A 69,842-nucleotide genomic window follows, 5' to 3' on the forward strand; every position below is an offset into this window, starting at 1 on the left:
GCCATGCCAGCCTTGGAGAAGATCTCTCAGGGGGAGAAAGGCAAGGGTGCCTGTCTGACACGTACCCTTCCCACCTCGGCAGGTCCCTGTGCTCTCTGATGCTCACTGGAAAGCCCTGACTCCTGAAGACCTGCTCCAAAGCAGTCAGGGGAAAGGCAGTCTCTGTCCCTGGTAGGTGGATGAGTTACTTCATTGCCTGGAATGATTCATTCAGTGCTGGTCTGGTCTGTTTGGTCAGGGCCGTTCTACAGGCTGGGCTCTTGGTCCCTGGAGCAGCAGCATTTCGGGGCCCCACACACAGCAGCTCTGGGTGCCTTCCAACATGGGGTGAGTGGTGGGTGCTGGAAGGACTGTATGTGACCTGTCCCAGAGACCCTCGAGCATCTCTGCATCCCTGGGCAAGTGAGCCAGCCAAGCCAGCCAAGGAAGAGGGAATGATCCCGATGGATGTTTGACCTTCCCCATCCGAAGGCTGTGTCAGCACAGAGAACCTGCCCAGAATAGATGTTGCAGAATAAGCTGTTCTGTGAGCTCGTGGAGGCAGAGAGACCTTGCGCAGCCCAGGGAGCCTCCAAACCCCAAAGCTGTGGCTGCGGATCAGAGCCACCGTCCCTGGCTGGGGACCCCACCTGAGCTCAGGGCTGGGGAGACACAGGCTTTGCCCCACAGCACCCTGGACCTGGCTGAGCTGCCTCAGTGGGGTTAGGGAAGGGGGGAAACAGCTGTCGCCCTCTCAATTCACGCACCGAGGCCGAGGTATTTTTGGGGCGCAGGTGCAGGCTGGTGCAGGGCTGCGCCCCAGCAGTGATGTCCATGGCTTTTCCCCTGGGGAACTGAGAAGTCCCCACAGGGGCACCCCCTCTGCATGGGGTGAGCGGGACAGGGCTGTGCCCCATGCAGAGGGTTGGAGCTGGCAAACCACATCCCATAGGTCTGGCAGCAGCAGGCAGGGATGCAGGCAGGGTTGCAGGCAGGGATGCAGGCAGGGCAGCACACAGGTAGCACACAGCAGGCAGGTTCCAGCAGCAAAGCCCCATCCCCAGAGAAAGGCCACTGGCCCCCACTGCTTCTCTCAGGCAGGCAGCTCTCCTGTAACTTGCTGCTGCTGCCCAAGTGCTGTGCCAGGGGCTCCTGGCGATGCCACCAAAATGCCTCTGTTATTCACAAGCCCCACGCCGCTGTGTTCTTGCCCCGGCTCCGGGCAGGGGCCTGGCTGTCTCTAAACAGCATGAAGCCCTTCTGAAACTTTCCAGCTAGCTGACAAAGTCCTCAGCGATGCAGCAGGCCCTGGTATTTGCTTGGATCTTCTGTTGCCACACATTCTTCCGAGAACAAACCCGCACGGCAACGCGCACACGTCATTCCCCTCCGGAGAGCTGGCTGCTTTGCTCTGGTTATAAACCAAGGCTGACAAGTGTCAGCCCTCCTGCCAAGCTGGCGCTGACTGGCATCCTCATGAGTGCTGGTCAAACAGTAAAACCCATTCATTTGTCTGAAAGCGAACCCACAGCGTCCTCCTTGTCTCGGGCTGGGACAAAGGCTGTGCCTGTCTGCTCCCAACGCCCTTCCCATGGTGACAGCGGGCATCGCCCCCTCCTAACCCTGCAGCAGGCATGAGGACATGGGCTCTGCGGCCCCCCTGGCTGGTGCTCAGTGGGGGGCAGTTAGGGAAAGCCCATAGCAAAGCAGCCCAACGCTGGGGAGGTATTTGTGGGTGGGAGGCGGTGAGGCTCGGTGCCCATCCTGCATCGGTGTGGCTCCGGCGGGATGTCCCATCTCCAGCCCTCCTCCATCCCCACGGACCCCAGGAAGCTTCGTCCACCCCGTCCACAGCACGTGGCAGCGAGTCAGCCCCGCTGTGCTCCTGGCTGACGGCAGCACCAGGGCTCAGCGCTCACAGTGACGCGCGTGTGTGCGCTCTTCGCGTTTGGTTAAACGCTTCCGAGGAGGGAGATGCTTCATTTCCAGACCAGCAACCAGATTGAGCGACAGAAGCATCTCTCTCTGTTGTGGAGCCGTCAGGAAGCTGTGGGGTGGTTGTTGGGTTGGTGTTGTGTTGGTTTTTTTTCCTCATAAAAGCCGTTGGAGATGTGCTGGGAGGAAAGCAGAGAACACAGCATGAGCGTGCTGCAAACCTGGCAGCTCCAGAGCTGCTTGGAGCTGGGTGCCCTGGGCCCCTGGGTCAGAGCTGCCACCCTGCTGTGGCCAGCCTGTTCTCTGCCCCATCACCCAAGGCAGCTTCTGAATAAAGCCCAACCCTGCAAGAGGAAAACTGCCGGTGCTCCTGGGGCTGGGAGCACCCCTCAGCCCAGGCAGCTCTTGGGACAGGCCCTGTGCAGATAAACACCGTGTCTGCTTGGGGGTGCTGGGGGGGGGGGGGGGGTGGGGTGGGTAGGTCCCTCTTCCACCTCGCCCATTGTCTCTTTGCTTTGATGAAACGTCTTGCAGGCAGCACGGAACCACCGTCCCCTTTGCTGGGAGCCCCACGCTGCGCTCGTCCAGGGCAGAAGGAGCCCTCTGCTCCCAGACGGCTCCTTCCCGGGGCTGCAGAGCACAAGGCAGCACAATGCTGGAGCCACGCCAGCCTGCTGGGGCATCCCGAACCCCGCTGAGCCTTTCATCACACCTGGGTGGTCCGGCGAGACGGGATACCCCGCTGAGCAGGGATGTGCTGGGGATGGGGGAGGACACCCTGCCGACAGCCCCTTTCCCCCCAGGGCCAGGGGCTCTGACCCTCTCCCCTAAGCAAGGGATGCTCCAGGGAGGGAGATGTGGCACACAGGCTGCGCAGGGCTTGTCGGGGAGCCTCACGCTTGGTGCTGCAGGTACCAGCAAAAGGGTGGGTTTGGTTTCTGAGCTGCAGGAGACCCACCAAGCAGCTCCGAAACCAAACTGGTCCCTTACACAGGGTCCTGCTTCCTGCAGCCCGGCCTGCTGTGGGTTGGGGGGACTCTGTGGATGAGGATGCCAAACCTTGCTGCGTGGGAGCTGAGAGGTTTGGGACGCCTTTCCTGGGGAGCCCTGGGCTTCTGGGCAGCACAGACGTTATCTGAGAGCTCACTGCTTTAGTCCTGAAGCACATGACCAAGAGCTGGGCTATAACCCTTGGTTTAATTAACCGAGGAGCAGGATGCACTGGGATGCAGGGATGCTGCTGCCCGCGCTGGCAGCTGCCTCCTGAGGTAAGAAGAGCCCCATTCCCACGCGACACAGCGGTGCTGGCTTCGGGCGAGCGGTGGGACCGCTGCCACGGGCTCGTACAGTCATCGTTCCCCCAGAGAGAGACCACCGGACCACCGAACAGCTCCGGGGCAGCGGAGCCTGGCTGGGACTGGGCTGGGCTGGGCCCCGGCGGATGCGCCCGGCTCCCGGGTATCAGCCCCGCGCCGTGTAAAGGCTCCCGGGACCGGGGGCAGCTTGTTCCGACGTTTGATTAGGCGCAGAGACCAATTCGAGAGTGCTCGGGGGAGGCTGTGAGGGAGCTGAGAGGCAGCGCGGGTGCTGAGCGCTCCGGCCTGTTCGCGATAGGCGCGTATCGAGGGGGTGGGCACGGCTCCAGCGGAGATAAGCGGGCTGCGGGGTGGGGAAGCGGCGAGAGGAAGCGGCGAGAGGAGGCAGCTGAGAACGGCGGCTCCTGTTCGCTCAGGCTCACACGCTGCACTCATGCTGGGTTCGCTCTGTGTCTCAGTCCAGCGCTCTGCCGGGGACACACACACACACACACACACCGAGATGCTGAGTCCCCGGGATGCCGAGCCCCGGCCCCGTTCCGAAGCCCCAGAGCTCTGCCGGGGGAAGCGGGGGGGACGCACACAGACCCCGGGATGCCGAGCCCCCGGGATACCGAGCCCTGGTCCCCTGCCGGAGCCCCAGCGCTCCGCCGGAGGGGGACCCCGGGATGCCGAGCCCCCGGGATGCCGAGCCCCCGGGATGCCGAGCCCCGGCGCCGGGCCGCAGGCAACCCCCACCCTCCGTGCCTCGGCGGCCCATCAGGTCCCTGGCGAGGCGGAGGTGCCCGGGATGGGGACTGCGATGCCGGGGGACGCAGGAAGAGGCAGGCAGCACCCCCCTGCCTTTCCTCCCCGGGCAGTCACGAACTGGGGGGGGGTTGATGGGTTATTGTGGTTTGGGTTTGGCTTTTTTTCTGTTCCCCAGACCTAAAACGTGTCGTGTCAGGTTGGTCACGACACCGCGGGGCTGTTTTCCTTTCCCTGCTATCGCCGCTATCAAGTAGGAGTTAACAGCCCTTGTTTATACAATGACTATCTGGCCAGAGGCTGATTTAATACCTCCCACTTCTTTTAAGTGCAAATAGACTCTAATGTGTGTATTAGGCTACTTGAGCGGCTGTTCTGGTGAAACGCTGCTTTCCAAATAACTTCTCCGCGGCTGATGCTGGGAAGAGGAGAGTGAATTTCTCTGGGAGAGGAGAAGAGCAAAGTTCTTTAGAATTTAGCAATAATAAAAAGAAAACAACCCGTGGAATATTCCCCCCGCCCCCTCCCCCCCCCCTTTTCCTTTAGTCACACCGAGCCTGGCTGGGTTTCCACCTCCAGAACCCGGCGATGGGTTGTGGGCTGCAGCCCAGGTCCACCAAGTTGGTTGTGAGCATTCCCAAGGCCTTGGCTGGTGATGCCACATCTGGGCACATCTGCCGCATCTTGCCTGGCAGCAAGGCTGACATCACCCCGCTCCCAACCCCGCACCACCACGTCCTGCATCTCCCCTTAGACCTCAAGCTGCCACCATCCCACATTCCCTCCCAGACCTGGAGCCACCACCACCCCATATACCCCCTGGACCCCGAGCCGCCACCATCCCACATTCCCTCCCAGAACTTGAACCACCACCATCCCGCATCTCCTCACGGACCCCGAGCTGCCACCGTCTCGCATCCCCTCAAGGACCCCGAGCCGCCACCATCCCACATTCCCTCCCAGACCTTGAACCACCACTATCCTGCATCCCCTCACGGACCCCGAGCTGCCACCATCCTACAGCCCTTCCCTGGACCCCAAGCCACCTGCTCCTGTCCGGAGCATGGTCAGAGGCTCGGTGGGAGCGGTAGCCAGGGTGGGAGCGGTAGACCCGGTGGGAGCAGAAGCCAGGGTGGGAGCAGTAGCCCCGGTGGGAGCGGTAGCCAGGGTGGGAGCAGTAGCCAGGGTGGGAGCAGTAGCCAGGGTGGGAGCGGTAGCCAGGGTGGGAGCGGTAGACCCGGTGGGAGCAGTAGCCAGGGTGGGAGCAGTAGCCAGGGTGGGAGCAGTAGCCCCGGTGGGAGCGGTAGCCCCGGTGGGAGTGGTAGCCCCGGTGGGAGCGGTAGCCAGGGTGGGAGCGGTAGCCAGGGTGGGAGCAGTAGCCCCGGTGGGAGCGGTAGCCAGGGTGGGAGCAGTAGCCACGGTGGGAGCGGTAGCCAGGGTGGGAGCGGTAGCCGCGCTGCACACGCAGCCATCAGCATCCACGCTTGGCAGGAGAGAAAAAGAGTAATATCATCCCTGAGCGAAACTGCCGAGTTTCTGCTGAGTCACAGTCATCGGGGAACGGGGAGAGCAATTACAGCCGAAAACTGGGAAGGCATCCCAAACAAATTGGTTATAATTAACAAGTAGAAGAATAACACCAGTAATACCATTAGCAGGCCCAAAAGCCATTTGCAATATAATATCTATAATTAGACAGCACACAGCAAAAGCCTGGGCTGAGCTGCTCGCCCCAGGAGGGGAGGGCAGGTGGGGAGCACGGCACCCACAGGCACCCACGGGCACCCAGGGGCACCCAGCAGAGACCTTGTTCTGGCCACAGGGACTGGTGAGGGGCTACGGGCACGGCCCAGCCACTCTCCCTGCTGCCAGTGGCTGGGCTCTCACTTCCCTCCTTCGTCTGGGGTGCAGATAAATCAGAGCACAGTGTCGCCGTCTCGGGGACCGGGGACCGGTGCTGTGCCGGAGCCCCAGTGAACCCGGCTCTGGTTGGGTGTTCAAGGCCAATGTTGCTCCAGGCTCTGCACCCATCTGAAGCTGGGATGTGGCTGCACTCATCCCAAGGGTCCCTGGGGCAGTGCTGGGGCTGGATGCAGAGAGGCAGGGGCAGGAACACCACCCTCCTGCCTGCAAAGGGCTCCCCAACACCCCCTTTTCCTGAGCTGGACTTGGGCACCAGAGGGTTCTTTGATGGAGCCAGCACAGAGCTGCTGGGTTTGGCATGAGCCGACCCCTCCATCAGCTCCTCATGCTGCTCCCAGTCTCTTGGCCCAAATTTGCAATGGAGCAGACAGACAGAAGCTCTCCTGGCTGGTAGGATGCCAGCTCCCAGCCTGGATCAGGCTCTTCCAAGCTGCCGGGAGGGTCCCAGGGGCTCTCCCTGCCATCGGGACCTGGACATGGGGGCACTGGCTGCGGGTGCACAGAGCATCTCTGGTGGGGACACCCAGAATTAGAGGCTTTCATTGTCCCCAGCCCTGCAGGGAATCTGGGTGCAGGATGGAACCCTCTCGGGACAGGGTGCAGTGGGACAGGGGCAGCGTGACCTGTCCCTGGTGTTTTGAGCCCATTTCCTTGTGGAGAGCTGGGGAGTATCTTATCCTGTGGATTCCTTGCCCCCCTGTCCATGCATGCACCCACCGAGGGGCTGGGGGTTGGGACTGGGGGCACTGGGGCCACTGGGACCAGCTGAGTTGGGGCCTGATGTGGGACCATCGACAGTGGGAGGATGAGGTGCAGTGGCTCTTTTCATATGGGAAGCATAAGGGCTGCTTGGATGGGTTCTCCCAAAGGGTGACATCGCAGTGGGGACAGGACAGTGTCACAACACCCCACAGCAGAGCCTGAGGTTTCTCCCCAGAGAGGGAGGATGAGGACATCTCCTGTTTCTTCCTCCCCTCCCATCCCAGCTCTGAATCTGTATGGGGTGCCACAGCTGCTCCTGGGACCAGTGATCTCCAAGAGATGGAACCCCTCATCCTCATCCTCACAGGGAGCTGCCCTTGGCAGGTGCCCAGGGGATGTGCACAGGCCACCAGCCTTCACTGAGCATCCCCAGAGCCCTCATCTCCCTCCTTATCCTCAGGAAAAGAAAAATACCATAGAGGAAAAGAGCACCCCAATCATAATCAGGATGCACACATGGCGATGGAAGCCAATCTGAAACCGGTGTCAACCCAAATGCTTCCTTTCACCCCGATAGTGCTTTTATTTCGGGGGTGTGTGTGTTGTTTTGGGTTATTTCTTCTTTTCCCCCAGCCAGGGGAGTTTTAATGAGCTGAAATAACCCATGTGCTGCTGGGGTGCAGCCCTAATGTGAGGAATATTAGTTAACAAGAGGAGTCCTTGGTCGTTGGAGCTCACTGGAGCTGTGGCTGGATGGGGACGTGAAGGGAATTCCCACCTTTTCGGGGAAACCATGGAATAAAAGTCAGAATTTGGCTGTAAGTAGCACCAAGGGAGGGAAGTAGCTCATCTAATGCCTTCTACTTGGAGTGGGGAAATTAATTTTCAGCACGTACATGCTGCCTTGAGGACCTGTCCCCTCGTCCCCACAGAATCAGAGCCTGGAGAGCCCCTCTCCACCCCTGCGCAGAGGCTCTGGTCCAGCCTTCATCACCCCTGTTTTGGGCATATCCCTTTCTTGGTTCGGTGTAGGCTTGATGGGGAGGGGGCTATGGGAGGGCTCTCAGGGGCTCAGCACCCAAACCCACACCACTGCACCACGGGGTCAGCACAAACCTCACAGGAGGGGGAAGAGCTCGGGGGTGTGGGTGAACCCCAGAGCCTGGGATGGGGCGATGTGGGGGGTTATCACAGATCAGCCCATGGTAAGCAAGCTGTGGTGCTGGCTGTGGAGGCAGCACTGTCTGTCCCACCACCCAGCGCCAGGAGGATTTCCAGGTGCTGCTGCCTTTGCTTTGCCATCATCCATGTGACGCCAGGGCCACGGGGCACATACCCCCAGGATGTAGATGCCACCTTGGATGTATTTGAACTGTTGGGGAGAGCTTCCCAGGTGGAACAAGTCCTGGTTTCACCAGTAATATTTCCAGGGTTACTAATTGCTGTTAATTTTTGTTGCTTCTCTGGACACTGGGGGTCCCAGGCCCCTCTCCCTGCTATGGCCAGAAGCACCATGTTTGTGGGTGCTCTCCTGCCTGGGTGCAGTCCCAGGGAGGCTTCGCACCCCAAGGAGCACCCAGCACTGCAGGGGCCTGGCGGGGGGGAAGGGGGGGAAGGGAGAGGTTGGGGGTGGTTTGCAGGGGAACAGCAAAGGAGGAGGGAGGCAGCTGAGAACATGAGCGGGAGAAGGGGGCTGGAGAAGGCCAAAGGGCTGAGGAGGGGGTGGGCAGCTGAAGTGGTTGAAGGGGGAGAAGAGAGGGGAAAGGGCGAGAGGAGAGAGAAGGAAAGGGAAGGGGAAAAGGAAGAGGGAAAGGGGAGGGGGAAATGGGAAGGGGAATGGGAAGGGGGGAATAGGAAGGGGGAAGGGGAGGAAGGGGAAGGGAGTAGAGAAGGGAAAGGAAAGGGGAATGGGAAGGGAGAAGGGAAGGAGGAATGGGAAAGGGGAACGGAAAGGAACAGCCCCGCAGCGACTCCGTCTCCATCCCTACCGGATTCCACCCCGCGTTTCGCTTCTCTCCCGCCTCCCTCCGCCGGTCCCCACGTGGGACCAAGGGCGGGGCCGAGCCCGGCGCCCAATGGGCAAGCGCCGAGCCCTGACACTTCTTGTCACGTCAACAGCCGGAACGCGCCCAATTAGCGGAGAGAAGAGGGGAGGGGGGGGATCGGGGTCTACGAGGGGGGGGTCTATGGGGGGGGGAGCGGGGTCTGGGTCTGGGGGGGGGGGGGTCTGAGGGGAGGGATGGGGTCTGGGAGGGAGGATGTCGGGTTGAGGCCCCTCTACCCTTCGGTGTGGGGGGGGGGAACCCCCAACCCGCCACCCACACCCCCCCCCCCAATTAAACAAAGGAGAACCCCTCAACCCCCCTTTGATACCCCAAATCTAATTGCTATTTAGCCTCCCCCCCACCACTTCTCTCCGTGCTTCTCCCCCCCTACCCCCCACCCCCCCCCCCCGCGCCGCTCGGCAGTGACAGATTGTTTGAGCTGGAGGAAAAGCCATCCCGAGCTAATTAAGCCGCCATAGCGGGCGGGCTGGGGCTGCGGCGGGGGCCGGCGGAACGGCAGCGGCGTTTGTCAGCGCTCCGGCCCCCGCGTGGTTTTGATTGACGGCGGCCTCACCCCCCCCTCCCTCCCTTACCCCCCCCCCCTGAGCATAGGGGGAGATGAAAGAGAAAGAGGGAGCCGGCGAGGCTGGGTTTAGCCAATGGCGTGATGCGGGGAAGGGGAAGGAGGAGGCTGATTGGTTGATAGGGATGCAGGGATGGGAGGGGAGGATGGAGGGGACCCACGTGGGGTGGGGAGGCTCCGTGTGACGTGCGGGTGAGGAGACATTTTGTGCCGCGGAGCCGCGCGCACCCAACACCCCCCCCCCCCAGCACCCCCATCCTCCCCACACCCCCCCCCCCAACCCAGTGATGTGGGGGTATCCGCTCCCAGGGGGTCCCGTCTCATCGTGACACAGCTCGGACGGACCCCCCTAAAGGGGGAGGATGGGGGCAGTGGGGATGGGGAGTTGGGGGGGGGCACCACCACCCCGGTATATCAAAGGGGCTGCGGGGAACGGGAGGGATGCGGGTGTGGGGGGTGGCAAAGGGGTTCTGCCCTTTGGCGGGGGGTCTCGGCGGGGGGAACCCGCGGCCGGTCCCGCCGCCGGTGCGGGGCCGAGACCTCCCGCCCTTGGTGTCGGGCCCGACCGGGGAGGGAGGGAGGGTGGGTATGGGCGGAGCCTAACCGAGGATTGGGCGTGTCTTCCCCTACAAACCCCGCCCCCCTTTTCTCTCCCCGCCGCGCCGTTTGGGACCACAAGCTGCCATTGTGACGTCTCCCCTCGACGGCACCCACTCAGCATCTCGCTTCTCTCCACCCCACGTGGGTTTCCCGCATCGCTATTGGGTGGCTCTGAAGAGGCCGCCCAGGTTTTGGTCCATCCCCTCTCTCTCCCACCACCCCCCCCCCTCCCCATCCCATCCCCATCCATCCATCCTCTCTCTCTCTCCATCCTCCCACCCCCCCCCTCCCCACCTCCGCCTCCCGGTGCCCGGGAGCTCTGGCGGCGGCGGCGCGGACCGCGTGCTCCGGGGCCGCCGAGCTCCGTCGCGGAGCCGGGCTTAACGCACCGGGGCTCGGCCCCGCACTGAGGCTCCGCACCCTCCTATCACCGCATCTTCCAGCAGCAGCAGCAGCAGCATGGCCCTCGGACTTACGCCGATGCCGGACGGACGGAGCTGAACAGACGACCCCCCCCCCCTCCCCAACCTCATCACCACCACCCCATCATCCTCTCCCCAACCCCCTCGGACCTGGGGGGAAGCTGCTACGGGGGAGGCACCGCTCGCACCTCGCATGCCCGCGGCGCCCGGGAAGTCGGATGTGTACGGCCTCCTTCCCCCCCCCTCCTCCATGGCCGCCGTGCTCCGGCGTTAGTTCCTGGCTTTGCTTCCCCTTCTCTCGCAGCAGGAATACCGCGGGATCCTCCTTCCGCCGCGACGGCTCGGTCGGGCTCTTGCCGCTGCTTTTCGCTGATTATTTTTTTCTTTTAATCGATTAATTTTTTTTTCTTCCTTTATTTTTTTTATTTTGGGGGGGGAAATGTGTATTTATTATTTATTTTTCTGCTTTTCCGAAAGCGGGTGCCGGAAGGGGGCGAGGAAGCGGAGAGCCGCGGGGCGAGGCGAGGCGGGGGGGGGCGGAGAGGAGAGGGGAGGGGGGGGGGGCTCAGTACCCAACCCCGGCGGAGCGGCGGTTGCGGGCGGCTCGGCCGGGCTCGGTTCAGCTCAGCTCAGCTCCGCGGGCGCGCAGCGCCTCCCCGGCAGCGCGGTGCGGTGCGGGGAGGCGGCGGGGGGGGGGGGGGGGGTAAGAGAGGAAAAACAACGCAGCGAGCCGGACCGGCCGGGCCCGCTCCCCCCTTCCAACCCACACCCCACACCCCCCCCTCTCCGCCCTCCCTCCTCCGCCCCCCGCACGGACTTTCCTCTCGTCTCTTTGTTCCAGTTCTCGGCCTCTCCGGGAGCGCTCCGTGGCCGGCGGGCAGCAGCAGCAGCAGCGCACGTCGCGATCGCCGTAGCGAGGCACGGCGCGGCTGGCTCCAGTGACCGCGCCCCAGCCCTGCCATGTACCCCCAGGGCCGGCACCCGGTGAGTCCCGGTGGCCCCTGATCCCCCTCGCCCCTCCCCGCGCTTCCCCCCCCATCTCGCCCGCTGAGCCCCTCTCCCCTCAGGCTCCGCACCAGCCGGGCCAGCCGGGCTTCAAATTCACCGTAGCCGAGTCCTGCGACCGGATCAAGGACGAGTTCCAGTTCCTGCAAGCCCAGTACCACAGGTGAGCCCGGGGGGGGGGACCGGGGCGCGGCTGCGGGCAGCGCCGCTCCCCTCCCCTGCCTTCCCCTGCCCTCCCTGCCCGCGGGGTCTCACCCCTGTGCTCTGCCCCCCCTCCCTTCCCCTTCTCTCCTTCCCCTCCGTTTCCCCCCCCCCCCCCCCAGCCTGAAAGTGGAGTATGATAAGCTGGCGAACGAGAAGACAGAAATGCAGCGCCATTACGTTATGGTAAGAGACTTTAATCAGATTTCGGATCAGGCTGTAAATGTCATTAGCTGGTAGCCCAGCCGTGCGCTGGGAAAAGGGGAGGGGAGGGAGGAGTGGGGGGGGGGGAAACCCCCTACGGAACGGGCAGCTGCCTGCCCGGGGACCCTGACACGGGCTGCGGTGGCCCCGGCGTGGTTAGGGAGGGGGGGGTGCCTGCCCTGCTCTGCTCTGGGTGCTCTGCCCTGCCGCCTCTGCCTCCTGCCTGTGCCGTGCCCTGCCTGCCTTTCCTCCTGCCTGCTCCCTGCCTGCCCTGCCTGCCTGCCCTGCCTGTTCGCTGCCTGCCCTGCCCTCGCCCGCCGCTCTCTGCTGGTGCCAGGACGCGGCACAGACCGAGGCGGCTGGAAGCGCAATAACAAGTTTCCTGTTAACCCCTTTCTGCCGGCGCCGGCGGCCCCGGGGAGGGGGGGGGGGGGGGGGCAGGACCAAGCGGCACCGGGGCGGGGGGGGTTATCCCGGGGGGCATCCCTAAGCTGGGTCCCCTCTCCGCCCCCTCAGAGCGGGGTGAGGCCGCCGCGGTGCCGTCCCGGGGCATCCCCCCCCCCCACACCCCCCTCCCCTCTTTCCGCCCCCCCCTCCCCGGCTGCCGCAGAAGCGGAATTCGTGTCGCAGGGCCCCGGGGCGGGACCTTGGGGGTGTCGATGGGCTCGGTGGTACCCCAGCACCCCCTTTCCCGGCAGGTTGGAGGGGGGGAAGCGGGGGCCGGGGCGCTCCCACAAGCGGTACGGGGAATAAATCCACCCCCCCCAGTGAGAAACTGGGTTTTGGGCCAGCGGACGGGCTGTACCTGTTCTGCCAGGGCCGTGCAGGCGCCTGTCGCGCAGCTCTGCCCCTCTTTGTTTCCCTAAGTAGCTTAGGAGGAGAAAACAGGAGTAAAAAAGGAGTGTCCCCATGTTAAACACACGCCAATTCACCCGTGGGCGCATCTCTGTGTTGCCAGGGGAAATTTCCTGGGCTGCTTCAGACCGGGATGCTTTTTGGTAACGACCTTATGCAAATACCTTCTGTGAAATTAATTCCAATTCTTCTGGGCTTTTTTCTTCCCTCCCCTCCTCCCCCCCCCCCCCCCCCCCCCTTTTATTAATTCCCCAGTACTATGAGATGTCGTATGGTTTGAACATTGAGATGCACAAGCAGGTGAGTACCCATGTGCGTGTTGGGCCGGCGGAGGGGGGTGGTGTGGTGTGATTGATTAATTGATTGATTGCTCAATCGATGGATCTCCCATCACCCTTTAGGAATACAGCAGGGAATAACTCAGGGCTGCAGCTCTGGGAGTGGCAGAGGGGTGACAGCAGGTTTGGGGGGCTTTGGGGGTGGGTTTTTTTTTGCCCATCTCCGGGAAAAACTTGGTGTTTTGAAAAGAGCTCATGGGAAGAGGTGAAAACAGCCTTGCCTTCCACGTTGGGAGGTCGGTACCTGGAATAGCACGTTCCCAGCGCTCAGAAAATAGTGTTATCTCCTGCGTTTCCCTCTGGTTTTGTTGTTGGTACAGCACTGCCGTTCCTAAGGTCATACCCCTGATACTCACCCTGCTGCGGTGTGAGACTTAGGAGGGAATTATCTTCAGGGATACCGATAGCTCCAGGGGCCTTGCTCAATGTCACAGATTTGCCTTTGCATCTGGAAAATGAAGCAATGTTTGGTACCTATGCTCCCACCCCCAGCTCGTGTCCTCCCCCCCCTTCCCTGAGTCTCCTCTAATACGTAACTTGCCTGAAGGGGAAAAAAAATAGAGGAGGCCGTGGCAGAGTGCGGTGTGCTACCTTGATAAGATTAGAGGTAAAGAGCCTAAAGGCTGGGCACATGATGGTAAAACTTAAAGGAATAAAGTTATTATTGAGATTAGACCTGATTATTTGTGCTGCTGCTGCTGCTTACTGGTTTTAGAAGTAGTTCTAATTAAGAACTTAAAGCAGATAGAAGTTGACATCAACTCTGTGGTCAGCAAACGGGCCCAGGTTGGGAATCCGGAGTGGTGGGGCTCGGAGTGGTGGGGCAGCATCACCCTCCGGAGCCAGGGAAGCGCTGCGGTGAGCCGACCCTGCGGGCTGTGGGTCTGCCTCTCCCCTTCCTGGAGCACGCTTCCCCTTAGCTCTCCAGGCTGTAGTCGCAGGGTAACGAAAATAATTACTGCTTAGTCTGGAGATTTTTAAAAATATCTCCCTGTGTGCGGATAATCCCCACTTCTTCCTCGGCGTCGCTGCTGCCTGGGTACAAGCATCCTTGCAAGAGGATGTGGGGAGCCCTGGAGGTGCTGTGCAGGAGCTGGGGCACGAGGGGAGTGTGTGGGGGTGTCATAAACGCCCCCCAAATGCTGCATTCCTGCTTAGACCTGGGATGGGCTCCTGTGAGGGCCCCATCCCTGCTTGCAAACCCTTCAGCCTCTCCAGAAAGACCAGGAGGGTTGGAGGAGCAAGCCAGGATGCTTTTGGGAGGGGGGATGCAGCGCCTTTTGCCACCTGGCTGCTTGGTGCCCTGTGGCTTTGCCCCATGGCGTTTCGCTGGGAGATGCTGAAATAACATCATATAATGCTAAGTTTTGAGCTTTCTCTTGTGCTCTGGAAGCAGTTGGTGTTTCCCGGAGATGTGCGGCGTGTTTCCCACTGGTGCATGGTTGCAGCCGTGCCGTGGGATGAGCGTTGGGGGCTGGGGGGTGAGGCTCTGTGATGGGGTCTGGCTTTGGCTCTGCGTGGATGGAGCTGCTCCATCATCCGCTTCGTCCTGTAGCGCGTCCTCACCGTGGTGTTGGGCTCAGCGAAGTGTCCGGGATGGGTTTTGGAGGGTGATGGGAGTCACCTCAAATTGCCCCTAGGGTGGTTTTCCATAGGGCTGGGAATGCTGCTGCCCTTCTGGACCCGGGATTTTGCTGGATGGTGGTTCCCACGCCGTGGTGTTGGCAGCCCAGGGAGTGCCCCGTGTGGTCCCTGCGCCTTGCCGGGAGCTTCGCTTGCCTGGCGGCTCGGCACAGGCTAAATCTTCACCGGATGATTCCAGCCTGTGCCGAGCATCCTCCGCCTGCGTTAGTTGTTCCTGGTGACATATGCTGCGTGCCTAGTGCGGGGCTGACGGGGGAAGTTTGGGGAGGTGAAGCTGTCTTGTTCTTTAATTGACAGCAACGTGCGTGGCGCTGGAGGAAAACAAAGCAGCCGGAGCCGCTCCCAGCGTGCTTCCAGGCGAAAATGGGGCGAGACAGAGCGGAGGGATGGGAGAGCTTGGCCTGGAGCTGGTACCCAGCGAGGGTTCACCCCTCTTTCGGGCTGCAGCATCCCCCCGAAAGGCATCCGGCCGCTAATTGCAGCGTGGTCCTGCCTGCATCTGGTTGAGGGTGGCTGGTCCTGAACAAACAAGTCCATCAGCTGACCTGTTTAGCGGTTGACTTGTGTTTATCTGCACACAATCAAGTAGACTGAAGTGCTTGAATTATTCATGCAGTGTCCTGCCCTCCAGACTTGACTGCTTGTGATTACATCTGCTTGAGACAAACATTGATGGATACTTCATCTTTAAGCAAAAGGGGATTGTCTGTCTGCGGGCTTATATAACAGATTATCTCCTCTACGCTGAATATTAAGTGTGCGCATATGTGGCTGCGGGTGGGTTCTGTGGGGTTTGGTTTGGGTTGTTTTTCCGCCCCCCCCTCCCCCCTTTCTTCTCATTTTGTTTCTTGTTAAGGAAAAAAAAAAATGCAGTTTCATAAACAACTCCATATGCAAGGAAATATTTAGGAAGTGACTACCCACTTGGTTGCATATAATGCAGTGAATGGCTCCTCGCAGCAGTCCTGCTGCTGAATGGAGCTCCAGGCTTGGCTTTCTTTGGCCTGGAGTTTGAATTTTCTATTCAAGCTTGAGCAAAACCCTTTATTTTTTTTAATATATATATTTAGATATATATGTGTATTTTTAAGGGCAATCAGTGTTTAGTAGAGAAACTTTGGTTGCCCTGTTGTTGCAGCGTTGGTTCCATTCGGGTCTCCATCAGAGGGAACAATGATTCCAAAAGCAAAACTAATTTTGGGTGGGGAGAGAGGGGTACCTGGGGGGCAGAACCCCTGAGCTGATTTGCTGCTTGGTGGTTTGGGGGGGGTGTTTTTTTTTTTAATGCCTGAGGACTCTCCACAGAAGCACTTCTTGTTTTCCTGCTTAAACACTTCCCGCTCGGAACAAGCCCAAGCTCCCCCTCACCCCTGACACTTCCATGGGAGGAGAAGGCAGGCTTTTATTTGGTGTTTTTTTTTTCTAGCATATTCCAGGAGCACAATATACTTTGTGCTGTGCTCGTTAGCAGAGAGTGCCAGGTAATAATTTGCTAAATACTTCAGAAGCCATCTCGTTTGTTAGCGTGATGCTCCAGGGTCTCGGGAGGTAGAAGGGAATAGCTGTTAGTCCCTCTCTCCTCTCCCTCCCCTGTCTTTACTAGGCAGGGGGGGTGGGGGTGGGGGGGAGGGGTGTTGGGGGGACCTCCAGGTGGGTTTTGAGGGGTCCCAGTTGGATTTTGGGGGGTCCTGGGTGGTCTCTGCATCCCCCGCCTTCCGCAGCCTGGGTGGTGGCAGTGATAATTCTGTAATGAAGGGTTGTGTCCTGCCCCTCCACACCCCCCCTCCCTGAATTTAATTCTCATCAGCGAAGCTCTCCACTTTGCTAATAACGATAGCAGCCACAAATAGCTTTCAACATGCCATTGACAGCCCGGTTGGAGAGAGCACTTGAAATAGTGGTAGACAGCTGAAAGTACCCGTAATTGTGCGCCGGAGTGAGAACCACACTGCTCAAGGGCCTGATTTTCATGTGCTTACAGAGACAATATCCCAGCTCCAACAAACGCTCCGGGTGCTTCACTGCTGGTGTGATTTACTCTTCGCCTTTCTCTGACCGCCCTACCCTGCCACCCTCCCGGTGATGGGGAGAGGTGGGGTGGCGGTGGGAGGGATGTGGTGGTGCAAGCCTTGTTTTGGGGTGCTTGATGTGTGGGTTTGGAGCCCCGGAGAGAGATGGGGGGTCCAGGAAGGTGCTTCTCTCTGGGAGCCTTGTCTGAGCTGTGGAGTGATGCTGGTGCATGTCCCTGTATCCTGTGGACCATTGCCTTCAGCTGCACTGGGGTTAGGCTTGCTGTGGAAAGTCTTTGTAGCGTTCTGGCTTGGTTTTAGGGAGGAGGAAGGGTCAGCGGAGCCACTCCTCATCTCCAGTCTGCATCCCACATGTAGATCCATAACCAGTGGCAGCTCAGAGTTTGGTCTGGTGTGGCCCGAGATCTGTTTGGAGACTGGTTGGGCTGGTGTGGGGCACTGGTGTGACCCCCTCTGACGCCATGTCCGCAGAGGATCTGTCTGGTGTGGGACACTTGAGCCTTGTGCAGGGCCTTGGGGGGGGGGGGGGTGCAGGTGCATCCCCTCCCATGGCTGAGTGCCAGTCCCAAGGGCTCCCAGACCCTGCAACCCCCCTGGAGGATTTGGGGCTGGTCCTGTGCTTCAGGGTCCTGCCCAAGGGATCAGCCCAGGGTGCAGCCCCTGGGCAATGGTGGGGCCAGGGTGGCCCTGCAGCCTCCCTTTGCCTGCAGAGCTGGGACTGGGGACGAGATATTTTGATGCCACGAGCATCTCCGTAGTTGGGAGCGGCGGCTGTGGGGTGTCATGTGGAGTCCCAATGAGGTGCAGGCTGTTCCCCCTCACCCCGGGCAGGGGCTCTGCTCGCACCCCTGCACTTTGGGCAGTTATCAGGTCGCTCCATCCAGTCCTGCTCTGTGCAGAGCTATTTTTGACCTTCCCCCTGCCACGTCCAGGTGTAAAGGCGGGGGGCTGGGGGGGGGGCCACTGCCAGGACAGCGGCCTCACAGCTATTTAACACCATGCCGCCGCGCTGCTGCAGCCCGAGCCCCTGCCCGGCTCTTGACTCTGCTCCAGCTCCCGGTGCCCTTCGGAGCTGTGGGTGCCGCTCTGGCCATTTTAAGAGCGGGTGGCGGGGCCAAGCGCTCGCTCTTGATTTATAACCAGTGCAAATGTTTCCTCTGATCCCCCTCTCTACCCCCCCTGCTTGCAAAACGCCACCCCAGAAGTGTTTCTTGTCTAGCAGTGGGTCGGATTCCTGGCAAGGCAGGGGGGGGTGGTGGGTGGTGGAGAGGGATTAGTTGGGATTTCAGGTTCTCCTGACTCCTTGCCCTTTCTAACGAGCGGCACAGAGCGTCCGTCGGCATCCTGCTGCCCGGCTGTGCGGCTCCTGTGGGTGCTGGGCTGTTGAGGGGGGGTGCCTCTCCCAGGCTGCCCTGTGCGGCCCGTGGTCTTTCATCCATCCCTCATTTGCAGCCTCCCCCCCCATCTTAGTGATGTCCAACGTGGTCCAGCAAAGATGCAGGGCATTGGGAGGGGATACGGAGGCTGGGATTGCCATTGCCATGGCAACCTGTGGTGGGGGAGCAGAGGTTTTTCTTGGCAGGAGTGGCTCGAGGAGAGGGGCTTGGGGGGGCTCTGCCACTGTGAAACGAGGTGATGAGTGAGCCCTGTTAGGGGAAGGGGTCAGGCGTTAAACCCTCCTGTATTCCTGGTGTGCCAGGGATCCCCCTTTGCTCCCGATGGAACCTTGAATGGGGCACGACTGGAGTTCCATAGGGAAGGGAAGGGGTGAAGTTTATGTCCGCAGGAGCCCTCCTGGTTGGAATGTGGTATTTTGGGCATCTAATCCCTCGCTGCTCAGAGAGTCCCGCGTGGGAAGTCTCTCTCTTTGCAGGGCATCAGGTTGTTCTTCGAACCCTGGGCAGGATCGGATATAAGCATGGAGGTGATGGGTCTTCTTTGTTCATCTCACTTTGTCTGGACCATGTTAGAGCTGGATGGTGCCCAGGGAGAAGCCAGCCTCTACCCTCCCTCCCTCCCTTTTCCGTGGAGGTGGCCAGTTGAGACGCTGCAGCTTTTCCTTCACGCTGACACGGAGCAGGAGGGACTCCTCGTGCTGGCACTGCCATTTCCACCTCGAATATGGATGGAATTTGTTCTAGAACTTGTTGGGAGCAGGAGAAGCAACCATGCCGAGCAGCGATAGATGCACCGAGCTCTTGTTGTGCCCAGGATCCAATAGGCTTCATCTGAAGGGATAAATAATTAATGGAGCTGCAAGTTTATATAGAACCTAATCGATGCCCCGGTGCTGAAACAGCCTTTAAGGAGGTTTGCCTGTCGCTGAGCTGAGTGTGTTGTGAGCACCGGTGTGGGTATTGGTGGGACTGCTGCTGCTTGGAAGTGGTGCTGCTCTGCTGAGGTGGCATCCTCCAGATGTGGCTCCTCCGGACGTGGCACCGCGACGGGTCTCGGTGTTTGCAGCGTCACCAGTGTCACGGGCGCGGAGCTGTCAGCGGGTGATGTGGGTGCTGGGTGTTGGAAGCTCATGCTGGCTGGAGCCTTTCTGGGGAGCACCATGCCTTTGGCACCTGTGGTAGCTGCTGCTCTCCTGTTGCTGGGGCTGAGGTACCTGGGTCTGAAGCGTTGTCGCTTCCTGACGCCTCTGCTGTGACCCAGCGTGTTCCCGGCCCTTGGGCGGGCTAATAAAAGCATCGGGGGTAACGCGATCACCGGGGAGCTTTGGGAAAAGATGAGCTCCAGAAATATCCCTGGGGCTTCGGAGCCGAAAGTGGGGAAGGTGCTGAGTTCACAGGGACCCATTGCAGTGGGTGTCCCAGCTGTGGGGGTTTCCCTCCATGGGGGTGCCATCAGGGTTCTCGTGGCACCTCCTTGCTTGGGGTCACCTGGGGGCAGGTTGGCTAGTGGTGGGCTGACCTTGTAGGACCACCCACATGCTCTGGCTGCTCTAGCTTCTCAGAGCAAGGGATGAGGGGTCTGCTGGGATGTTTTATCCCCCTGAACTAGGATATTTGGGAGTAATCTATTTTTTCTTGCAGCATTTGGGGGCTAAGAGCCCCTCTCCAGGTTGGAGATCAGAGCTGCTATGGGCGCACCCTGGGATGGGGGTGGGCAAAGCTCCAGGGGGCTGGGGGCAGTGATTTGGGGAGCTCCCAGGGACTCTCTGAGCAGGGGCTGGCTTCTGGCTGTCTTGAGGAGGAGACACCTTGCTGACTGGGGAGGCTGGAGCGAGACCTGGTTTAATCACTTGGTTATTGATAACGAGCGGCTCAGGGCTGTCGGAAGGAATTTCTGGGTGTTTGATTCTGTGCCAGCGCCCGGCTCTGGCCATTGTTGCGGTGCTGGATCCTTGCGGCTGCTCTGGCCATGTTTGAGTTGGACCAGAAGCTGTTTTAACAGCTGCCTCGGCCGCGGAGCAGCCGGCGTTAACTCTTGGGAGCCGGGCAGCAGTGAGCCGGCTGCTCCGAGCGGGAGCATCCCTGGGGTGGGTGGCACAGGGCAGGATGGCACCTCCTGGCCCCTGCTCCAGGAAAGTGTCCCCGACCTGCAGGGAACCTCAACCTGACCCCGTGGGGGTGGTGTCGGGCTCCTTGATAACATGGCCAGGCTGATGAGTGTCAGCGATTGTGGGTTGGGTTTCTCAACGATGGGGATGGTGGCAGGAGCCTGAGCGGCATCAGCTTTGCGGTGTGTGTCGGGGGGAAGAACTGGGAGCAGCCCCTGGCTGTGATGCTCAGTTCTGTGACGGGAAGGGGACCGACTTGTCCCGAGGGTGTGGGGACCGTGGCCACAGCCCTGGAGATTTTGTCACCTCAGTTGGGAGTCAACCACTTCCTCTTGCGTGGCTGGGGGTGGGGGGGGGGCAGGGAGGGGATGCATGGGGAGGGGATGCACGGTGCCACTGCTGGGAAGCCTTGTGCAGCCTGCTGGAGGCTGCTTGGTGCTGACGGTTGGTTTTTCTTCTTCCCCTTTTCCAGACAGAAATTGCTAAAAGACTGAACACGATTTTAGCCCAGATCATGCCTTTTCTGTCACAAGAGGTAAGGGTGCTTTCACACCCCACGGGGTATATGCTTCTCCTGGGAGTTCCCCAGGAAGGCGTCAGTGTGTTCCTTGGGGGAGGCTGGGGTGGGGCTTCTGAGGATTCTTGGACCCACTCCTACTGAATTTGGTGTTTGGGGGTGAGGGGCTGATCTGGGGTGCCAGCGAGAAACAGGGCATGTATCCCACATTGCAAAGCCCTTGGAGTGAGGGGGGGAAGCCAAACCCCATAGTGGGAGGAAGCCAGACTCCACAGGGGGCTTCACTTGGCCGTGGCAGGGTCTGCCTGTGGCCCTTGCCTCAGGGCTGTGCCCAGGCTACTGCGCTCAGGAGCAAAGCACAGCCAAGCGAAGGGCTGCTGAGGGGCTATGGGGGGGCCGTGGGGGGGGTGATGTTGCATCTTGGAGCCCCTGTGCCCAGCTCTGACCTGGCCCCATGCCCCTCTCTGTCTCCACAGCACCAACAGCAAGTCGCACAGGCTGTTGAGCGTGCCAAGCAAGTGACAATGACGGAGTTGAATGCTATCATCGGGGTACGTGGACTTCCCAATCTGCCTCTCACCGTGTGTATACCCCTTTTATTCCTATCATTTACCATGACCAGAGGCACTCCTGCGCTCAGGCTGGGTTAAAGAAGGGCGGCTTGCAGCACTCCAGCCATCCCACAGCCCCCCAAAACCACCCAAACTCCCCCAATCCGGCAGCAAGTGATGGGGCGGGGGGGGATGGCAGCACCTACCTTTGGGGCAGCCCAATAACCCCCCCTCTCCCTGGGTGCTGATTCAGCACCGGCAGCCAAATTGGATGTTCCCTGAGAGCCTGGGGAGTGGGGCTGGGTGCCCCCTGCAGCCCTCCCGGAGCCCCCTGAGCCCAGGCGTGTCTCTGCGTGTGCTGTTGATGTGCGATGTGCTGCGTGTTCCGTGGCGTCGGTGTTCCACCCACGGCCCGACCTGCTCCCGCCCGCCCGGGCCCTTTGCTCTCTCGTGCATCTTGGATGGGGGTTTGGGGGGGTTGTTTTTGCAGTTGGGTTTTGGGGAGGTTTGTTCTTTTTTTAAGACTTAACCATTTCAATTGTCTCTTTCCTGATGTAATGTCTCAGTCCCACAGCGAATCTCCTGCTCCTGGGAGCTTCCTTAACCTTGGGACACCAGTGTCCCCAGCCGGTGTCCAGGGGAGGTGGCTCCAGAGCTCCTTTGGGGTTTTGGGGTTTCGTTTTCCACAAAACACTGATTTTTAATATTTTTTTGAGTTAACTATTTGCGCTTGTTCTTAATCTACAAGGAGCTTTGTGATTCTCTGTGTAACTTGCTCTTACATCAATGTTTTGGGGTACCACCATGTGTAGGGTCGTGCTCCGGAGATGAGGGAAAACCTCAGCCACAGCCAGGTCCCCTCGTGATGGTGGCACTTAGGGAGCGATCTGGGCACGGGACCATGTCCTGTTGGGTCTGTGTGGGGTCATGGGCAGCACGGTGCAGCTGCCTGGCCTCTTGCCTGTGCTGGGCTGGGGTATCCGTGGCAGAGGCAGCGAGCGAGGGAGGGTCTCGGCTTCGAGCTGCTGCCAGTCTCAGCCTGGAGCCCAGGCAGATATTGGAATTCAATTAAGGCAAACGAGCGGGGCCGGTGACCCCCATTTTCGAGGTAATTGCTTCCTCACGTCTGAGCGCCAGTCATCCTGTCGTTAGGCAGCCGGCCGTTTAATCGCTTCGCCTGACGGACTTACAGGAGTTGGGGGCAGCTGGGGGTGGCGGGGGCGGAGTGGGGAACTGGTCCGGGCAGGATGGGCAATGGGAGCATCTCCCCCAACACAACCCCGCTGCGCCTTGTTGGGAGGTGGGGGGTGATGCCCTGCGCTGAGGGGCTCAGCTCCGATGTGCTGTGCGCTCTGGAGCTGGGTTTGGGTTGCAGGTCTGTGCTGCTTGATGGCTTCTGTGTCTGTCCTGGTGTCACCCCCGGGCCCCCCGGGACACAAAACCGGGGGGGGTTTGGGTTTTCCCATCAGAGTTTGTCCCCGCTGTGCGTGTGGCTGTGGTAGGGTCACTTGTGTGTGTTTGCTCTGGCGTGGAAGAGGGCAGTGACCTGCACCCCCCACATCCCATGGGAGCTGGCCACCAGCATGGAGGGCACAGGGATGCTCTGCTGTCTCCCACCAGGCCTGGCAGCGAGGGAAGGTGACAGTTTATCCGCTGCGCCAGCATCTCAGTGCAGGTGCTGTGAACCAAACAGGCACAAAACCCCCACCAAATCCCTAAAACCTCCCTTTTCTTGCCCCTTTTGAGGTCAAGAACTGTTAATTTTATGCATCTAGGCCATTGTCTCACAGTTCCTCCGCTTCAGGCTTCTGTGAAATCGAGCCCTTGATTTGGTTATAGCTCTGGAAATGATTAGACTACTTTACTAAATTTAACGCAAGTGGTGAACTGAAGTGGTGAACCATTAAATTGGTTAACAAAGGCATGAAGCATGATGTACATAATCCAATTAAAACCACTCTACGTACGAGATATTCTTTGCCAGCCCTTCTCGTAAATCGTAACCTCTTCATATCTTACCCATATTTGTCTGGCACGTTCCAGGGATCCCAGAAGGAAAACATCTCTGTGCCCGAGCATCTCCCAGCTGGGTGGGCTGGGGGATGCTGATGTCCCTGCTGTCACCGGGGATGGGTTTGCAGTGCCTTGGCCAGCACCCTCCTGCAGCTGGGATGATGTCCTGGAGTCTGCGAGGGGTGGGGGTCAGTCTGGTTTGGAGTCCTGCCAGCAGATGAGAAACCCCTGAGCATCCTGAGTGGGTGTGAGGCCACCCTTTGGTTTGGGGATGCTGAAGGGGGGTGCGGGAAGGTCCCTGCTCCGAAGGCAGCCCTCAGCCCACACTGGATTTTTGTTGGGCAGGACCCTGCTCCTGCTTGGGGTGGTTGAGGGGAGCACCCATCTTGTCCCAGGGAGGGTGCCTCCCTGTATGGGGCTGCGTTTGGGTGGTGAGGGCAGCTGAAGAGCCCCTGCTGCCTGCCCTCCCCAGGCCGCTTGCCACAAGCCTCCACAGGACCTGGATTTTAAAAACAGCCTTTTCTGGGGAAGAGGAGAGCACACTGGGGGGAAGGGGAGGCTTCCAGTGCAGAAGACACCGAGTGAGCAGCGTTGCCGAGCCCTGGTGTGCCAGGGGGTCCCAGGAGGGTTTTGTCCCCCTTTATGGAGTCTCCAGGAAGCGATTCCTGAGCAGGAGGAACACGTGTCGCCAGGATAACGTGTGTGGATGGCAGAGTGACGGTGGAGATGGTGGCGGGGATCCTACGGCACTGCAAGCACCAGCACCCTCACCAGCAGTGGGGACGTGCCCTGTGTTCATCAGCTTGTCATCACCTCCTCGCCATGGGATTGACCCACTGGGAATACGGTGTCTGGGATGGGCAGCTGCAGCCCCACGGCGTGATCTTCCCTGCCCCATGGAGCTGTGGGCAGTGCGGCCCCGACGCCGGATGGAGGGACGAGGCGTGGAACCAGAGCAGCGCAGCGAGGAGGCTTTCCCAATGGATTCTGCTCCCTGGTTCCTGCTGGCTGGAGGATGGAAAAATGCCTTTAAATGACACCTTGGTCTCTGTTGGGATGTTGGGTCTTGATATTTGTTTCCGTCCCCTGTGTCGGAGCGGGGCTGCTCCCCCTGAGCCGTGTGATGGATGTATTTGCTGGCAGCTTATGGAAGAATCCACGGGTTTTCTGGAGCATGAGGCTCAGGGTGGGGATTCCTGCCCCATCCTGGTGCTACCGCACATTCCACAATGGAGCCACATTGCCTTCTGGTACTGTGCCAAGGCTGAGACTTCACCAATGTCGCTGGGCTAGAGTGTTGCTGCGTGGTCCCAGCGTGCCTGTGTGTGCCACCCCCACCCCTTTCTTGGGGGGTCCTGCTGCTGGGGGTTGTCACCCTGGAGTGGGAAGCTCCTGGGAGGAGCTTGACGCTGTGGCTGGTGTTTCTGCCTGCTGTGGGAGCTGGTGATTGCCGAGGATGGAGCTTTGGGTGTCTGTGCATCCCAGCCCTGCAGTGATGGAGAGAGGAGCGTATGGTGATGGAAAGCTGTTGGGGCTGTTCTCCAGGGCGATGCTGTGATGCACCATGATGGTGGGAATGACGTGGGACTGAGATTTCCTTTGGGTTTGGCATCAGAAGGATTGACCTTGGCACAAGGATTGACCTTGGCACATGTACATGGCGAGGAGGCTACACTGTCTACTGTTGAGGGATGCTCCACGGAAATGTTGGCACCATCTGGCAGAGCCCCTGGGGCTTGGACCTCCAGGGCACCACGCTGCACCCCTCACCCTGCCAGCAGCCTCTCCCTGCCCTGGTTTGAGGGTTCTGTGGGTGATCCCAAGGATGCTTCTCCCCCCTCCCCATGCACGGAGCAGCCCAGCAGAAGCTCCTGCCTTTGAGGACACGATGGTTGGTGCGCTTCCTCTGCCAGCACCGCAGAGGCCGGGTTGCCTCATCGTTCCGGCTTCTGCGCTGCCGGGAAGATCCTGTGTTTCAAGATGCTGCAGCTCCTCTGCTGGGAGCTGCCCCCGCTGCCCCTCAGCTCCCCACAGCCCGCCCGGGGATTCCCCTCGCCCCCGAGCAGGTGTGGGTCGCCCACCCGCCCCGCATCGCCCACCCGTTTTCCCAGCACCCAGCTCCGCTGCAGGCAGCGAGTGGCTGCCGGGTCCCACCGTGCCCAGCAGCATGTGATGGCGAGTCACCCCTTCCTGCCCCCCCAAAATAGGTCCATGAGGCACGGGGGGGTGGAAGCTGTGCTTCCCCTGAACCCATGGCCTGTGTGCAGGGGTTTTTCCAAAAAGCCGCATCCTGGCTCCGGCTGGGGGGGGGGGCAGGGTGCACCCCATGCCGTGGGGGGTACATGGCCTCACCGGGCCCAGGGGTTGGTACCCCTGCCTTAACTGCGATGCTGCTTGCTGCACCTCAGGCATGGGGGCTGCTGGTATTGGGGAGGCACTGGCCTTCTGTGCTGGTGGGAGGAGGAAAATGCAGCTCCCAGGTGTGGTGGCGTTGAGTTGTGCCCTGTGCAAAGTTGGGTGCCTGATCCCTGGGGTTAAACCCACCCCTGTGGCTTCCCTGGGGTATTTCAGGGGGCTGTCCCAGCGCCTGGCTCTTTCTCAAGTGTGCGTTTGACACAGAAGTACTGGGGGTGTGTGGAGGTTTTGGCCCCCTCTCCCCAAAGCTGTAGCTCAGATACTCCAGCTAAAAGCCAGCAGGCATTCCCCGGGGCTGGATGCATGCACCCGGGGATGGCCGTGGCTCCCCAAAGCGTAGCTGGGGCACCCTGCACCCTCCCGGCGGGGCTGGGGGCTGTGAGGGGAGAGGCTTCAGCCAGCTCCAGTGCAGGGGGTGTCTGGCCATTCACAGGGATACAGGGGTGGCAGGATGGGGTGTAGATGCTGTGCAGCAGTTCTTGCCATTGGATGCCTTAAAGCTGCTCCTGAGCAGCTGAGCAGAACTTTCCCTTTCTGGGGGGCTGTGAGCATCCCGGGTGCTCCGGCCAGACCTGGATCCTGGGTGGAATCTCTGGATTATTTTATTTGCTTAATATCTATGGAGAAGCAAAACCAGCCAGGCTGGTAGCGATGATGTAGATTGCCTGGAACCAAGGATGACTCCTGCGCTCCAGCCCTGGGTGTGCTTGTGCTGTGCACACGCGTGTGCCACCCGGCTGCAGCGGCGATCGTCCCCGGGACCCTCCGTCCCTCCTGCTAACGGGGCTTCTCCTTCCAGACAGCAGAGCGGGGCGATGGCAGCCCCCCGCCCCGGGCATCGCCTCGAGCATGCCCCTTCCTGCCATGCCTCAAAACACCCCCCAGCCCGGTCCCACTGCCCCCTCCCCGGCTCACTGGTGCTTTCATTGCAGCAGCAGCAGCTCCAGGCTCAGCACCTCTCCCACGCTGCCCACGGGCCCCCGGTCCAGCTGCCGCCGCATCCCTCGGGTCTCCAGCCGCCGGGCATCCCGCCGGTCACCGGGAGCAGCTCAGGGCTGCTGGCCCTGGGCGCCCTGGGGAGCCAGGCACACCTTGCCGTCAAGGACGAGAAAAACCATCACGACCTGGACCACAGAGGTGAGAGCAAGGGGCTGTGTTGATGCAGCCTCCTGTGAGAGATACCCCGGTCTGGGCACAACTCTGCTCCCCTGGCTGTGGGGAGTGGGCTTGTGTGGTGGGGGCAGGTGGTGCTTTTGGGGATGGGGCCATCCTGAAGTGATGCTCAGAGCCCCTTCAGCTCAGCCAGGGTGGCCAAGGGGCTGTTTACTCCCCGCAGCAGCTTGTAGGCAATACAGCAGAGCTTTCCCTGCTTTCACCTTCGCTGAGGCTGGGGGGATGGAGAGGGCTTTGGGAGGGGGTCTCTGTCCAGCCTACGCTGCACCTTGCTCCCTTAGGGCAGGGGATGCAGATGGCCCTGAGAAGCAATGCTGATGGCTGGCTGGGCCATTTGTTTGCGTGTCCCCTCTGTTCCCACGTGGGTCTGAGTCCTCAGAGACTTTGACACAGTCTCACTAGGCATCCTGTGTCCCTGCTAATGGGCAACCAGCCTTCCTCCTCCTCTCCATCACTGCCAGAGGCTTTTGATGGGCTGGAAACCAGCAATGTTCACTAGCCAGCCTGCTGGTTTTCTCCCTCATAGTGATAAAACTGATTTTTTAGAGGGGGAAAAAGGGCATGTGAGCTTGGTTGTGCACTGCCAGTGTGGGAGATGCTCCTCACACCCCTGGACCCTTCCTGTAGCACATCCCATGGTAGGGTGGTTCCCCGCAGCCCCCCAGAGCCCTCGGCTCTGCTGCCAATGGATTTGGGGTGGTTTTCCTCCCCAGAGGAGAAACCCCCAGAGGAGAAACCACCAGTAGCATCTCTCTGGTTCTGTTTGTTTTTCTGTGTGGATTCAAATGTCTGGGAGATCCCAGGGAAAACAGGGCTGTGTGGGGAGAAATGGGGGGTCAAACCACGTCCTACCAAGGTGTCTGCAGCAGTTGGCGGCCAGGACCCTCTCTGGGGTCTGACTTTGGGTCCAAGAGTCATCAGCAGATGCTGTTCTTTTTCCAGGCGTTTCCCCTTTCCTCTGTTTCCCCAGATAAATCCCACAGGCAGAACGAGGGGGGGGGCTGGCTGGCTGGCTGGCTGGACGGATGTGGGGTGGGAATTTCACAGCACAGCCAAAGAGCTCAGGTCGGGTTGTGGCTGAGGCAGGAGAGCTGTGGGGAGGAGCCCTGAGGTTCCTTTCTTACACTCACTCTAACTTGCTTTATTTATCCATCTTCTCCTCGTTTGGGTCATGCCCTCACCTCTGACACTGGCTCCCTCCCAAAGAGCGAGACTCCAGCGCGGTAAGTCCCCCTTTTTTTAATATCTTCCCCCATTTCTGTGGCTGCTGCCTGGTTTTGTCACATCTGTTGGTTTACAGACCCACATTTCAGGGGGTGCAAGAGCTGTGGGGATGCTTCTCCCGGTTATTTAGTAAAAAAACCCCAACCCAAAAAGAAAATAGGCAAGATTCCCTCCACATACCCACCCCACACACCACCCACCCCAGGTTGGGAATTCTTCTGGGCTGTCAGCTGTGCTGGGGTGAGTGAAGTGAGGAGATTTGGGTTTAAACCTCCCTGATTGCTGCAGAGTCTGGAGATTGGGTTTCCATCGCCTAAGCCCCGTGAACGAGCGCGGTCAGGTCCGCGGGGCTAAATTAAAATCCCCCAGCGATTAGGGAAGCTATTTTATTCCTGATCACTCTTCTATTATCTTGGGTCATCTAATCTGGCTGGATGGGGGGTTTTCAGCTATTACGCCGCGTTAAGTAGGACTTGGAAGGTCAAGCAGTTAACTAACCAGCTCAATCACCGCAGCGCAGGGCGCCCGTCGCCGGTCGCATCCCGGTTGCCGACACCTCGGTGTTATAGCACCGGCCTGGTTCTGGGTTTGGCTGGGTTACAGGCCCCTGAGTGTGGATGGAGATGGTGGGGAATCTGTTTTTTCTGGTGGGCAGATGCTGGTAGGAGCGTTGTGGGGGGCTGCCCTCCCCGTGGAGAGCCTGTGCACCCTGTTCCTTGGGCTGGTAGGAGAAAAAGCCCATCCGAGCTGCGGCTTCGCGGTGATTTCCTGCCATCCCTCAGCCCACAAATGGCTCTTTGGAGAACAGGGGGGAAGAAAAGTGCCATTTAAGGAGTGGGGGGAAGCAGGGAATGGAGCATCATTAATCTGCTCCCGCAGTGGGGCAGGGTGGGGGGGGGGGGCTGCCGGGTGATGGGAAGGCTCCTGATCCATAAAATAAAATCCGGGGTATTCCCTGTGGAGAGGTTTAATGCTGGCGGTAATCAGAGTTAGTCAGTCAGATTTCCCTTGCCTGGCCTGTGCAGTGAAAAAAACACTGAGTTCCTTGGCGGCGGTCCAGCGGCGGGCGGGATGGATCGATGCCTCGGAACGCCCGGCGTGAGCCTCCGGGAGCCGCCGGGGTTTTCGGCATGACTGCCTGAGAAGAAAGAGCCCGGTGTTCGCCAGAGCTGCTCATTGGGTACCAGGGAGAAACACCAACTGCTTTAGTTCTCCCTTTCAGCTGGGGAAGAAAGGCTGGTGGAGGAGCTCGGACACAGCTCTGGGTTTAGGCGGGGTGTGGGCGATGCTGTGTGATGGGAAGTGATGGTGGGTTTGGGAAGGGACTGTGGTTTATCGGAGAAGTGGCCTGAGGGGCATCTGTGAGGTTGGGATTTGCTTTATCCGGAGCTCTCAAGCCTGGTTTTGCCCCCAGTCCTGGCACGTGAGGGGCTTTCCCGGGAATGCTGGCGTTTCCGGGGTGTTGTGTTTGAAGAGGGCATGGAATGGCCCCCCTGCCCTGCGCCATGGGGTGCTGGGCCCCACTGCTCCTGGTGATGTGGAGTTTTCCCAAGTTTTTATGTTTTTCTGGATACCCTTCAGCTGCTGGAGCGGCTCAGCTGGTGCTGGGGAGAAGCGGTGCCTTTGCCCCTCATAACGAATGCTGGGGATCCGGCTCCAGTTCTGCCCATGCCAGGGGAAGCACCCATGGGTGCCAGCCCTCGTGCAGAGCCCTTCCCCTGCCCACGCCAAGCTCTGGTGCTTCCTCCCAAGGAGGGGCAGAGGATGGAGATGGGTCAGGGTTAGGGGAGTGCAGCTCTGCCCTTCGCTGCATCCTCCCATACCCCCTTTGCTCCCCACTTCTCCTGTGTTCTCTTCCTTCCTGCTGCATTTGGGCAGGAAACAGGGCCACGAGCAGCCTTGCTGGGAGGGAGCAGCATCCCCAGGGCTCAAAGCGAAGCTCGCAGTGGCACTGGATGTCATCCAGCCCAGGCTGGACCCTGTCCCCAGCTTGGGCATGATGGGCCCTGGGGGTCTTGCCCTGCTGTGGGGGGCACACAGTCTAGGGCAGGGCTGGATTTCGGGCTCGGTGCTGGCTGGAGGGCTCTTAGTGGCACTCTTGAAGCTGCATCCTTCAAAGTCCCATTCCCACCTGTTTCTAACCCAAACCCTCATGTCTGTTACCACAGAACAATTCCGTGTCGCCCTCGGAAAGCCTGAGAGCCAGTGAGAAGCACCGGAGCTCCACAGACTACAGCATCGACTCCAAGAAGCGGAAAGCAGAGGAGAAGGACAGCATGAGCCGATATGTGAGTGATGGGGGGGGGTCCTGCTGCTGGGGGGGTGCTGGGAGCGGTTGGGGGACGTGGTGACGCGAGGCATGGGGTGTGCAGCATTTGTTCGGGCAGGATTTTGGGTGGGAAGCTTCTGAAGAGCAGTGGGGGTGACCTGTGCACACTGCTGAGGGGATGTTGGGCTCCCTGGGAGGGGCTTTCCCCACGCCCCCACCCAGGTTTAGCAGCTCTCTGCAGGATGTGACTCTCTGTGTCTTTCAGGACAGTGATGGTGACAAGAGCGATGACCTGGTGGTTGATGTCTCCAATGAGGTGAGCTATGGCGACTGGGGTGCTTTGGCAGGGGTGCACCTCTCCCCATGGCACCCTGGGGTGGGGGCCGGAGGGTGATGCCTTAGGGACTCCCCGACACTGGCCTGATTCCTGCCTGAAAGAGGAGCTGGGGGGAACCCCCCTTCCCACTGCTGGGGGTGCCAATGCTTTCTGGTGTCTCGCAGGACCCTGCCACCCCCCGGGTCAGCCCAGCCCACTCCCCCCCAGAGAACGGCATAGACAAAGCCCGTGGGCTGAAGAAGGGGGATGCTCCAAACAGCCCGGCCTCGGTCGCCTCCTCCAGCAGCACTCCCTCCTCCAAGACTAAAGACCTGGGCCACGTACGTCCTTCGCTCTGCTGGGGAGGGGGGGGCCGCTCCCGGGGGCTGTGGGTGCTCCCCCAGGTCTGGGGGTGCACCGAGCAGGGGCTGCAGATGCTGGTGGTGGAACCTCGTCCCTTCTTTCCATCCAGAACGACAAGTCGTCGACGCCTGGGCTCAAGTCGAACACTCCGACGCCGAGGAACGATGCTCCGACCCCGGGGACCAGCAGCACCCCGGGGCTGCGGCCGATGCCCGGCAAGCCAACCGGCATGGACCCCCTGGGTGGGTACTGGTCCCTCGGTGCCCCCCTCTCTGCATCTCTCCCTGCATGGATTCAGTCTGTGCCCGCCACTGCGGGGAGAGGCAGCTTTTGCTGGGAGGCCAGGAACTTATTTGGGGGGAGTCAGTGTTACTGAGGACCTTGTCCAGCTAAGGATGGGGGTCCCAGCAGCTCAGGTGGTCCCCATGCCAGAGGTGGGGTGCGGAGGGGGACCCAGCCATTGCATCCCCTCCCCAGGGGTGAACTGGGCTAGATGCTGGCAGGCTCCATCCCCTGACCATGTCCCCCCCACCAACCCTCCTTCCCACAGCCTCAGCCCTGCGGACACCCATCTCCATCGCGGGCTCCTACGCGGCTCCCTTCGCCATGATGGGGCACCACGAGATGAACGGCTCGCTCACCAGCCCCGGCGCCTACGCGGGGCTCCACAACATCCCCCCGCAGATGAGCGCCGCCGCCGCCGCCGCTGCTGCCTACGGCCGGTCGCCAATGGTGAGCTTTGGAGCTGTACGTAGCACTTTTTAGCTCCTTTTCTCGCTCCCGGTGGGGATGGGGAGGTGGCTGGGGGAGTGGGGGTGGGAGTTGGGGGTTGCTGCTCCGTCTTTGCTGTGAAACTGGGGCTCCTCACTGGCTGGGTTGTGAATCGGCCGCCCTACGAGGGTGCTGGGTGTGGAGATGCCACTTGATGGGGTGATGCTGCTACCTGGGGGAGGGGAATCCTTCCCCACCACGTGGGTGGGGGGAACCCGCTGTGCAGCCCCCTCCCCCTTGCTCTTTCTGAGCACCCAGTCGTGTGTTTTAGGGCAAAACACAGGCAAAGGCAAGAAGCAAAGGGCTGCTGGTACTGTGGTGATGGGGGTTTAGGGAGATGGTATCCTGGATAGGGCTTGGCTGCTCCTTCCCCGGGGGTCCTGCAGCCCTTGGCTGCTTCCTGAGCCCTTCTGCTTTGGGCCAGGGAGAATTAACGGTACCTATGGAGCAGCGCAGGGAGAAGAGGGACCAACTGAGTGGGTGGGGAAGGTATTTGCTCAGGTGCCCGGCTCATGCCTGGCCTCACCCACTGTGTCTCTCTTGGCAGGTTGGCTTCGACCCGCACCCACCCATGCGAGCCCCCGGCCTGCCCTCCAGCCTGGCCTCCATCCCTGGCGGGAAGCCGTAAGCCCCTCTTGGTCCTTCTCCTGGCTGGGTGGGGGCTTCTCTGGGAGCTGGGTCCGGCCGAGCCCCTGGCAAGGCACGACCCTGGCCCTCCCCTTAGGCTGGGTCTGCCCCAAACCTGTACCTCTGGGGCTGAGCCCTCCCCTCATTTGCCCTCCCCTGGCAGAGCCTACTCCTTCCACGTGAGCGCTGATGGGCAGATGCAGCCGGTGCCCTTTCCCCACGACGCCTTGGCGGGTCCCGGCATCCCGCGGCACGCGCGGCAGATCAACACGCTGAGCCACGGGGAGGTGGTGTGCGCTGTCACCATCAGCAACCCCACCCGGCACGTCTACACCGGCGGCAAGGGCTGCGTGAAGATCTGGGACATCAGCCAGCCAGGCAGCAAGAGCCCCATCTCCCAGCTGGACTGCCTGGTAAGGGGTCAGGGTGGAGCATGCCTCCTGGTCCCCATGCATGCACCTGCCCCTGGCTTTTCCCCCCTTCTCTGATGCGGGGAATCCTTCCCCATCCTCCTGCCAACACCCCTGTCCCCTCCAGAACAGGGATAACTACATCCGCTCCTGCAAGCTCCTTCCCGACGGCCGCACGCTGATCGTGGGAGGGGAGGCGAGCACGCTCACCATCTGGGACCTGGCCTCCCCCACACCCCGCATCAAGGCCGAGCTCACCTCCTCCGCCCCCGCCTGCTACGCCCTGGCCATCAGCCCCGACGCCAAAGTCTGCTTCTCCTGCTGCAGCGACGGCAACATCGCCGTCTGGGACCTGCACAACCAGACGCTCGTCAGGTGGGCACCAGCAGCACCGGGGATCACCCTTTGCCACAGTCACCAGGGTCTTTCTGGCCACGTTGGGGTGTTGAAGGGTGTTGGGGGTGGTGGCAGGTAGCTGCTTCGGGATGGTGTGTCCTGGTGAGGGATGCTCGGAGCGGGGAACCCCCGGCATTGCGGTTTTCAGGTCCCTTGGGGTGCTCCTTGCTGGCACTGCCCTCAAAGACACGTGTTCTCTCTCTGTTGAAGGCAATTCCAAGGCCACACGGACGGCGCCAGCTGCATAGATATCTCGCATGACGGTACGAAGCTGTGGACGGGGGGTTTGGACAACACAGTGAGGTCCTGGGACCTGCGGGAAGGGCGGCAGCTCCAGCAGCACGACTTCACCTCCCAGGTGAGCGCAGGATGCCCTTGGCCCCAGGAGGGATGGGAGGCAGGGGGGAGGCAGGGATGTCCTGGCCTCACTGTGCAGCTCCAGAGGGGTTTATCCCTCAGCAGCTGGCTTGTGTGTGGCCAGGGGCTCTTCCAGCCCGGAGCATTGCTTGTAGACAGCGTGTCACCGGCTCCCTGGCTCTTGTTTTGGCTGTCTTTCCTTGGTTTTTCATCCGATCCCCTGTCAGGGAAGCAGTGCTCGCCCGGGGATGCCCACAGGCGTTGGAGGCTGGTGCTGGGTGCCCTGTGGGTGGGACGGCTGTAGGGCTCCAGCTCCTGCATCCTCCCCCAGACCTTCCCCAAGCCCTTGTCTGAAGGTGCAGAGCTGGGACCTCGCGTCCCTCCTGGCCAGCACAGTGATCTCCATGGGGCCAGAGCCATCTGGCATTGGCAGGTCTTGTGCAGCTGCCCTGCTCCCAATCCTGCCACAACTCTCTGGGGCTGCCCAGCAGCTTCCACCTCCGACTCACGGCTGGTGAAACTGGAGAAAGGCAGAAGCACAACCGAGGTCACCACCGCATCCCAGCCATTGTCCCTGTGGTGCTGGCATTGGCACTCGCCATCATGGAGCTGGCACCTGGCAGCCGTCCTGCCACACTCTGCAGCCCATGAGCAGCCGTGGCTTGGAGTTTATTTCACCTTGCTGCCGAGTTTCCTTCGTGCAGAGGCTGCCTGGAAGGCATTGGCTCCACACAGAGAGAAATGGGGTCTCCCTGGATGGGGCTCTGTCTCAGCCGGGGTGTGGGGGGCATCCCAGACAGACACCATCTGACAGTGTCACTTAGCCCCCTTTCAGTGGCACGGGATGCTTGGTGATTTAAGAGGACCGGGCCACATCCTTCCCCGCTCAGCATCTCTCCGCAGCGGGGAATTGCTGCCTGCTCAGGCAGAGCTGGTGGGTGCAATCCCCCCTCTGAGCCCTCCTCCATGTCCATTCCCCCCCTCCCCAGATCTTCTCACTGGGGTACTGCCCGACGGGCGAGTGGCTGGCGGTGGGCATGGAGAGCAGCAACGTGGAAGTGCTGCACCACACGAAGCCTGACAAGTACCAGCTGCACCTGCATGAGAGCTGCGTCCTCTCCCTCAAATTCGCCTACTGCGGTAAGCGGCTCCTGCCTTGGCTCCGTCGGTGGTCTGCACAAGGACTGTGGCCAGAAGGGAGTGATGCGTGGGTGCTGGGGCGCAGGGGAGGCTGAGCACCAGAGGCTTCCCACCAAATCGGTCTCATGGGTGGTGGGGATGAGGATTGTCCTGTAAAGGACCTTCCAGCTGGGCTCATTGGTGGCTGCAGACCCTGGCAATGTGGGAGGTGATGGATGCTGGTCCGTGTGTGAGCGCAGGGTGATGCAGGGTACATCCCCTTGGGAGCGGGGCTGGAGTTGAGCATCCTTGGAAACCCCCCAGGGCTTTTTCCAATTTCTCAAAAAAATCTTGTTTTTTGAGGGTGAACATCCAGAAGCATCCAGGGACAGGGAGAGGGCACAGGGGTGGGGGTTGGCTGGGAGTTTTGGGGCGAGGGGATGGATAGGGTCGTCCTCAGCAGCTTCTGGCTGCTGACACCATCTGTCCCTGGCACAGGTAAATGGTTTGTGAGTACCGGGAAGGACAACCTGCTCAACGCCTGGAGGACGCCCTACGGCGCCAGCATCTTCCAGGTAGGGAGCTGCATCTTGGGCAAGGGGGATGGGCTGCACCTGCACCCCTCTTGGCATTATCTGGGGTGGGTGGGGGAAGAAACTCTGTTGAGGGTGGCTGGATCGCTCCCTGGCTCCCAGATCCCTGGGCATCATCTCTAGGGGTGGCTGGATTGCTCCCCAGCCCGCGAGATGCGGTGATGTCACCGGCACGATGCTGCTCTGTGCGAGGTGGCTGTGGCAGCCTCCTTGGGCCACCGAACTGATGGGTTCTCTTTCCTTCCACCCTTCCCAACTCCCCCCTCCTTTTCCAGTCCAAGGAATCCTCGTCCGTCTTGAGTTGCGACATTTCAGCGGATGACAAGTACATCGTCACGGGCTCTGGTGACAAGAAGGCCACGGTCTACGAGGTCATCTACTAACGGTGGATTTTATGGCACAGCTGGCGACTCCCAGCACCGGCACTGACGCAGGACTCGGGCGACCGGCCGGCGGGGAGCAGCCAGGGGCTTGGTGGGGGCTGCCATGGGGCAGCCCCCCAGGGCTCCACCATGGACTGGCACGCTCCGCTGGGGCTCTGCCTCGAGGGCCCGGCCTACAATACACCCGGATTTATTTGGAGGTCTGCAAATCTGGCACACATTGGAGCCCTGAACGGATTTCTGTTTGGTTTTAGGGTTTTTTTGGGGGTTTATTTCGAATATTTTTATTTTTTTTCCTGGTTTTTCTGGTTCTTTCCATCTGCGCTTTGGTGGCACTATAAAGGACTCATTTTTTTTATTGTGATTTTTTTTTTTCTTTTTCTCTTTTTTTTTTCTTTTTTTGGTGCATCCTACATAAGACTTGTGAAAAATGTAAATAATGGACTAGTAAATAGCATTGGAAAGGGTGGGGGACCCCTCCCGGTACACTAGTTGTGTATTTTTCGTCTGCTGTAATTGTATCCCACTGATGGTTTTGGTGGTGGCAATTTTTTTTTTTTTTTAAAAAAAAAAGGATTTTTTTTTGTTTGATTTTTTTGGTTATTTTTTTCCTCTTCCTCCTCCTCCTCTTCCTTGTTACCCCCCCCCCCAAATGCATCCGCTGGGACGTGACTCTACCGTGCGGGCGCGTAACCAGGCTGAGCAAAGCTGTCCACTGGTGAAAGTTGTTCCCTACTGTCGTTACCCGTGCGTTGTTGGGTGTGTTAGTGATGGTGGGACGCTGCTGGGACCGCGGGGGACTCGCTCGGATCCTCAGCTACTGATGGGACATCAGCAACACAATCACCTTTCTTTTTTGTTTTGTTTTGTTTTGTTTTTATATATGGATTATTATTATTTTTTGGGGGGTTTTTATGTTTGGTTTTGGTTTTCCGTGCTCGGATGTTTGAAGAAAAGGGGAAGCCCACGCTGCGGGATCGCCTGCGCAAAGCCCTTCTTGGTCTTCGGACAGAAGCAATGAGGAGTGATTTCAAAGAAAGCATAGTAAATTCAGCTCAGGGAGCCACGAAAGATAATAGCAACTTATGTGTTTTGTATTCAAATGAGAGTAAAAGAAAAAAATTAGAATTGATAAACCTTTAAAAAAAAAAAATACAGTTTTTTTAAAAGCAAAGTTTACTAACAAGTAGGGTTTGTGTGTGGTGGTGGGGAAGGGGGGGGCTGGAAAAAGGGGAGGGGGAGGCTGGGTGTGTTTAGGGGGGTCCTGTGGGCTTTACGTGGTCTTGTGTCTTCTGGTTGCGATGGAGCAGAGCCCTCCCCGCACGGGCCCGGCGGTTCAGCCTTTTGTACTTTAAAGGGTTAAAAAAGAGATAAAAAAGAGACAAAAAAAGCCAAAAAAAAAAGTAAAAAAAAAAAAGAGAAGACATACCAGGAAATAAAAGTATTTGTGTAGCAGAAGCGCTCACCCTGTATTGCAGCATCCGGGAGAGGATTTTTATACTGGAGTTTTATGGGTTTTATTTGAATTTGTCCATTTTAACCTGATCTAAAAAATAATGATGGTGGTGGTGATGATGATGGTGATGCTCAGGGGTCGGGTGAGACCAGGGGGGTGGTAGAAGGATGGAGCGGAGGTGGTTGGTACCAGCGGCGGTTGGTACCCGGTTGTTCCGGCGTGCGCAGTTGGCATCGCATCGCTCTGAGGGGCTGTGCTGGAGAAGGAGTTGGGCTTGGAAGGAGAGCTCCTGGGAAATGAGTTTTATTTTCCTTCCCACCGCAAGAAGAGGGGTTTGAGAGGTTGTTTTGGGGTTTTCCCCCCCCCTTTTCCATTTGGAAGGAAACCGAAGGGGAATGTCCAAGGCGAATGGCACCCATCCTGCGCGGCTCGGTGGTGCTGGGGGCTTGTGCTAATTATCATTACCTGGCGAAGGGAAAGCAGCTCCAAGGGTAGTTTGACTCAGAAAAATGACTCTGGAGGTGCACACCCCCAACCCCCGGACCTCCAGTGCTTGCTCAGGGCTTCAACCGTGCTCTGTGCATGTTTGGGGGTTGGTGCTCGGTCCCTGGGTGCAGATTGGCCGGTCCCCTGCCCCCAAGCCCTAGGTTCAGTGGTGCTTGGAGCATCCCCTCCCTGTGTGGATGGTGGGGGGTGTTGGAAAGGGCTGGGGGGGGGGGCTTTGAACTGCCCACCTCCAGGGCAAAAATGAAAAGGAACAGTGTGTATGGGAGCTGGCAGAGGGCTACTGAGTCGGGCATCCCAACCTTTGGCAGGATGTGTTCCCCTGGTCGTAACCTTGCCAGGACTTTGTATGAGGGGAGGTGGGGGGTGAAAGGGGAAAAAAAAAAGCCCAGAACAAAAGGCAAATGTGCTGAAGCTCCAAGAGAACATGGTGTCTGTCAACCCCGGGGTGGCTGGGAGCCTGTGCTCGGCTCTTAGCAGCATGTGAGGGGCCGAGGCTGCAGTGGGGTGGGGGGCACAGGGCCCCCAGCCCTCCCAATCTCACCCTTCCTGGGGGCTGTGGCCGTGTCCCACACCCCAGGGTGTGCTGCTGAGGGCCGTGCTCCTTACCCCATGGATGTATGTCCCCCCATCTCCTCTCAGGGTGAGCAGGCACCCTGCAGCCCCTCAGTGTTATTTTTGAAGGCGTCACCCAGTTGCTTTGATTGGCACAGGAGGGGGGCAGTGACCCCCCCCCCAGAACACCTGCTCTGAGGAGCTGACCTGGCCCAGCAGATTTCCCCTCCTGGGTCTCTCATTGTGAAACAGCAGCACCAGGGGATGCTGCCGGTGAGGCTGGGCTGTGCCAGGCTGTGCCATGCCACACTGTGCCATGTTGTGCTGTGCCATGTCTTGCTGCTCCATGGTGTGCTGTGCCATGCCATGCTGTGCCATGCCATGTTGTGCTGTTCCATGCCATGCTGTGGTGTCCTGTTCTGTGCCATGCCATGCTATGCCTTGCTGTGCCATGCCATGCTGTGCCATGCCATGCTGTGGTGAGCCATGCCTTGCCATGCTGTGCCGTTCCATGCCATGCTGTGCCATTCCATGCTGTGCTGTGCCCACCCCAGGAGCACAGCAGGTGCTGCAGGCCGGGCTCCCCATCCAGGTGCCCCTGCAGTCCACACCACGAGCAGCAGGGATAACAGGGTGCCCCCTCCCGCTTTGTTTTCCCAGGCTCAGTACCAGGTTCAGCCTGCGGCTCACCCTTGGGGGTGCCAGGGGCAGCACCTCCCCACAGCACGGCACCCCCTGCAGCACCTGGACTGGGCACCATGCCGGGGGGTGGGGGTGGGAGGGAGCCCCCAGCCCTTTCCTACCCCCTTTCCACCCAGCACCCGCTCGGTTGCTGCGGCACCTAATGCCATCCCTCGGCGTCGGCTCCGGGAACAGATGGCAGCAGGAGGCTCTGGGACACCATCAGCTGTTGTTATCGCTGGCTGATGACACGGAGTGTAAATTCTGTTGGCACTACTCCCTTCGTCTGTTCTGCCTCTGCATCCCACCAGTTTTAATTACTGTAATTGAGTTATAATGAATGATTGTGCATTACCATTGTCTGTAATGTGGCAGGGAGTACTCTGTTCGTTACACACTCCATCTAACAACATGCCCCTCCTCGTTGCTTTGTTTATCTGGTTGAAGGGTGTCATCACTTCAAATGGCAGAGATAAAACAGTACTCAGAGTGTCTGCGTTTAGATGTTTATCGCTTTTTTTTCTGTTCTCAGGCACTGGTGCTTCACCGAATCCCAGCGGAAAACTGCAGGAACAGATAAAAACTAATTTGGCTTAATCCCTCTTGAAAAAAAAAACCCAACACACACACAACCCCCTGAACACCACAGCAGCGAAGGAAACAAACCCTGCAGAGGTTTTGCCCCTCTGAAATGGGGTGGCACACACCACAGAGGGAGCTGGGAGCTTCTCCTGGAGGGGGTTCAACCTCTGCCAGCCCCCCCTTCGCAGTACTGGGTGGCTTGTGGGTGCTAGTCTGTCCCTTCTGTGGGTGACACGGGCACCTGGTGCCCCAGAAAGGCTCCCAGCCTTTGCTTGGCCCATGTCCACCATGCAGGATGATCACAGGTGCCTTTGCTGCCAGAGAAGATGCTGCTCCTGGCAGGGGGCTGGGGGGGCAGCATCAGGGCCTCCCAAGAGGGTCACAGCCCCAACCCAGCCTGGGGGCCTGCTCCTCATGGTGACATCTCAATGCTGGCCTGGGTGCTGGCAAAGCTCTTGGTATGGTGAAACCCTGCTGCAACCAGCTGGACTTCTCCAAACCCCAGCAGGGGCTGGCTTCATCCCAGAGACTCCTGTAGCTTCAAGGGACTCTGCTGCTCCAGGAAAGGGGTGTTGTTCCCCAGGGAAGTCGTGGATTCCCAGCTGCAGGATGCAGACAGCAGCCCTGGGGTGTGATGCTCTGCTCCCCCCTGGCCTGGCCATGGGTGTGTGGTGTTGGTGGCAGTACCCAAGGAGGAAGCTCTGCTCCTCCCCATCACCCAGTGGGTCCCTCTGCTGCCTCTTAGAACCACCTGGGGAGCTGGTGGTGAGCTGCCAGCCATACACACCGTGCCTGTGCCCTGCGAGGAGGCAAGGGGACACAGTGCCAGGTGCTGTGCCACCACCCCTGCTGCCAACACGTCCAAGCGAGCCAGCCCCACATGCCCTCCTGGCCCTGAACTGCACAAAAAGTCTTATCAAAGCACAAAAATGCTCCAAAATCTCCTTAAAACATGGCTGCACCCCTCTTCCCCCTCTTAACGAGCTCTCTCTCTTCTCTGATCAACCCCTTCCAAGCACTCAGGACCAGCCCCAGCACCAACTCGGGCACGTTTGGCACAGCTCCATGAGCCCACTGCAGCACAGTGGTTCAGGATCCAACCCCCTTTCCATTTTTCCAGCTGGAGGCCAAGATCCCATTACTTTTTCCAGGCAGCATCATGTTCAGTGAGTGCCCATCACGCTTCCTGGCTTTGTGGGGGACAATAACCTGGCTGGGGGCACCTGATGTCCCTGTTTGGCTGTGGATGGCTCCGGAGAGGAGTTGTGGGAGTGGAAAGACTTGGCTCCATCTGTATGCTGTGAGTGGCTGAGCTAAATAACATCTCGTTAGGAATCACAGTATTTGGTAGCTTGAAACCTTTTGTTTTTTCTGTCTTTTTTATTTTCTTTTTTTCCTTTTCCTTTTTTGTTCTTTTTTCTTTTAATTTTTCTTTTCTCTTTTTAATATTCATTTCCCCTTTCTTTTCCCATTTCCATTTCTTTTCCCTTCTCCTTTCCTTTCCTTTTTCCTGTCCCCCTTCCTTTCCCCTTTCCTTACCCCTTTCCTCCTTTTTTCTTTCTTTTTTCCTTTTTTTCCTTTTTTTTTTCCCCAAGGTAGATTCCAGTGGGACCAACCACAACCCAGGCATTGCCCCAGAGGAACTTGGCTCCTCACCAATCCATCTTGTAAAAACCCAGAGAATAAAGACGATTCCTCATTGCTGTTGAGTGGAGATGAAACGAGTCTCTGGGATTCACCACTCTCATTTTGACCAGCCAATGTTTTGCTACAATGAACCTTTTTATCAGTATACATAGAAGTCCCCCCCACCCCAGAGCAGGTTTGGCAGCTGGGCCAGACCCCACAGCACAAGATACATGGTGCCCACCATCACCCCACGATGATGCACAACTTCCACACCTGTCAAAATAACCCCCCACCATTGGTGCAGAACCTGGATGGGATGGCGATGGGGATGCTGTGGGACCCTGGGGGTGGGGGATGCTGTGGGACCCTGGTGGTGGGGGCAGCACCCCGTGGGGGCACACTGGGGATGAGGTGAGGCTGCTGAGGGTAAAGGGCATGGCTGACCGATGATGGGCATCCTGTGTGGGTGAGTAAGTGAAGGTTCATTCACCCCCCCAGAAGTACCGAGCAAGAGTCTGTTGATGGGTCTTGTTCCACCTTCATGGGCAAGAGGGGTAAAGGGTAGTAGCCCCTGTCGTGTGACTTTTGGGGTGCAAGGGAGCCCCCTCCAGCAGCACCCCCCCCCCCCTTTCCCAAAGCTTTGCCACTGGCAGGATGGAGCACCAGAGCAGCACGGTCATAAGGCAGAGCATCCATCAGCAGGACACTGGGACCCACTGGGATGCTGGGGGACACATAGGGGCTGGTTTGCTGGGCCAGAGGCTGCACCCAGCAGCTCTCACCTGGGCACCCAAGGAAATGGCTGGGCAGTTTTCCAAGGCTCTGTGGCAGCACACAGCAGCTGTGCTCCCTGCTCAGGGCCTCCTGAAGCAGTTTAATTACATTTTGACACTAGGAGCTGGTTTATTATCCCAGTTTCTGTTGTATAAGTAGAGCACGCAATGGATTGCGGAGGCGTAATCCCATAATACTCACTTGGGAGGATTCAGAGCTTTGGACTTGTGGCCTTATACCTTCCTGGGAGATAAATGTGTTACCCCTGGTATGGCCTATCCAGGGGGGCAGCGAGCCCACCATGTGCCCAGAGCTGCTCCTCACCCTGATCTGAGAGCGGTGGGGACACATCCCAGCATCCCAGCCACCCTCAGTGGAGGGTCCCTCAGACTCGGGTACCGGCCAGAGCTGAGGGCATGGGGGGACTGGCCAGACCTGCTCCTGGGGAGGGGGTGGCCCGCTCCTGCCCTTGGCCACTCCGTCAGCAGGTCTTTCAGCCCCCCAGGCCCCCTGCTGAGTGGGGGGACATGGGCTGAGGCAGTCTGCCACCAATGCTGCTGGGGTGACATGTCCCTGACGTCTGGCTATTGGGAATGGAAGCAGTGGTGAGCCTGTCTTCATCACTAGGTCAGCAGGAGGGGGCTGTGGGAGGGGTGGTGCCCCATCAGAGGCACCTGGAGCAGGGCTGGGAGCCCCTGCCTGCAGGACCCAGTATGCCTGGCAAGGCACAGCATGGCATGGCACGGCATGGCATGGCATGGCATGGCATGGCATGGCATGGCATGGCATGGCACAGCATGGCATGGCACGGCACGGCATGGCATGGCACGGCACGGCATGGTATGGTATGGTATGGTATGGTATGGTATGGTGTGGTATAGTATGGTATGGTATGGTATGGTATGGTATGGTATGGTATGGTATGGTATGGTATGGTATGGTATGGCAAGGCACGGTATTGCATGGCATGGCACGGCATGGCATGGCATGGCATGGCATGGCATGGTATGGCATGGCACGGCATGGTATGTCACAGCATGGCATGGTATGGCACGGCACAGCACAGCATGACACAGGTCGAGGGAAGGTTTAAACACCCTGGAAGCACCACGTATCCTCCCAGGTCCAGTTTCAGGTGCCCCTCAAGGTGCTTGTGAAGCTGCTTCAAGGTAGTGGGACCCAACCCGGTCCCTCCTCCACCCCCCAGTCCCCATTTCTCAGTGAGGGGCTGGGTTCCATCCTCCATGCCACCCCCCAGGAACAAGGCCTACCCTTCCTCCGGGTTTCTAGTGGGCACACCCAGCAGTCCCCAGCGCCAGGTGTCCCCCCAGCACCCCCAGCCACCCCTGTGGGCTCGGTGCCTTTGCGTTACGGGGGTTCCCGGCATCGCTCCGACATTCCTGGTCATTCATCAACGCCCTAATCGCACGGAGGAGCTCTCACAAGAACTCAGCGAGGGCCCTTTCCCATAAATCCCCGCTGATTGGCATTAATTGCACTGTCCTCCTCTGACTCTCTATTAATTGAGTCCCGTATCAGCTGTTCCATTATTTTCCCGGGATCGATGGCAGCCTGACAGGCCTGTAATTACCTGGGTCATCTTGTTTGCCCTTTTAAAATACCGGCACAACATTAGCTTCCTCCCAGCCCTCTGGAACCACCCCGGTCTTCAAAGGCTTATTGAAAATCAACATTAATGGCCCAACCGTTCCCCTTGACCAAGCGTTTCCTCGGCTGCGGCAAAACCCGACCTGCCAATTTCCTCACTCCTGGGTTTAGCAACCGCTTAACGTTCGTTTGGGTGAGTTACCGGGGGGCCAGGAAGTCTTTCATCACCCATCCCAACCCTCAGCCTCCTCCCAACCACCCGACCAACAGCTCTTGGATGCTTCTGTCCTTTCTGCATCCCCCTCCTCAACACCAGGGATCACAGAATCACAGAGGTGGGAGGGGACCTCCAGAGCTCATCGGGTCCAACCCCCTGCCAAAGCAGGGTCCTTAGGACAGGGCACACAGGTCGGTGTCCAGATGGGGCTGGAATCTCTCCAGAGAAGGAGACTCCACAACCCCTGGGCAGCCTGTCCCAGGGCTCCCTCACCCTCACTGGGAAGAAGTTCCTCCTCAGATTGGTGTGGAACTCCCTGTGCTCCAACGTGAGCCCATCACCCCTTGTCCTGTCCCCACAGACACTGAGAAGAGGCTGCCCATTTCCCCTGTGTCCCACCCTTCAGCTATTGATAACCATTGATCAGATCCCCTCTCAGTCTCTTCTCTCCAGGCTGAACAGCCCCAGCTCACTCAGCCTTTCCTCACAGGGGAGATGCTCCAGGCCCTCAATCATCTTCATAGCATCCTCTGGATTCTCTCCAGGAGATCCCTGTCTTTTTTATCCCAGGGAGCCCAGAACTGGACACAACACTCCAGGTGAGGCCTGACCAGGGCAGAGCAGAGGGGGAGGATCCCCTCCTTTGACCTACTGCCCACACTCCTCTTAATGCTGCCCAGGATCCCATTGGCCTTCTTGTCCCCTGGGGCACACTGCTGGCTAATGGCCAACCTGTCAGCCACCAGGACCCCCAGTTCCCTCTCTGCAGAGCTCTTCTCCAACAGCTCACCCCAGCCTGTACTGATATGTGGTCAAGGCATCCTGCTCCAAAAGCTCTGTTTCATCTCTACTGGTATTCATTTTGTCTTTGATCCATTGGGTTGGGGCAACCTGTGGCCTGGGGTCTCACTGCCTTGCCCATCTCCCGATGCTCATGGACCAGACTGTCTGCGCTGTCCTCCCAGCAAGGACCAAAGTGCCATTTGCAGCTGAGATTTGAACCCAGCTGCAGCTCCAGGCCTGATGGCAAAGCCAGCAGTGAGAACGATGGGTCTGTAAGTGGCAAGTCCAAGCTGCATTCCCAGTGCAGACAGCTCGGAGCCTCCAGGAACCCTCACGGCTCCTCTGGGAACCCTCGCGGCACCTCCAGCACCTTCTGATGCACCAGCACAGGCAGTGAGGGGTTACAGCCCGTTCTCCCAGCACTGCCTGCAGCCTGGAATTGCCAGGCAGGGTGAAGATGACGTTCATTTGTCTTCATTAGGCTGGGGAAATGTGGGAAGGAGCAGTGGTGCAGCCCGACAAGGGGCCCTTTTCAAGGATCATTGTCCCTTTCGCCCAGGTAATGGAGACAAATGGTGACTGTGCTGGAGGTGTGTGAGTCAGCATGGGCTCTGCAGCCTCCCCCCGGGAGAAAACCCACCAGCAGCAGCAGCAGGAGCACCGGGAAGAGCTGCTGGGAAGAGGCTCCTTCCACAACCAACTTTCATTGACGTCCACAGCAGCGGGAGGAGGTGACATGTCCAGGATGCGGTGGGTGCTGCGCTCTGATGGGTGCCGAGCATCAGCTGGATATGGAGGTGGCATCACCCTGCCAGGGTCCCCAGCAGGATGGGGACAGGCTTCCTGCTTCATCCCAGCACACAGCCCTCTCCCCTGGCTGCTGTGCTCCCCAAGCAGCTGTTTGCTCAGGCCGTCAGGCCGCGACGACACCATAAATCTGGGCAAACCCAGTCAAACACAATAGCCAATTGTTGTGTGACTCCCTTTGAACCATCACACAGCCTTCCATGGTGGGAAGCCGGGGCTGGAACCACCCCTGTGTCCTCCTCAGCCACCGCCCCATCCCCGTCGCCTTCCGGGGAGACGCCTGCTCGCAGCTCGGTTTATGGCCTGGCAGTAATTATACCTATTCTTAATTGCCTGGAATGGATGGCCACATGAGTGCATGGCTATATTCAGCAGGGTTAATTGGTTTGGGCTGGGCACACATTTGGGTGGCAGCTCCTTTCCAGGCTGCCCCAGCACCCAGAGAGCACTGCACCTTGCTGGAGGTGCCGGCTGGGGGGTCTGGCTCACACCAAGCCCCAGCTTTAGAACCACTGGGACTCTGCTCATCTTGTTTCTCCCAGCTCTGTCCCCACCTGCCCCCTCCCAGATTTGGTTTTCAATGCAAATGCTCTCCTGCTCCATCGCCCTCATGGACAACGTTCCAAGGGGGGTTCCTCTGGATGCTGAGTGGTGGCATCGGTGTCCCCAGGGCACTGCACTGGCTCCCTGCTGGTGCTGCCACCGGTGCCAGCTGTGGCTGGAGGCTTTGTAGGGAGCAGGGACTGCTTTGGATACTCTTCCATTCAGGAGCAAGGTCCCACCCAGCCCCTTCTGCAGCTCCAGGAGGGGGGAGCGAGACAGGGATGCCCACACGGTGAATCACTAACTGGAAAAAAAAAACCCAAAAACATCTAAAAAACCCAGATGTGACCACAGGAGCGATGGGCAAAGTGGGTGTTTGCACCCAAGGTGAGGCAAGGGGCAGCGTGTCAGGCTCAGAGGTGACATGGAGGGGTTGTGTTTGCTCCTCTGTTATTTCATCTCCTCGAAGGGCTGTGAAAGGAACAATGTGTGCAGAGCAGAGCAAATCCCACTGCAGGATCCATGTGGGTGCAGGGCTGAGCATCACGCTGTACCGGGTGCTCCAGCACCAGCCACACTCTGGCCATTGCCAGGAAGGGGGGTACACACAGCCCCCCCTCTTCCCCTCCCCCCCATCCCCAGCAGCGTCTTTGAGGTGGAATTATTCCTGGATGTGCATCCATGGAGTGGGAAAACCAATCCCAGTAGTACCCAGGGAGCCAGGGAACGCAGAGCTCCAGAAAGCCACAGGTTTTGCTGTAAAAGCCCCTTGCAAGGCGGTTATCATCTGAGCCAAGCGGGGTTTTTAGGTTTTAGAGCCTTTTTCCTTGTAGAAGCCCAGCTGTTCCACACCTCACCTGGGGTATTTAACGCTCCAAGGGAAGCTGGAGCTGCGGGAATGTCAAGCGAGGCTAAGTACTTGCCCTAGCGTCGCTGCCAGACAAAAGCTGACACTTTCTGGCATTAAATCCCTGAGAGACAGTCAAGGACTCTTCAGCACGGCTGCAAATTGTGTGGCCAAGCTGGAAAACACAAGCCACAAGCTCCTTTTGGCCCCAATGCTCCCTTAATCAGATAAAACCATAATGGAGCAGGAGGGAAATAACCCAAAACCACCCAAAAAACTCCAAAACCACAACCCAAAACCCCCTTATTTTTGGAATGATGGGAAAAGCCCTGTGTTTTGGCTTGACATGCTCAGGAAGAGCATCCTCTGTGTCCCAGGACTTGTGTGGCTGCTGGTGGGATGGATGAGTTTAATGCCTGGGGCTGTACCAGGGATGCACTTGATGCTCTGGGGCTGCATCCCATGCACCAGGGATGCACTTGATGCTCTGGGGCTGCATCCCATATGCCAGGGCTGCATCCCAGGATGCAGCCCCAGAGCATGAAGTGCATCCCTGGCGCATGGGATGCGGTACCCGCTGCAGTACCCAGGAAGGATGCTGGGGCTGCGGCTTTGAGCCATCCGTGGTGGCTGCAGAAGTGTTTAGGAATCAGCCGTTTAATGAGAACAAAAGGAATTAATTGGTGGTTTAGGCCTAATGAGACTGCTGAGCAAATTAACAGTCCTCATCAGCAGAAACAAACAGAGTCCTTAAACGAATCGAGCCCCGCGAGCTGGTGGGGGGATAAATAGGGGGTCGGAGGGACCATCTGCGCACCCCTCCCCAGCACAGGCTTGGGGGGTGGAAGGAAACCCCCCCCTCCAACCCACCCCAGATCTCAATAAAGCCCAAATTCTCCGTGTTATTCATCCCAAGCCCAGCTTGACACCACCATCTTACCCCGGAGATAAAGGCGAAACCCACTCGCATTTGCATCTGAAAGGGGCGAGACGCGGCCCCTCGCTCGGGAGCCGGAGCGGGGGTCTCGGGGGGCGTTTAGCCCCTATTGAGGTGGGTACAAAGGGGGCCCCCTGGCCCGGCTGCCGGACCCTGGGTATCCGTCACACAGCCCGTTTGTTCCCGCTGTTTACTTAAGACGTTCCTCAATTCCCAGCGAGGATTTGTGTCCCGGGGCTGGTTTACTTCTGCTGGGAGGCTGGAAAAAAAAATAAGAAGGGAGAAAATCCCCCTCCCCGCCCCCCCTATCCCCTCCCCTCCCCCCCAAAAAAGTAAATCTGTCTGATCTTTAATAATCAAAGTAATTAGAATAATCCTTTCAGGGCTGAATGGGGGATTATTTCTTCGTGTCATTCGAGTTTCATCCTCATTTGGGCTCATAAAAAGAAAAAAAAGCACAAACCCACAAACCCCAAGGTGGAAAAAGCACTTCAAAAGCCCCACTGTATTCCCTGGCTCCTCCAAAATTCCCACCCAGGCGCCCGCCGAGCCCCCTGTTCTCAGGGAAACCGCTGCCTTGGATTTATTTATTTCGGCGGCGGTCAAATAAACACGGGGTCCGGGGGGAGATTTGGGGCTCGTTTGTTGTTTGGCTGCCTTGGGTAGATAAGGAAACCTTTGATGAAGTGGAGGGACTTTGTGTGTGTCTAATCTGAGCCCGGCAGCTACCACGCAGCGATTGTAAAACGCTGCGGTGTCTGCGGGGAGCAGTAATTACATAGGAGGATTAAAAGGTCCTAAACCTCACCTATATTTCACTTTTGTAAACTAGGGAGGAACAAAGAATTCCTTGGCTCGCCCGCAGGAAAGAATAATTGACACAATTCGCGGGCGCGGGGGTTATTATCATGTAAATAAACGAAGGGAAGGGGACAGAACTAATTTAGGCCTGAAACTTTTCATCTGGCGTTTAACAAGGGGGATAAACACGGCTTCTCCCAAAAAAAACCCCACCCCAACACCCCCCCCCCCCTTTTCCACTTCATTCCCCTCCCCAGCCTCCTCCTTCCTCTCAGGGTGCAGGTCCCTGGGGGGTTGAGGCTAACCTGGGGGGAGGGGGGGTAAAATGAGAGGGGGAGGGCTGTCCTGTGCCTCTGTGATGCTTTAATTTGCTGGGGAGATCATCTCTCACAGCAGCTTCGTGTCCCCTCCAGCATGGTCATGGTCAGGGCAGCCTGCAATGTGGCTGGAGTATCAGAGCAGCATGAGGGACCGGAGCATCACAGTGGCATGAGGGACCAGAGCATCATGGTAGCACAAGGTACCAGAGCATCACAGTGGCACGTGGTACCAGAGCATCACGGTGGCATGAGGGACCAGAGCATCATGGTAGCACAAGGTACCAGAGCGTCACAGTGGCATGAGGGACCAGAGCATCACAACAGCATGAGGTACCAGAGCATCACAGTGGCATGTGGGACTGGAGCATCACGGTGGCATGAGGGATGGGAGCATCACATTCAGGGAACCCTAAGTGGCACAGAAGTGCAGCCAGAAGCCTTAAGCCAGTGGATGCCTGAGCACAACATGCACCAGATGTATATAAGAATGGGGGGGGGGGGGGGGGGGGGGAGGGTAAGCAGCCAAATTTAAAAAATAAAAAAGGAAAAAAGACCTGGAAAACCTGTTCTTTTTGCCAGCTTGACTCCTGATTTCAGCTGAGGAAATGCATGGAAGGCCCCACCCCAGGGAGGGTTTGTAGCAGTGCAGGAATGACCCCAGCTCCTCCAGTTCCCCGGATCCCAGGGTGACTTTCCCACCAGCTGCTGGCACTGAGAAAGCCCCCCCCCCCCCCCCCCCCGGAGCTCTTCCCCATCCCATGGAAAAGAGGGGTGGGGAAAAAGAGAAACAGAGGGAAAAAAGAAAGAAAATAAAGAGCAGAATGCAAGCGTGTGGTGCTCCATGTGTGCAAGGAGCGTGCACGGGCATCGCTCCCGTGCTGGCCTCCATCCTTCTCCCAGCCCCTCCGGGTTGCCACGGGCAGGGAAAACCCTCCAGGGCTTTAAATTATGAACAATTATCAGCAGGAAAACGACAAGAATGAGAAAATTAACAAAGAGCTCGATCCATTCGGCTAAATGACCAACACAAATGTGCTCCCATTAGGCAGGGTCGATACTGGGCTGGCAGCTCCTGTCTGTGCCTATTTCTCATTAGACAAAGCCTTGACCTTGACCTCATTGTCCCGTTTGCTGGGAGACAGAATCCCATAACAACTCGTTTGGCGAATGTATTGGACCAGTAATCCATAAATATTGATTCATTGTTTGCAGCGTAATTTAAATGTCAGTTATAAGCCAGGGGCAGATCAAGATCTGTATCAACAATAAAACTGGATAGAGGTTATAAATCCCCCAGGGCAGGCTGGGGGGAGATGGACGTGCTGTGATGCAGCCTTTAAAAGGAAAAGCAAAAACAAAGGGGGGAGAGGGGGGAACCCAACATGTTTCCTGTATGTCAGGAGGAAGGAGGACACTGATTATCCTGGTGACCAGCGTGGGCTTGCCAACCCCAAAATGGGTGGCTCTGAACCATGTGAGAAGGGGCTGGAGGGCAAACACTCTGAGGAGCAGCTGAGGGAGCTGGGGGTGTTCAGCCTGGAGGAGAGGAGGCTGAGAGGAGACCTTATCACTACCTACACTGACCTGACAGGAGGGTGCAGAGAGGTGGGCGATGGTCTCTTCAGCCAGGGGACAGGAGATGGGACAAGGGGCAATGGGCTCAAGCTGCACCAGGACAGGGGCAGAGCAGATGGGAGGGGAAAGTTCTTCCCTGAAAGAGTTGTGGGGCTGTGGCACAGGCTGCCCAGGGAGGGGGCTGAGTCTGTTTAACAGAGGGGAGGTGAGGTGCTCAGGGATGTGGTTTAGCACAGGACAGGAACGGTTGGAGTCGATGAGCTTAAAGGGCTTTTCCAACCCTGGGATTCTGGGATTCTGTGTCCCCACAGACCCTTTGCCACTTCCAACCTCCCCAGGGAAGATGTGGCTGCTCTGGCTGATGGTCCCATGTCTGCTGCACTCCCTGTCTCCTTGAATGGGGATGTTTCTGTGCCTGTGGATGGATCTTCATTCTTGCTCCCATTGGTGTTTTGATGCCACATGCTGTGGTTTGGGGTTGGGCTTTTTGGTGTTTCTTTTTTGTTGTTTTTTTTTACTTTAAGTAACAGCCATTCACATTTTAATAGTCTAATATTTCATTATTTATTGAGCTCTATCAGTGACTTTAAAAGAAATCTCTTCTCTCAGGTGTGCAGCCTAGGACAGCCTAGGACAGGGCACACAGGTCGGTGTCCAGATGGGGCTGGAATCTCTCCAGAGAAGGAGACTCCACACCCCCTGGGCAGCCTGTGCCAGGGCTCCTTACTCTGAGGAAGTTCTTCCACAGATAGAAGTTCTCCTTTCTCTGATACAAGCAGCAAGTCTTCACACCTAAGAGCGCCGAGCCAAGGCAGACCCCAAAGGAAGCAGTTTGGGCACAACAGTCCTTTCTCCATTCCCACCTGCCTGGTTTGGTGGCAAAACCACCCTGGAAAACCCCAAGACTGGAGCAGGAATGGTGCCTGGTCACGCAGAACATCACCCCAGAGCAGAACATCCCCTCCATACATCCTCTGAGCTGTGAGTTTTAACTCTGGAATTAATATTCCCCCATCCCCTTGGAAGTTTGTATTTAACAGAGTGCAGGGGGGCTGGTGCAGGACGCTGCTGACGTGACCTTTTAATGTGGTCTGGAGGTATGTACACTCTAATCTTATTAGCCTTTGGGGCCTGGAGTTGGGAAGTTTAATTCAACCCCCCCCCAGTATTACGACTTGCTCTGTGTGTTCCCCTTGTGGTGATTAATCCCTGGAAATAAAAAGTCCCTCCCCCCCTTCAGTGTATTTGCACGACACAAAAGAAGCAACAAGCCATTTTCTGGAGTGATTTAAAGTGGGTTTGGAAAGAGGCAGAGGGGGAGGGAGACTGGGGGGGTTATGGCAACCTTTGAATTTGGGCCATTACATTTGAATCCCACAGTTAAATAATGGGACCAAAAGGCTTTTCTGTTAAAAAGTGGGGAGGAACAAAATGCTGCACCCAAACTGGAGCTGGTGAGGCAATGAGGTTTGGGGGTACACGGAGTGATGGGAGACAGAGGGACCCACAGCTCCCACAGCTCCCCCAGTCAGAGTAAAGCCTGCTTGGAAACCTGCATGCTGGAGGAAGCCTGGGCTGGAGAACTGGCCACTGGCCATGGGAAGGAGCAGGGCAGGTCTGAGGATATCCCTGCTTTCAGATTTGGGGTGCAAAAGCCCTGGTTGATGACAATGGAGATGAAACAAGAGTGATGCAGGGTTCCAGCTGGCACCTCCACACCCTTTGGGGAATAAAAGCTTTCCTCATCCCAAACATTGACATCCTGAGGCTTCTCTGCTGGAGAAGTGCATCTGGGATGATGAGTCCACAGACAATCCAGAAACCTCTGGGGAAGTGCCAGGCGACTGCTGAAGCCACCACACTTCACTCCTGCCAAGCAGCACTTCCACGTCTCCATCCAATGCTATTTATTTCATATCAACTCCTTAAACGTGCTCTGGAGGATGCTGAAGGTGAGCAGCCTCACAGCACTGTTCCCCCCAACAGCTTCCACCTCCTGGATCAAGTACCAGGGCTGTGTGAGGCACATGAACTGGAAGAGATGCTGAATAAACGCATCCTGGTACCACGGAGATGCCACGTGTTTCCCCACGCCGTGCAGCAGGTCAGCCTGGGAAACCCATTGCAAAAGCCATTTTCTCCATGCACAAATCCAGGAAATCTCTTCTGGGGGAGAGGAGGAGCAGAGCAGCCAGACCAGAGGTTTTGTATGTCCTGGACGTCCTCATGGTGCCAGACCAATGGCATGCTCATCCACCGGGGACCTGGGTACCACATCTCCTCCCTCCTGCATCCCTGGGTACCATATCCCCTCCCTCCCACATCCCAGCATATCACTTTCCCTCCCTCCCACATCTCTGGGTACCACATCCCCTCCCTCCTGCATCCCTGGGTACCACATCCCTTCCCTACCACATTGTCTCCTTCGCACATCCCCTCGGGCATGATTCCCCTCCTACCCTTGACACCCCCCCCCCCCCCCCCCGCCCCAACTTGGGATGCAGGAGGATCCTGGTTTCAAGGGGAGGGAGTAGCCCTGCCTCTGGGTTCAGACACTTTGGGACCCACATCCCAGGACCCCAAAATTTTAGCATCCCTCCCCCACCATGAGCAGCTGCTGCTGGAGCCAGCAGAGCATCGGGTGCAGCCCCCTTGATGTGGGAGCCAACGGGACGGGTGCCCACGTATCTAGCAGCAGGATTTGGCCCCATATGTTTTCCCTCTGCTTTAATTTACATTCCAGGAATGGATCAAAAAACCCAAATAAAACCAGCAAGGCGATGCCAGCTCCTACATCTGCCTTTGGAAACCTTCAGCTGCGGCCACTAATGTTGCCTAATCCTGGCCAGACCGTGCAGCTGAGAAATGCAGCAGCGGGGTGGGGTGGGGAGAGGCATCTCCCAGGGACCACAGCCCCTCTCCCATGGGGAGACCACCATGGGCATCCTCCTCCCTCTGCTGAGGCAACAGGAAAATCTCCGAGCATGCACCCACTTTGGCACCTTTGGTGGCACCCTGTCCCACTGGCAGCCCCGAGGGAAAGGGTTTTTCCAGGGAGTTCACAGAGAGGCCATGTTTCCCCCCTCCTCACCCCCCCATTCCCCAGGTTTTGGAAGCACTTTGCTGTCAGCCAACGTGTTGGGCTTTGATCAGCCTGACTGCGCCGGCACCGGAGCCGATGGGAATAGAGAACAAATTGATCCCGGCTGGAAGTGTTTAAAGAGAAACACCCACTGCACGGGAGCCACAGAGCCCAGCCCGGCGTGTCCCGGGCTGCACAGAGCCACACTTCACCCCAGACCTCAGGACACCCAACACCAAGGGGCTGGTGACCCCCCCCAAAGTGCACAGGGAGGTGTTTGTTGTTTTTGTGGGTGTTGTTTCTGCCCTGCCAGGTCCCCTCTCCCTTTGAATACACCCTTAAAAGGGGACTGACCCCAAGCTGCCCCAGGATGCTGCTTGGTGAAGCCTCTGTACAGCTCCCCCAGGGGGATGTGGGTAGCTGGGGGGCTGGGGGACCAGGCAGGGGGAGCATTTTGGGGGTGCTGTGAGTCTTCCAGGCTCCCACAAGAGCTCCTGAACCCGGGATGCGGGAGGAGAGATGTGATGGCTGTTGCAAAGTACCAGTGTGTCTCCAGCAGGACTTGGCCCCCCAGCACCTTCTGACAGACCCAATGGAACCCCCCCTGAGCCCCCAAACTGTGCAGACCTGAAGGTTGATGGACGGGGGGGGTTGTAGGGGGTTGTAGGCTGTAGGGGCTGCTGGTGCATCCCTCCTCCACCCCACCAGTCGTTGCCCCACTGTGGCCCAAGAGAGATTAAAAAGGTGTGAAGGGACCCAACATGCAGCTCTCACAGATCCTGGGCACAACACTGGGGCAATTCCAAGAGATTCCCATCTCCTGCCCTGCCACAGCAACGGGGGAGGGGGGGTGGGGGGCAGCTGGCAGAGGTGCTGATCTGCTCCCAAGGGCGGTTACTGATGGGTCTGGAGGGCAGAGAGAGAGCGGGACCCAAGAGCTGCTGCTCACCCCGTGCTAGGTGGCAGAAGACATGCAAAGACATCCCAGCACAAGCCCAGGTCTGCTCCCAGGCTGCTGCCAGAGGATTATCCCAAGGAGATGGCACAGGAGCTCCCCACAAAGCAGTGGGGGGGTGTTTTAGTTTTATCCTGGTTAAACACCAGGCTCAAGAGCACCAAGGAGCCAGCTGGGGTTCTTGGGCTGACACATTTGGGAAGCACACCCTCTAGCCCAGGCAAGGAAAAAGTTTACAGCTCCCAATATTTTAACCCTAATCCCCAGCTGAAAATCAGATTTGGGATGTAATTTGCATAGCATGTCTCATGATTTCATTTAATCTGCCCAATCCTCTTAGGGAGCAGAACAGCATAAGTTATCACCAGCGACGGGGCTGCTCAGGAACTGCAAATCCACCCACCCAGCAAAGCCCAGACCCCCACGGTTAATCCTGCTCCTGCCACCGTGCAGCACCTCAGAGGAGGGAGGGGATGAGGGGAGAAAGGTGAAGAGGAGGGAGGGGGTGCGGGAGGAGAGGCGAAGCCCCATCCCTGCTCCCACCCACCTCCAACCCCCTCAGAGCTGGAGTGAAATTTGAAGGCTTGGTGCCGCTTTCACTGTCAGGAGATGTTCCCGGCCCTGGATCTCATCAGGAACTGTCCTGATTGACACCCTGAACATGTGTGTTTGGCTACATCCACCTTCCAGCAGTGACTTAACCCTGAATCTCCCCCAAGCAGGAAACCCACACGGGGCTCTGCTGCTGCCTGACTTTACCCAGTTAATAGAGCATCCACCAAAGCCTTTAGGCTTCACCTTTAATTTATCCATATAATTACAGAGACAACGTATTCCTCTTAGTGATCAGATCCCGGATCAATCCAGCAATCAGAGCCAATGACCTATTTATCAATTAACTCCATCCTCCTCCTCCTCCCGCTCCGCTCACGAGCCAGGAAAATAACAACAAAAAACCCCCCAAACCCCCCAACAAAATACTTTTTAAATGATTTGTTGTGATCAAATAACTCCCCCGGAATACCACCAAGTATTAAAATCCCTACTTCAATATCCTTTATCCTTTAAGGTTCTTTATAATTCAATAAACAGGATTTCAAATCCTCCCCAAACCGGGGTGGACTTGTTCCGCGCTGCCGTTCCGGGCCGCTCTTCTAATGCATACTCTTATTAAGCTGTGTGAGCTTACAGCTCTTTAATCTTTTTGAACACATGTTGAGAAGAATAAAAGCAATTTTGTTTGGGAAACTGAAGGCCATGTTCAGCTGGAAATAAGCTTTTCCTATAATCTCACCTCTTGCTTTCCAGAGCCGGCGCCGGGGCCGTTACCCAGTAACCCCTGAAAGGCATCACCTCCCTCCATTCATTTTCTCTCCCTCTTTTTATTTTTAATCGTTGGGAGGGGAGAATTAAAGGGAAAAAAAAAAAACCAACCCAAAATAACCCTAATTTTGGCTCCTTTTCCCCAAATCGGTACAATTTTACAATTTCTGCCCTCAAAATAATCTCAGATCTGGGCTTCCTCTGGCTCAGAGCTAATCTGGATGTAATTCCCCTACCTCTGCCTCTGCCCTTGGCAACGCACAAATACAGATTAGAGGGTTATATAAATGTAATTTCCTAATTAATCATTTCAGGGCCAGTCGCTGCGGGTTTGGGGCTGGGTTTAGGTGGGTTTTTTTCTCCATATACCAACAAATGCACAGAGAGTTGAGCCGTGAGCTTTACGTAACAGGAAGGTTTACTGCTCTGCATCCAGAAAACAAACCTCTCCTCCACACTGACCCCAGCCAAACTTCCCCTGAGGTGCTGCTGGGAGCAACCACCCGCTGCCAAAACATCCCCACCTGCACCCCAAAAGTCTTGATGGGGGTGGGAAGGGCACCCCCCACATCCCCATCATCCTCACCATCATCGCTGGGGCTCTTGGGGTTTCCTGGTTTTCCCAGTTTGTGGGAAGGGGGAAGAAAAGGGATTTTGTTTTCTCCCTGAAAATCTCCTGGAAAAGCTCCTTGCACGGCCCCTTTAAAAACAAACTGGAGTGTTCATTAGTTGGCCTATTTTTTCAGGTGTATTCTAATAGCACTAATTAACTCTAAGGTAGATTTTAGCACTTCAGCCTCCCTTTCTGCCTTCAAATGCCAAAACAAATCTTGCCATAATTACCAGCAATCCTTTTCATTACCGGCTGCCTAATTATCCTATTAATAGCACATCCTAAGAGACTATATTTGCTTGGCAGGCAAATATTTGTTTTTAAATTAGCAAACACAAAGACAAACTGCTCTGTTTGCCCAAGGATTCGGGGACGTGGAATGGTTTATATTCATGGAAAAAAAAACCAGTAATCCAAGTAAAACCAAAGGCTTTAATCCATTGGAAGCGTTTGAGTCTTTGCAGGGCGTTCAACAAGGGGGAGGAGGACTGTGCCAGGAGAGGTATCTGGGAATACCTGTATAATCCCAGCCCTGGGTGTGTATAAGGGCTCAGGAAGTTTTAATGCTGGGGGAAGGATGCGATGCCCAGCACACAACTGGCCCCTCGCAGTGATTTGGGTGCCTCAGAAGCCATCGTGCTTTGGGAAAGGAGATAAAGATGATTTTCACCATCTTCCTCCTCCTTTGAATGTAAAGCTGGAGTGGAAACAGCTTTCCAGCTGCACCCCCCAGGCAGCCTTCAGGGGGTCACAAGCCATTTCTGTGCAGGTACCTCTCTGTGCCGTGTGGCTGTGGGTAGGACCACAGCAAGAAAACAAGCTGTCCATGGCTGCAGGAGCTCTTCCTCCTCCTCCTCCTCCTCCTCCTCTCAGGGCTCTGCAGCACAATATTGCCTGGCACTGCTGGCTCTGTTGCCAGAAAGATATCATGCTGCTGGGAGGATGCTGCCATGACAGGAGCATGCTGTCATGGCAAGAGGATGCTGTGGTGGCAGGAGGATGCTGTGGTGGCAGGAGGATGCTGTGGTGGCAGGAGGATGCAGCAGTGCTGGAATGATGCTGTCATGGCAGGAGGATGCTGAGGCCACCGGGAAGGCAGTGAGCTCTGCTCACCACTCGTCCCATCAGGCTGAGGGGATACTGCCGTCACCTTTACTTTTACCGGGGAGCAAAGAGTTAATCGTTCACCCTCTAGTTAAGAGGAGAGGTGATAAAGGACTTCAGCAGCCTGGCCTGTAGGAGCAGTGTGTGGCGGGCGGCACCGGGCGCTTCTCAGGACAGCTTCAGAGGATGCTGAGATGCTGCTCTGCTGCTGCGGGAAGGTGACGGCAGAGCCTGTGCAGGGAGCTCCATCTCCAGGACTCAAACCCAAGAAGGATCAATAGATTTATCTGAAGTGGAGAAACCCCCCGACGTGCTTGTGGTCTGTGTCAGGGCAGCTGAATTAGTGATGGACCTGGAGGGGCTTTTTACCTTCCCTTCCCTTCCCTTCCCTTCCCTTCCCTTCCCTTCCCTTCCCTTCCCGGAGGCAGGAGGAGGGTTAAAGGTGCAGCTTTCCCTGTGGATTTCAGAGCAGCCACCCCTGTGGATGCCGGGGAGATGTGCTGGAGCAGGATGCTGCACCACACCGGCTCTGGGACCGCAGGGACCCTCTGGGTGACCAGAGCCCCTCAGCACCGGCCCCTTCCCCATCCAGTTGGCAAAGCCCACTGGCGAGGGAGGGCTGAGGGTGCAGGGCGAGGGCCACCGCGCTGCGAGGCAGAATGAGCCAGCTCCTGGGAAAGAAAAGGTTAATCGGCAATACAGCGGCGGCCACAGGGAGCACACAAAAGGGGCTCCGCAACCATTATGCTGCATCGGAGACCTGGCTGAGACCACACATGCGGGAGCGGCAGTAAATAATGCACCCCTGCCCCAGCCAGCCTCCCTCCCCTCTCACCCTGCCAACCCTCCAGGCAGCCAGTGCCAGGGGTGCCTTAGAGCAGGTATCGAACCCTCTGCTCACAAAGGGAGAAGAAAGGATGGAGACGGGTCTCGCTGTGAATGCAGGGTCCTGCCCCGCTCCCCGAGGGGAAGGAATGGTCTGGGGGGGAAGGTCTCCTCCCCACACAGCACCCCCTCCCCAAACATACCCACGCCAGTGGTGGTTTATAGCTGCTGGGTTGCTCAGGCCATGGGTCAGGTCGTTCAAGTGTGATGGGGGCAAGGATGTACCTCTGCCCAAAGGTGCCTGTGGCCACCAGAATGCTGAGTCCAGTGGCTGGCCCTGCAGGACAGGAGCTCCCCCCGAGCTCACCCCTGCTACTGGCCAGACTCTTGGACTATCCCTGGGTGAACACTGAGCCCCAAGGTCTGTGCAAAGAGGGGTTTGGATAGCAAAGCCTCAGCAGGCAGTGGGGACACCCACTGCTCCCAGAGTCCCTGAAAAGGGCACGAATCAGAGCCAAACCCATGCTGCCTCCACGCAGGGCTGGGCAAGCTGGGATAGAGCAAGAAGTGCTCATGATAATGAGAACTCCTTCCATGGAAAATAGGGCTGGGTTTTGGGTTCCTCATACCTGCCCTGTAACCCGGTGCACCCTGTGTTTTGTGGGGATCCAGCCCTGGCATGGGTGTGGGAACGATGGAGGGGCTGCTGAAGGAGCTGGGGTCCTCACCAACAGGCACGCCAAGGCAGGAGGGTCTGGTGTCCACCGATCACAGCTCGGCAGCAGGAGCCTTCCCACAGACCTTGGGGGTCTCCAGGACATGTGATGGATGGGAGGTTATGGGGGCAAAGGCTGGGGGAAGCATCCTGGCACTGGGATGTGTGATTCCCCGAGGAACCCCACTCTCGGCAGAGGATGGTGCAGCTGGATCCCTCAGCCAGAGCATCCCCTGGAGACCCCCCCTGAGGAACCCCACTCTCAGCAGAGGATGGTGCAGCTGGATCCCTCAGCCAGAGCATCCCCTGGAGACCCCCCTGAGGAACCCCACTCTCGGTAGAGGATGGTGCAGCTGGATCCCTCAGCCAGAGCATCCCCTGGAGACCACCCAGGTCCCCGGTCCCCGGCAACATGCCCGACCTTCCAGCAAAAGGCAGAGAGGAGGAACATCCACCCGGGATGCAGAGCTCCTCGTGCAGCCACAGCAGGAAAAGCAACCCCCAGCTCCCCCCAATTCACGGAGGTTTGTGGGAAGCAGATGGCGTGCCGGGGGGACGGCGCCCGCCCAGGGGTCCAGCTCGGCTCCGGGTTTGATGAGCTGTGCACATGTGAAACCCGAACATCTGCAGCGCCATGTGGTGCGTGCAGCGGGCACCCACCAACCCCCAGCTAAACACCATCAATTATTCATGACCGAGTTATTTGCGGTGCAAAGGGTCCATCAGCGACTTTGATTAAAAACCCAATGAGTAATGAATATGCAAAAGAGCCGGGGCGACTGCTTGGAGGAACAGATTTGTCAAATTGCCCCTACTTCAGCCGGATGAAGGGAAAATCTCCTGAGGTCCCGAAATTGAAAAACTCACCATCAAACCAGAGCCCTACCCTAACGATGGAACCCCTCTGCTCCACATGGATCCAAGCAGGAAAACATTTGGATCTTCAATTCGAAGCAAGGGCAGTGAGAAGGGAGGCACCCACCCGCACGAGGAGATGGGGTTTTAATCCACATTGTGACTCCACAGCCATTTAATTATTTTAATTAGGCTTAATTAGTGGTAAATTTACAATGATATGCTTGATACCTGGCATTAAATCTTTCATGCATAAATGTTTTGTTAAAATGAGAAAATAGGCACGTGGCATTTTGCCAGCAATTAGTGCTGAACGCTCTAATGAAAGATTACCGCTCCGCCGTGATTCATGGTGACAGGCGGAGCCGTGGAGCTGTTTGTGTTTCACCAGGCAGACAATAAGCCAGTCACCTGCAGCCCCACTGTTGCCATGGGTTGGGACCAGCGGCATCGCTGGCATCGCTGGCTGACCCCTCTGCAGGCAGCGGGACCGCTGGTGGTCCCCAAGGTGGTTCGGGGAGGGGACCAGTTGGCTGATGACCATCCGCTTCCCACCCTGAGGGGTGTGGGATCACCCAAAGCATCCCAGGGGTGGAGGTATCCTGGGGTATCCGTCCCTCTCAGTGGGATCCATCTCCATCCCGAAGTCCCAGCTGTTCCCACACCCCCATTCACGCGCCTGGTGCTCCCCACACCTGTATCCTCTCCCAAATCTCAGTGCTGGCCACCAGCACCTGACCACACTGCAGCTCGCCCCCCGTCCCTTCACCTCAGACTTGCCTATTCCCCTTGGATTAACGTCTCCTGAGTTTCTAAAGCTCCTTTGTCCAGGGCAGCGTGGCTGGAGAACCACAAGGCTGCTCAGAGCCTCCAGAATTGGCTGGGAGAAGGGAAATGGATGCTCTGTGCAGAGCTTAGCACACAAAACAGCCCCAGGTACAGAGCAGCCCCAGGTACAGAGCAGTCCCAGGTAAGGAGCAATCCCAGGTATGGAGCAGCCCCAGGTATGGAACAGTCACAGACATGGAGCAGCCCCAGACACTGAGCAGTCCCAGGTACAGGCACCCAACGTTTCCATTAGCAACGTGCTCAAAACCCCAAGAAGATGAATTCCCATCCTTCCCAACCACAGCTACGGCACCAGAAGGGTATTAACTACCCCTCTGGCCCTATTGATCTTCCTGTCTCCCGCTACTACTGGAAACAATTAGAGGTCAATAAGCAACAAGAGATGAAATTTAGAGCTGCCAGATAAACCATTCGGAAAGATTTCCCTGCACTGTTACCCCAGAGGGTCTGTCAATACCTCAACCACGTGTTTTTTATGGAAAAGAGGGAACCGTAGGCAATCTGTCTGTCCCATCCCATGGGTGGGGAGCACAGCATGTAAATCCACAGCTGGTGGCTGGCTGCCCACAGCCCCCAAAGCAAAGCCCAGTGTACAAATGGCAGGAGGACTCTGGTTTAACAGCACCATCCATCCTGGAGACACGCTAACACGTTTACCCTCCCGGTGACCCTGCAAGAAGAAGGAAGAAATCTTCCTCCTGAAGGAGCCATGGAGGAAATCAGGACAGGAAGAGGTCATGGAGCGGCTCTCAAATGGCACATGCAGCCCCACCGCAGCTTTGCCGACTGGGATCCGTGTTGGATGTGGATGTCAGGCTCTGCATGGGACCCCGGGTGGGATGTGGGCGTGGGGGGAGTGTTGGAGGGATGCACTGGGTCATGTGTGTGCTGGACTCCACATGGTATGTATGTGTTAGGTAGACACGGTGGGTGCATGTGCTGGACCCTGGATTGGATGTACATGTTGGATGCACACGCTGGGTACGTGTGTTGGACTCTACACTGAATGTGTGTGTCAGGTAGACACATTGGGTGCACGTGCTGGACTCCACGTGGGATGCACGAGTTGGGTGCACCCATTGCACAAGCACACACACACATTGGACACCTGCAGCCGTGCCGGGACTCCAGAGCACTCATGCATGTGCTGTGACTGGCCCATGGCCCCAGAGATGCCTGGGTGGGTGCAGGATCGGACATGGCAGAGCCATGTTGCACTGGGTCACTCCTGGGTCCTGCTGCAGTGGCTGTCAGGTCCCTGCCAGCTCCTGCAGCCGGGAACACGGGCACCGTCACGGCGCGAAGGGTGACAATAACCACAGAGACAAAATCAGAGCGGCCGAGGCGAGCGCACAGACATCCCAGGAGTGAGGCACCCCTGTGCCAGCCCCAGCGTGGACACCAGGGGCTTGGGATCTAATCTGGCTCCTGGGAAGAGATCTCCAGGCCGAAGGGATGCGGGGGTCTAACATTAAAGCAGGAAGGCGTGATGTCTGAAGCAGCGATTCACTCACTGCATGTACTGCTCAGCTCGGGAAGGACTCGTTCATGGTACATTTAGTGAGGCTCTGGGGTGGATGGGCTGAGCATCCCTGGGCTATTTATCTCCTGCTTTCCTTGCTTGGTAACTCCTCTTCCCAAACTCCTGTCACCACATTCCCACCCCTGAGCCATCGAGATGGTGGGATGGGGGCAGCTGAGCTGATGGCCACCCCGAGCTGCTGCAGAGGATGCTGCTGGTGGGCAGGGGGCAGGCAGGGATGGGGGCTGGCAGTGTGTGGGGCAGGCAAGATGGGCGGCAGGTGGGCAGGAAGCAGGGTTGGGGGGCAAGCAGGGCTGGGGGAAGTGGGGCTGGGGGCTGGCAGTGTTGGGGGGCAGGATGGGGGGTGGGCATGATGGGGGGTAGGCAGGGCTTGGGCAGTGCAGGGAAGGGAGGGTGTGCAGGCAGCCCCATGCTGCCCAAAGGAGCATCTCCAGGACACACGGGACCACCCACACCTCAGACCCCATGGCCTTACACCCCCCTGCCTGCACCCCAGCTGTCCCACAGGCAGGTTCTCAGAGGGGTTCCTGACAGGCCCTTCCCAATCCTACACCTCTGTCTACATCCCTGGGGCATCCTGGGGCCACCCCAACCTTTCCCCCCAGCACTTCTCTCTCCTGAGGGCCTGGGTGGTTGGTTCCTTGGGGTGCAGGCTGGCAGCACCCCACCATCCCCCTGCCATGTTTCCAAGGCTCAGGAATAACCAACATCCCATCCCCCTGCAAAGGACCAACTCCCAGAGCCACCTGTGAGACACGACACCCGCATCCAGCACTCTGGAGTGACAAAGGGAAAGGCCAGCTCTTCCGAAATCAGCCCCTCTGCCCCAAGGCCACCGGGTTCAGCTATTCCAAGGCCAGCTGCATCCTTCCACCCCACGAGCTGGGAAGAGCAGAGCTCAGCATCGCCCCATCCCATGCTGCCTGAGCTGGCTCCTGCAGTCTGAGCACGTCTCCCCCAGACCCTGCGCGGGGGCGGTCGCTTGTTAAAGGCTTTCTGTCCCCAAACGACCCCTGTGCCTCTCCAGAGGGCTTGGCTGCATGGCTGCCTTCCTCCTCCTCCTGATACCTCCGATTTCGGGAGGGAGGGAGACGTGCATCTGCGTGCCTGTGCCGCTGGGAGCAATTTTGTCAACAGCACTTTAACATCCAAGTGATTCTCAGCGCAGCTGGTACCCACAGCGCTGGGAACTGCAATAAAAACACTTCCCTCAGCCACATTCCCTTGGATTTGCATAAAAACCCACACTGGGATGCTGCTGCTGAAGAGTCCCTGGGTCCAGGTCTGGTCTGGTGGCAACAAGGAGAGGAGTAAACAGCAAGGAAAGCCCTCCCTGCTCTGCCAGATGGCAAGCAAGGGCTGGAGGGGAAGACTTAGCACTCCTTCATTAAATCCCACCTCTGCTCTGATTCTGGCTGGCTCCCCGTCCGTGAACAAAGCATCATCTTTCCCACACACCAGCCTTCCTGGGGAGGGAGGCCAGGAGCAACCCAAGCCCCCCCCATAGCCCTGTGCCCTGCAGTGCCGAGGGGCACACAGCACCTCCCTTGCTCTGCATGCTCTGATGACAGCCCCCCTCGGCCCACAACCTCACCATGCCCACAGGACTCACCCACAGGCATCAGCCACCCCTTCCACTCCCTCTATGCTGGGATTTTGGGGATAGTGCTATGGCAGTGCACTGGCCTGGCCTGGGGTAACTGGGATGCACTGGGATGTGCTGCACTCCAGTTAATGCCGGAGGCGGAGCAGCACCACAGCCACCCCAGCATCCTTCAGCACACTTTGGCCCTGCACCCCCAGAAAGGCTGGCAGATACCCGTCCTGCACCCCAGCATGCTGCACCCCTTCACCTCACCCCACACCTCTGCCCCCCTCCAATACAGAGCATCCCCACCCTCTGCTCCCAGCCCCCATCCCCAGGGGTCGGGGCGCAGAGCCGCAGTCCCCAGGCTGCGGGAGTATTACCAGTACGAAGTGAGATCGGGGTCCCAGGGGGCTGGCAGGAGCAGAGGTCACAGCACCAGGCCCAGCAGCAGCTTTTTCAGGCTACAGTGAGTACCTGGGAGGCTGAGAAGGGCATTAGCTGGGATCTGAATCCCACCCTGCAGCTTAACTCCGAGATGATCCAGTGGGATGGAGCCCCTCGAGGAGCACAATTCCCTGTGGTTTTGTGGTGGCAAAAGAAAATAGAGACTTTTTTTGGATACATGCTCTTAAACCCCAAGTTGGACATTTTTAAATGCCAAACCTCAGGATGATGGTACAGGAGAAGCATCCTGCCAGAGCCAGGATGCCCTGCATGGCAGACAGCCAGTCCTTCAGTGCTCCAAGAGCAAATGTCACCGTTCCAGTGTGGAAACCCTTGTTTGAACTACAGCAAACCCCTGATTTTCCCCAATCTTTTCAATTTTGAAAACAAACTTGCACAGAGGGTTCAGTATTTGCCCAGCAGAGAGCTCTGCAGGTGGAGGGGGTGGCGTGCAGGGAGGGAGGAACTTACAGCTCCCCCGTTGGAAGGAGAAGGAAGGGTAAATACAGACCATGTGTGGCGGCAGCGACTGTGGGCTCAGGGGATCCGACGTCAAAGGCTCTCAATTTGGACATTACAAGGAGCAAACTCCCTCTCTCCCCAGCCCCAATGCAAACCCTGGGATGCTGCTTCGAGACATGGGATGAGGGAGCTCCATGGAATTCGGACTGTCAGTGCAAATGTAGGTCCAGACCTGATCCTGACCTTTGAGCTCTCAGGACACAAGGATCCTGGACTAGTGCAGGTGCTGTGCATCCCCCCAGACCCATGCATCCCCCAGCATTGTGGATCCCCCAGCCCCATGCATCCCCTAGCCCCGTGGATCCCCCAGCCCTGTAATCCCCCCAGCCCCATACAACCCCCAGCCCTGTACATCTCCCCACTGCCCCCAGTCTGGCTGCCAGACTGGGGACAGCAGGGTCACGGATGGGGTGCAGCAGCCCACTGTAGCTCAAATGCCACCACAGAGCTCGGGGACTGGCGTGCCCATGATCATGGCTGGGGTGTGCAAAGGGTGTGCAGGAGGCAGGAGCCACAGAGGAACAGTCCTGTGGGTGCTGAGCTGCCTGTGCCACCCCAGCACCCCCAGCCCTGCCCACAGCAGTCGAGCGCTCCCAGCGCCTTGCAGAACAGCCCCTCTGGAATGCTGGGGGTTAACAGCATTCCATGGAAAAGGCCTTTTGTTACAAAACATTATCTACAGCTCCCATCTCCTCCGGGGTGAATCTGCAGCCACCTCGTTAAGTCCAGACAGGCGCCTTTAGCCAGGCTGGGGTGAGGTGGGTGGGGGGGGTAGAGCTGGGGGGCACCAAAGCTCCCCATGATGGCAAACCTGGGGTGGCTGCAGGTCCCCGTGCTGGAGCCATGGTGAAAAGCAGAGCATCCTGGAGTGGCTTCATCTTCCCACCCCATCACAACCAGTGCCCACTGTGACACGGAGCCTATTAGCCACCCATTAGCCAGCTGGCTGGCAGGCACCCATCAGCTGGAAGGGAGGCAGGGCCAGAAGAACCAACATCACTCCCCTTGGGCTGGCCACCCTGCATCCTTCCTGCTCTCACTGCTGTCCATCCTTTTATCAGCCCAGCATCCCTTCCCAGCAGCAGGCATCCTTCCAGTGGGTGCCCACTGAAACCTGACCAAGGTCGAAAGGGGAAGAAAGAGGACACAGGATGCTCCCAGGGTGGCTGGGCTTTGGGGGGGCAGCTTGTCTTCTCTGCCAGCAGTCACTGAGGACCACTTACAGATGGAATAAACTGGCAATTTCTAGAACAAAACTGGGATATCCTTCCAGCCACAGCCTAGCCAGGGCTCAAGCATCATGCTGCAGCCTGCCTGCCAGCCCAGACCCCCGTGGAGGGGGCTTGGGTGGGCTCCTGCCCTCCTTCTTCCTCTCTTTGGATGGAAGGAAGATGGGAGGAGAGATGAAATCCTTCTTCCCTGGGAAGTCCAGAGGGATGGTGGTTTGTCTTACACAACAAAGAGCCGCAGCACCCCCTGCAAAACCCATGTGCTGCTGAAGCTCAGGTTAATTCCTGCGCTCGCCCTTCATAGGATAATCAGGTTAATGTGGTTCGGGGGCTGAGCGAGCCCCATCTCCCTGCATGTAATTCAATAAGGGCTTGAAGAGCGAGATCCTCACATGCTTATGTTGTCATGGAACCCAGGAAACAAGATTAATCAGGGCAGAGGGAAAGAAAAGTGAGAAATCGGAGCCCGGTTGGGAGGAGAAGAGGAGCTGAGGAGGACTGCCATCCAATGCCAACAGAGCTCTCAGCTCAACATCTCCAGACCTCTCAAACCATGGAGAGACTCAGACTCCTTCGCAGAGGGAGCGACGTGTCAGCCTGTGCAGGGTCTCCAGCAACCACTCACAGGTCAGACACTTCTCTGGAAAGAGAAAAGCACCAGAAAATGGTCTGAATTATTCGCCTTTCACACCAAGCCCCTGGGTGCAGACTGTGCTCTGCCACTGGATGGGATGCGGCTCCTGGCTCCAGCCTCTGCACTGCCTATAGCTCCTCTCCCTGTCAACAGGGTTAACTGCAGGAATTGGGGGAACTCGGGATGAGAAATGATGTACATCTCCTGTGAAGAAGGAAGGAATTGCTGAGCTGCTGTTGAGTGGCTGGGGAGCGATTTGTGGGGGGAGATCTGCTCCCACAGCCACCTGAGACAAGGGGCAGGTCTTGCCCCTGAGGAGCTCTTCCCTTCCAGGGCACAGCATCCATGTGTCTATGCCCACCTCATTGCCCTGGGGCCCAGGAGGAGAATGTAACACCCCACATGCCCTGCTCCATTGCTGCCAAAGCAATGGCCAATGTGAGGCAGCGGCAGCTCACCCAGCTGTTTCCCATGGCAGTTCCACTGGCCGTGGTGATGCCCTGGAGAACCAGGAAGGATCCTGCTCTGGATCATGGAGAGCAGGTGCCAGAAAGGTGCGTTTCTGCAGGCAAAACCAAACTATTCTGATTCAATATCTGCAGTGAGCTGTGCCCAGAGCACTGCTGATCCTCTCCAAGGCCGATCCCAGTGGAAGGCAGCACCAAATCAAACCTGCTGCTCTTGTCATCTGTCAGGGGGAACCAACCAGTAACATTCCAAGAGGGATTCCTGCAGTCCCTAATTCAGAGGTGGGCTGGATTTCCTTTGTATCCCACCCGACACATGGGTGCTGAGGGGTTGGCTTTCCAAGGGGTGGGAAAAAAGGGAGAGCATTTGAAAAGGAAGGAGGAAAACTCTCTTCTTAGGCCTCCGTGGCGTTGCTTTGAACCTCATACAGCAGGAATCACTCCAGAGATCATTTAGACATGCTTAGCTGATAATTTAAGCTTATAATTAAGAAATGATTTATTGACAGAATCTTTAGTGGAAGAAGATGCTGGAGTTTCATGTCGAATCTCTCCAAGTCCTCATGCACGTCCTTTAGGCTTGAGGGTTATTTATAACAAGCCCTTATACCTACAAGGGGGAGGTGAAAAGAGAATCTCTGCACCGACTCTGTATTCCCCACAGGGATAAATCCTCCTCAGCTGCTGCTCAGGAGGGGCAGGACCCAAGGAATCCCTGTGGCTTCACACTACATCACACACGCCCTTCATCATCCTGCCAGGATTTCCTTCGCTCGCCCCTCAGAGCTGGCAGACCCATCGTTGTGGCACAACCTGGCTGAGTGATCTAAGGGCATAAACAAGGTCTGGAGGTGTAAAGAGGGACAAAAAGGGTCAGGGAGGGGCCAGATGAAAACCAACATTGGTATGTGCCCCCCACTCCAGGGAAGGGAACCGTCCGGCCTTCAGAGCGTGTGGCTTGTGACCCAGCTCGGGCCAAGCTGGGAAAGGGATTTAGGGAGTGACCCAGTCTGTCCCCGGCTCTCCTTCCACACCAGCACCACCGGCATGGTTTTTGGCTGGGATGGAGCTCACAGTCAGGAGAGGCTGGGAGGGGACCTGGCCAGGACAGCTGACCTGAGCCAGATGAGGGGATATCCCACAGCCCGTGATGCCATGCATGGTATATAACGATATCCCACAGCCCGTGATGCCATGCATGGTATATAACGATATCCCACAGCCCATGATGCCATGCATGGTATATAACGATATCCCACAGCCCGTGATGCCATGCATGGTATATAACGATATCCCACAGCCCGTGATGCCATGCATGGTATATAACGATATCCCACAGCCTGTGATGCCATGCATGATATATAACAATATCCCACAGCCCGTGATGCCATGCATGGTATATAACAATACCCCACAGCCCGTGATGCCATGCATGGTATATAACAATATCCCACACTGCATGACACCGTGCTCAGTATATAACAGGGCCGTGGAGGAGAAATCGCTCCTGGGGATGGACTGGGCATCACATGAGCAAACTGCCATGTGTGCCACCCACTTCATACACCTCTGCTCTGTCCCCTTCCCTTTGTTGTCCTAGGGAACCATCCTTATCCCACGAGTTTTTCCTTTCCCTCTGGCTTCTCCTCCCCATCCCACCGAGGAGCCACAAGGTGCTCAGCTGCTGGCCCAGGGCTGAACCACAGCAGTGACCCAAAGCTGGTGGAGATGGGGAGGGAGAAAGGGTGGAAATGGGGAGGACCTGGTCCTGATGGAGACCGGGAGGAGGGCAGCTCTTCCCACCCCCTCGGTGCTTGAAAACACCCCATCAGGATGAAGGCAGAGCAGGGAATACCTGTAGCTGTGAGCACAACATTCACCACCCTGTGCCACAAAGAGGTGGGAGCGGCTGCAGCAGGAGGAGCTGCCCTGGGGAGCTGCTGCTGTGGCTGTAGGACTTCCAGAAAAAAGCCTTTTCCTCCAGCCACCCCCAGCAACAGCTCCTGGGCCGCAGGAAGATGACAATTAGAGCCAACATCTTTTGCCAGAGAAGGAAAACGTGGCTTCCTGCAGCATTCCCAGTGGAGCCTGCTCTTGGCAGGGCTGGAAGAAATGCTGCAGATCGCAGAGAAGTTCCTCCTTTTTCCTTTTCAACAGTTGTTTTAGGTCAAAGTCTTTCCTTGTGTGCTCTAAATACTCTCTGTCAACAGCAGCGAGGCCAGCGGGAGAGATGGCACGTGATGGCCTTCTACTCAGCAGCTCTGTGTCACTTTACTCAACATTTACTCTGTGTGATGCCCACAAATCCACCTGATGGGAGAAGGTAAATAGTGCCCGAGCTGACGCGCTCCCAGAGGAACGCTGGCACATCACTCAGCAATGCTGGGAATGAATCACCTCCCAAATATTTGCTTTCTCTTACCTTGCTGTGTGATTACCATCCCCATTCCCACACCAGTTTTATTTTGTGAGCAGTTAAATAGTTGGTTTAAACCCAGGGTGGAGGCAGCGGAGCCTGGAACTGGTGATGGAGCAGGGATGCTGTGGGAAAGCAGTGCCTGCACTACAGCCTCCATCATGGACCTGCAGCCCATCCCACATCCCAGCCTTGCTCCCAGCTGGGTGACATCCCAAAAACCTGCCCAAAAGAGGAGACAGAACCTCCAGGCCCCTTGACACCCTGCTCACACCTCTGCGGCGACAGCAACCCTCCTCATCCTCCTTAGCTGTAATCCAAGCAGCCCGTGGTATAAGCAGCGAATTATATAGCTTTAATTAGTATTTAATTTAGATTGGGGAAGATAGCTTTTCCATGTTTACTAAATATCAATTAACTATTTCAGAGATACTTGTCACAGCTCCCAACGATGCTGCAGATGCATATCGGCCTCCGTGAAGCCCCAATAAACACGTGGCTGTGGCCAGAGATGGGGGTTTGAAGTGC

At 57.8% G+C, this 69,842-nt stretch overlaps 1 protein-coding gene across 1 annotated transcript; it reads left to right on the top strand.

Moving 5' to 3' along the window:
- Positions 1 to 11,212: 11,212 nt before the first annotated feature.
- TLE3 (TLE family member 3, transcriptional corepressor) lies at positions 11,213 to 36,712 on the top strand (the record flags this gene model as incomplete). Its single annotated transcript, XM_084268036.1, has 20 exons — positions 11,213 to 11,236; positions 11,320 to 11,420; positions 11,581 to 11,644; positions 12,773 to 12,817; positions 20,507 to 20,569; positions 21,028 to 21,102; positions 26,463 to 26,667; positions 27,910 to 27,926; positions 30,096 to 30,215; positions 30,462 to 30,512; positions 30,698 to 30,853; positions 30,985 to 31,135; positions 31,432 to 31,607; positions 32,194 to 32,270; positions 32,437 to 32,686; positions 32,811 to 33,058; positions 33,290 to 33,437; positions 34,426 to 34,576; positions 35,054 to 35,130; positions 35,424 to 36,712. The coding sequence occupies 20 exons, from the start codon at positions 11,213 to 11,215 to the stop codon at positions 35,529 to 35,531; spliced, it is 2,307 nt and encodes a 768-aa protein (XP_084124162.1). The 3' UTR covers positions 35,532 to 36,712.
- Between the last annotated feature and the right edge of the window lie 33,130 nt (positions 36,713 to 69,842).

This window comes from Gallinula chloropus (assembly GCF_964237585.1).
Source record: "Gallinula chloropus genome assembly, chromosome: 9".
Lineage (NCBI taxonomy): Eukaryota > Metazoa > Chordata > Aves > Gruiformes > Rallidae > Gallinula > Gallinula chloropus.